A 72,089-nucleotide genomic window follows, 5' to 3' on the forward strand; every position below is an offset into this window, starting at 1 on the left:
CATTATATAGTCTGATTCTAGTGTGTTTTTGTACCAGGGATGGCTTAAATATACTGTTTATTATGCCATTTACTTTGACAAAGTTTGATATTTTAGTGTCTATGTCTTTTTCTTCTTCGTATGATAGATCACATCCCAAGTATCTGAAAGTGTTTACTTGTTCTAGTATTTTATTATCTATCAGTATTTTACTTCTTATTGGGTTTTCTCCTTTGAATGCCATTATTTTTGTTTTTTCTTTGGATATTGTCATATTATATTGCTTTGAGATATCATTTAATGATTTTAATGATCTTTGTAAGTCATCTTCTGATGTAGCTAATACTATTTGATCATCTTCAAATAGTAGTGTATCTATCTTCATTTGCAGGGTCATTTGTATACCAAATGGGTTTTGCTGTTTCCAGATTGTTAATATTTCATTTATATATATATTGAAAAGCAGAGGTGAGAGGGTACATTCTTGTCGTACTCCTCTTGATATATCTTTCCATTCTGAGGTGTGTTCTAATTTAACTGCTATTTTATTTCCTGTATATATTTCTTGAATAGATTGTAAAAGTTGGTTTGGTATGTTTAAATTGGTTAATATTTTAAACAATTTTTGTCGACTAATTTTGTCAAAAGCTTTTTCATAATCAATAAACGCCACATCTGTTTCTTTTTGAAATCTCTTCTCTTTTCTATTAATAATTTTAAAGTAAAAATTAGATCTATGCAGGATTGGCCTTTTCGGAAGCCATTTTGTTCTTCTAGTAATTTGTTTTCTACAATGCTGCTTAGTTTCTCTTTTAATATTCCTGCATATATTTTATATCCTGTATTCAGCAGGCTAATTCCCCTATAATTATTGCAAAATTGTCTTTATTTCCTTTTTTATAGATTGGGATGACCAGTGCTTTTTTCCAAGAGTTAGGGGTTTTTCTGGACATCCAAACCATATTAAAAAATTTCAAAAGTCTTTCATTAAATTTTTCACCTGCATTTTTGTAGAGTTCTATATTTATATTGTCTTCTCCTGGCGTTTTCCTATTTTTCATCTTCTTTATTATATTTTTCAGTTCTAACATTGTGATATTTTCTATTAGGTCATTCTTTGTCTTATAAAATTTTAATTCATTGTTCTGATCTGTCCAGAGATTTTGGAAATAGGTCACCCATTTTTATAAATCTATTGTTTGGATTTTTATCTTTTCTTTTATTTCTTTATTCATGTATTTTATTACTTTATAGGTTTTGGGTTGTGGCTTAAATAAATCCTTTTCTAGTTCTGTTACGAAATTGTTCCATCTTTCTCTATGTTTTTTCCTTACTTCTCGTTTTGCAATTGCACTATTTCTTTTATACTCTATTTCTGCTTCTATTGTTTTGGAATTTAGCCATTTCTGGTAACTGTCCTTTTTGGTTTTTATTATATTTTCTTTCTTTGTTCCAGTCTCGTAGTCCTCTTTTTCTAATCCATTTGTGCTTTACTCCTAAAGTTTCTGTTGCTGCTTTTGTGAGAATTTGTTTCAAATTCTCCCATTCATCTTCTATGTCCCTTGATTCATGTGTGGTTTCTGTTTTTAAGTTTGTGCATTTTTGATATTGTAGTCTAACTTGAGGATCCTGTAATGAAGAAATTTTGTAGCTTGGCTGGTAAGAATTTTCAATTCTATGTGTTTTTAGCCACTTTGGTTTAAAACGAATTTTTGCTGATATCATGATCAGAGATTCAAAGCCTCGATATGCTCTTACGTCTAAAATTAACTCTGCTAATTTAAAATTTGTGATAATGTAGTCGATTACTGATTTGTATCCTCTGGCTGACCAAGTATATTTACGTATTTCCTTGTGTTTAAACATTGAATTCATTATTCTCATATTATTATAAATGACAAAATTGTGCAATCTGTGACCATTTTGATTACATGTATCTTTGCCAAATTTACCTATGTTTGTTTTGTATTTTTTGTTTCCTATTCTGGCATTTAAATCTCCTGCTAGCAGTAAACAGTCAATTTTGTTTGTTTTATCTATGGCATTCTGTAATTCTTTATAAAATATATTACTGTCTTCTTCTTTTCCCTCTTCTGGTGCATATGCACCAATTATAATTATTAAAGAGAAAACAAAAGATATAACTGCATCATTTCCATTGCAAAATATTATATAACTGGCAGTGAAATATTTATGCAAACTGTGACACTGTTCTTTAATGAGTTTGTAATTAATTCTAAACAATAATAAGACAAATACCTCAAAACAATGTTATTTAATAATCTCATGAAATAATGTTAATGACAGAAATTGGATTAAAAGCTTCTATTGTTCTAACTCCAAAATTATAAAAGTATTATATAAACACATAAAATAATAATCTCTGACTCAAATATTCAATATTATTCTTACAACATTATATTATACATGGAAAAAGTACCAAAATTCTACCTACAACAAGTCATAATTGAAGAATGAATAATGCAAGCAAATGAATTAGCTTTTATAAAACATTCCATGAGCATTAACAATAATCAGACCATTGCTTTGCCATTTCAAGTTATTTGTACTTAGAAAAATTATGCAATTGTACAGATGATTTTTAATTTTTTTACATGAATGAGTGCTTTCATCAGATAATTTGTTTAAGAAAAATCCTTGATTACAAGAAGATACAAATCAGTGCATGATTCATCATAAAATAATCTAGTTACAAAATATTAGAGATGAAAAGTTGTTTTTGTTATAAAAGGGGAACTGAACAGTTTTTGCAATGAATCAAAGAATATGGCTTGAAATAAAAACATAAATATAATGATTATAGCAATTACTCTACTATTTAAGAAACAACCATTTTTTTTGGGAAAATATACACTATCTACCAGTATTTGTTTGATAATTTTAACAATTTACTATTGATACCAGCAGATGAACCCTAATATTGGGTGGTCCACATTTAGCTTTGATGACCTGCTGCACTCTTTGAGGGAGGCTTTCAAACAAATGTGCAGCAGATCAGGTGGAATTTTTATCCATTCCTCCATCAAATCAGCACTGAGTTCAGTGACAAATCGAGAATGTGCTGCTGTGGACCTCAATTGCTGCTCCAATTTGTGCCTCAGGTATTTAATGAGGTTGAGGTTAGGACTCTGCACAGGCTAGTGCAGTCATTTAACACTCATCTCTTCAAACCATTCTATAACAACTGCAGCTTTTTTTGCATGGGGGGATTGGTCTCTCAGAAGAATTATGGGTCCATTCCACAAAAACTCCAGTGTAGGCTACACCTGATTATCCAGAATATCAAGGTACTGAGCGACCTTTGTGGATCAATGGACAACTTGTGGTCTCATTCCAAACAAGCTTAATGAAACCTACTCTTACTCCACCACCACCAAGCTTTACAAGAATTCATGAGGTAACCTCCTAACCTAGATCCTGCACTCAGACTGGAAATAAGTGAAACTTGATTCATTGCTCCTGAGTACCATTTTCTACTAGTCACAGGTTCTTTTTATTAGGACAGATGAGCCAACTTGTTCATTGTTGTGATGTTCTGCTTGTGTGCAACTACTATTCCATTTTTTTACAGTAATAGTGCTCACCTAATATAAAGTAATAAACTAATATAAAATAATAAAATCTGGCCTAATAAAAAGAACCTGTGAACTACACAAGTGACTAGTAGAAAATGGTACTCAGGAGCAATGAATCAAGTTTCACCTATTTCCAGTCTGATTGCAGGATCTAGATTAGGAGGCAACCTCATGAATTCTTGTAAAGCTTGGTGGTGGTGGAGTAAGAGTGGGGTTTATTCAGCTTGTTTGGATGAGACCACATGGTATGGTGTTACTGGAGTTCTGGAACCAATCATGGATGGTCTGTGGTAATTGTAGCCAGTATTTGTTTTCCATCCATTTTATCACCCTCCTTGTCTTTGTCATTTGTTTTGGAGGACATCTTCAGTGTTTTTCTGCACTAGTGATGCAAGAACATCTCTGTTTGTTGATAACATTGCCAACTTGATTTTGGATATTCCAGTCCAGCAGTATCATGTATGGACAAACCACCAATGTAAGATCCCATGGTGACATCTCTCTCTTAATGTCACTGAGTTCATGTCATGTTGTCATAACTCTTTTATTCAACTGCTATGATGAAATATTTCTTCATACTATCAGCACACCAGTTTTTGTAACAAACTTGGAATGTTTCAAGACTTCAAATTAGAGGGGTGTCCAGAAAATTACTTTAAATAGTGTAACTTGGACTAATTGAATTGGAAAATAATTCAGTTTTTTATAGGGAAAAGGCAGAAAGATTTCTCAGCAATTCACTTTTGTTTCTCTTTTGTGATCAAGAAATTGCTTTGCTACACATTCTCAAGTCACTGTGTTCTCAGATATGAAGGAATAAAATTCTTGGTATTAATTTACACAAAACTGAAAAAAAAAAAAAAAAAACAGTTCCTTTTGAGTATGATTTAGAGTACAATTTAAATGACAACAAAAGCAAAGATAATTCCAAAATGGCATGCATTACCTGTTTTAACAATACTATAGGTTTATGTTGCACATAAAATACATGGTATTAAACTTAATTTAATGTTAAAATTGGTTCACACATTTAGGAAAAACGTTTTTCTTTTCTTTCAAAGTTGAATTGGTTTCTACATTTTGCACAAAAGAATGTTTGGCCTACAAGTGACATTTAATATTAATTAATATTAAATTAAAATTAATAATGGGCTTTGATTGTTACTAAAGTGCATCTACTTCTTGCCACAATCACAGTAAAATTGTCTAATCTAAGTGTGAATTAATGAGTGACTTTTGAAATTGCTTGATGTGGAAAATGCTTTACCCATCTTGCACAATAGAATGGTTTCTCATGAGTATGAAATAAGAACGTTTTTAAGTTATCTGTGAAAATTCTTTGCCACAAATTTCACAACATTGTTTCTTCTGAAGGTGAACTACTAATGAATTTTCAAGTGACATCCTGTGAAAAATACTTTGTGACAGTTCCAGAACAGAATGGTTCCTTTGAAAATGGCATTGCAAGGAGAGTATGAAAATGCCTTGTTGCAAACATTGCATTTTATGAGAGGAATGGTTTCTCTTGAATATGAATGAAGAAATGAGTTTTTAAGTTACTTCTCTGGGAAAATGCTTTGCCACATATTTCACAACAGAATGGTTTCTCTTGAGTATGAACTAACAAGTGAGTTCTTAAGTTACCTCTCTGTGAAAATTCTTTGCCACAACTTTCACAAGAGAATCGTTTCTCTTGAGTATGAACTAACAAATGAGTTTTTAAGTTACTTTTCTGGGAAAATGCTTTGCCACATCTATCACAAAAGAATGGTTTCTCTTGAGTATGAACTAACAAGTGAGTTTTTAAGTTATTTCTCTGAGAAAATGCTTTGCCACATCTTTCACAAAAGAATGGTTTCTCGTGGGTGTGAACTAAGAAATGAATTTTCAAACTGCATGATTGTGAAAATGATTTGCCACAAATTTCACAAAAAAATAGTTTTTTCTGAGTGTGAACTAGTGAATGTCTTTTTAAATCACCCCGTGTGGGAAATGCTTTGATACAAGAATCACAAGGGAATGATTTCTTCAGACTGTGAACTAATAAATGGCGTTTTAAGGCACATAACTGTAAAAACACCTTGTCACAAATATTACAAGAAAATCGTTTCCCGTGAGTATGAACTAAGAAATGCGTTTTCAAGTGACTTCTCTGTGAAAATGTTTTGCTGCAAATTTCACAAACAAATGGTTTCTTCTCTGTGTGGAATATTGAATGTTTTTCCAAGTCATGTTGTGTGGAAAACCTTCTGCTACAAATTTCACAAGAAAATGGTTTCTCTTGAGTGGGAACAAAGAAATGGTTTTTCAAATTCCTTAATTCAGAAAATGCTTTTCTACAAGTATTGGAAGAAAATTGTTTCTCCTGAGTATGAGTGCGCAAATGTCTTTTCAAGACAGATTGTCTGGAAAAAGCTTTGTGACAATTTTCGCAAGAGAATGGTTTCTCTTTAGTGTGAACAATCAAATGACTTTTCAAATCAGATTTTCTAGAAAAGGCTTTGTGACAAGTTTCACAAGAGAATGGTTTCTTCCCAGTGTGAACTAGTGAATGTCTTTTCAAGTCAGATCTTGTGGTAAATGCTTTGTTACAAGTTTCACAAGAGAAAGTTTTCTCCCCAGTGTGAACTAGCAAATGTCTTTTCAAGACAGATCGTGTTGTAAATGCTTTGCTGCAAGTTTCACAAGAGAATGGTTTCTCATGAGTGTGAACTAAAAATTGCATTTTGAAAGTGTTTGACTATGAGAATACCTTGTCTGAGTTATTGCAACACAATTCTTTCTGCTGAGTATGTTTGACTGGATGTTTTTTGAAGTTTTTGAAGTCACATGGCTCTGGAAAATTCTTTGCTTCAACCATCATAGGAAAAGAGATTCATATTATTATTTGCTAAGAAATGTTTTTTCAGGTGAGCAAAATTTGAAAATGTCCTACACCATTTCACAAAAAGATGGTTTCATGTGAGTGCAATCTAACAGATGAATTTTCAGATCACTTTATTAGCTAAAGTGTTACCTCTTGTCCTGGATGAAATCTGAGTGAAACATGCAAATGTTTTCAAGTCAGATCATGACAGCATGACCAATTTTTAATCTGATTTTCACCTTACCAGTTTCTACAAGGAAATAAATGATTGCTTTTCAAATTAGATTTTGTCAAATGCACCTGGTCAGAGTTTTCACAAGAAAATTGTTCCACCTTAGAGTGAAATAAATTACTTTTTTTAGCTGACAATTGTTTATCTTGCAGCATTTTTTACAATGAATATTTGAAATGAATATGATCTAATACATGAATTTCTGGTTTTGTGATTGTGCAAACACCTCGTGTGATCTTGAAAACTCCTTCACACATATTACACAAAAAAGACTTTGAAGCATGAACTTTTAAAGTATTCATAGCATTTTAAAAAGTATTCAAAGTATTTTAAAAAGTATTCAAAGTATTTTAAAGTAGTCTTTTAAAGTATTCATGTTCGAAAACGTTTTTTGTATGAAAATTTGTTGCTTTTCATAGCGAATAGATAAGTTTAGAGCTTGCTGATGGTGAAAATTCAGTTTTCTTTGTATCTTTCATAATACTATGTCTCATTACTATTATATTTACACAGTTTATTATTTAGGTTTTGTTGAACTATGAAATGATTTTCTATAATGGTAATGATTTCTCAACATTCAGCCTTTTCCTCTTGAGTTTCTTCAGTCATATTATTTGCAGTTTATTTGTTCCTAAAAATATTAAATGCATATTACAATAAAAAGATGTAATATACAAAAATTACCCATAATAAAATAATCCCTGGAAATTATTAATATGATTTTTTGATCGAACTTTAAACATATAATGTGATCTATGTACTAGCACTCATGATCTTAACAATTAGATGTTCTTCTTTTGATATTATAACTGTAAATAATTTTGGAAATTATCTTCTTTTAATATATCTAAATAACCTGAATTCTGCAGTGTATAGAACATTTGAATAAGGCATTCTCAGTTGTAAATAGGAATAATTTGCTGGAATTTTCTTAAATATTTATATATTCATTAGATATTCAAACACTACAAAATTATAACTAAAATTGTATACATTTAATTTCAAATTTATTTATAACATGTTAGTGAATCGTACATCACCTATTATTTTGCAAATAGAGTTGGCATAGAGTACAGATGTATCTTTTCTTTTCCCAAACAGAGTAGTATCTTTTCTTCACATCCTTTAGACAAATAGGACAAGAATTTCACAAAGTCTTCTACAAAGAGCCTCCATAGCTCAGTCAGTATAGATGAAGCTCTTTGGTCATAAAGACCAAGTTTCAATTCCTGACAATGGTGCGAGGAACCTTTAACTGGTCTCTTTCGAATAAAGGTGAGTTAGCCAGTCTCATACAGAGGTAGAGGATTTTACTCCTGGAAATTTGAGTTTTAGGTCCTCCAGAACAGGCAAACAAGCCTATGAACACACATGGATTACAATCATGAATACATCCCAGCCATATGCTTGTCCCAAGCCCAGATAAAACTGAGGGTTGGGGAAATCAATGGTGAACTACCCTGTAAAAATCTTACCACTAATACTTTGTGGGCAATGCCTAGAAAGTCAACCATGGTTGGAAATGACTGAAATGGAAAATCAGATTCAGAGTAGGCATAGCTCTTTCAGCTTAAATTATTTTTCTGAAAAATAGTATCAGCCAGATTTGATCCTGAAAGTATTTATTGATATTCAACTTGAACTATGAAAAAATCAAAACTTTGTTCAGGGAGAGGGGGAAGAGTATGAAAGAGATTGTGAGTTTTATGGACAATTTTGCTGAGGTGCAGCAGTTGAAAATATTTGAATCTCTAGAAAGTTCCTCTAGTTATTTAAATCAAAGTGAGAAGGGTCTTTCATCAGACATCCAGTGTTTTTAGAAGTAAACAATAATTCCAAAGGGATAAACAAGTGGCATTCATAAAACATTTTTGAAATTGGTCGAATTTCTAGCTAAGTGTGATCCAATAATGAATGAACATCTTCGAAGAATAAAAGAGAAAGATACATATGTGCATTATCTTGGAAAAGATATTTAAAATGAAATAATAAACATCTTCGCCAATGCGATAAAAAAGAAAATTTTAGAATCTGTTGTTGCCGCAAAATATTTTTCCATAATTGACTGTATGTCTGACATTGGTCACACGGAACAAATGAGCATGTACTTCAATTTGTAGACACTAGTAATAGCACAGTTTCTATAAAAGAACACTTTTTGGGATTTATAGAAATAAAAAATACCACTGGAGAATTTTTATCAAATGAAATATTAGGAATTCTAGACAAATTTTCATTACCAATACAAGATTTACGAGGTCAAGGATACGATAATGCCAGTAATATGAAAGGTGATGTAAAAGGTGTGCAGCGACGAATTTCAAATATTAACCCGAGAGCACTGTATGTACCCTGTAGTTCACATTCATTAAATTTAGTAGTGAATTGCACTGCTAATACTTTAGATGCCACAGCATTTTTTGACATCGTCTATATGTACTTTTTTCCGGTTCGACTTGTCGATGGGAATACCTCAAAAGACACAAGTAATTTTACACTCAAACCAGTCTGTGATACACGATGGGAGAGTCGAATTGACTCATTAAAGCCCCTAAGATATGATTTGTCCGAAGTTTGCGAAGCACTGCAAGAAATATCTGAAGATGATAGTTTATGTGGATTAAGTGGAAATACCATGAAATTAGATGCAAGCAGTATTCTTAAAACTAAGGAAGTTCAAATTTATCGCATCCTTAGTAATGTGGCATAATATACTTTTTGAAATAAACATTACAAGTAAACAACTTCAGAATACAAGCCTTGATATAAATGGTGCGATAAATTGTATTAATGATACAAAGAATTGCTTAATGAAAATCCGAAATGAGGATGAATTTGAAAAGATGTTAACAGATGCAGAAAAAATCGCTGAGGTCTTAGGCATAACGCCTAGTTTTGAACAAGGAAGAGTTAGACTTAGAAAAAAAAAAAAAAAGAAACAATTTGTATATGAAGCAGAGGATGAATTCATAACAGATTTTAAACAAAAATTTAAGGTAGATTTTTATTTTTTTTTTTCAATTATTGATACCGCAATTGCATCTGTTGATGAAAAATTCAAGCACATGTCTACAATTAACGAAAAGTTTGGTTTTCTTTTAAATATATATGAATTTCAAAACCTTACTTCAGCAGAACTGCTTAAAAAATGTTTGATATTGGAAAATTATTTAACACATGATAATTCTAGAGATATTGACGGAACAGATTTATGTAGCGAATTACAAATAATAGCAAGGCGAATTCCAGAAAATACTTCCTCATTAAATGTCCTGTCATACATATGCAAAAATAATTTAGAAAATAGTGTTCCAAATGTGTTTATTACTCTGAAAATTTTTTCGACATTACCAGTATCGGTAGCAAGTTCAGAAAGGAGTTTCTCGAAATTAAAACTTACACTCACTTTACGATGGCTCAGGAACGACTCACTGGTCTCAATAATATCTACAGAGCATGAAATTGCATCTACAATCAATATAGATGAATTAATTCAAAACTTTGCCAAAGCAAAAGCCCGAAAGTTTAATTTTTCATAATTTTTGTATTCAAGATTAATTTTCTTGCTATACAGATATTAGAAGTAATGATATATGTATACAAATATATTGGTTTTCATTAATAATTTTATATATAAACTTATATATATAAATGTTCTTAATGATATTATTTTTATAAATATCCACATGTGTAGGAGTACGTGTGCTTGTGTGAGTATGACAAAATATATATACAGCAATCCCTCGATTAGTGCGCCTAATGCGTTCTTTAAAATACGCACATTAATCGAATATAATAACCTTATGGGAAAAAGTATAATTCGTTTCTCAAATTTCTTTTTTGAACCTTAATTTTTTTTATTATAAAAGAATGAAGGTATGTCTCAGGGCCTAGTTAAAGGAATATCATAAATCATAAAGCTGGAAGACAATAAAACACATTCGGAATATAAATTTTATTATTCTACTTCTTAACAAAGAATGGAGGTAAATTTTGTACGAAAAATATTATACGTCTCCATTTGTTGTAATCGGATTGCAGGCAATTTTTATGATCGATCATAAACAGCGGCATTCTCTTTCCAGATTGTTGAAAGATTTCGATGTGTGAAAATTAACGATAATTCACGAATATTTCCATGTTTAAAAATATGCCACTTGGTCACTGACATTTGCTACACAGATGTCATTTCTTTCAGTTTTGAGAACAGAGGGCGCCGCCCATTGTTATGATCCGCTTGCATGCAATTTTTATGAGAGATAATAAACAGCAGTATGAAGCTTATTGGCTCTTTATACTTAAGTAGCAGTATTCCCTTTCCCAAAAGTTGAAAGCTTTCGATGTGTAAAAATTAACGATACACAAATATTAGGCGTTCTGGGTCTGAGCTTTTCGATATTCTCAAATACTATTCTCCTCAGAATATTTCCACTATAAAATATTTATTCATGAAAAATGCTTAGAAAACTAAAATGACAAATTTCAGGAACTTAATTCGTGGAACACAGTTTGGGAAACCCTGGTATACATAGTGTACATGGAAGTAGAGTGTAGTATGCCATTAAAAATAACTTCGTAAAATGTTTCAAATCGGTAACTAAATTATTTCATTCTGGTGAGCGATTTTTTAAAATAGTTAGCCATAAAAAACGAATAGATAGAAAATTTTTAAAATCTGTAACATTTACAGATTTTAAATAATTGGTGACGTGTTAGGCTTAACATCAACGGTTAAACGAGTACGGAGCTTACAATATTCATCCGTTGGCGGCGCGGCGAAACAGGAAGCAAATAGAACTCTCTACTTACCGCACGTGTGTTGAGCCAGCTTTAAACTTGACAAGGCAAATCAGCTTTTCCTCTCCTCAACATGTCGTTCTCATGAAAATGAAACTACTACCGCTATCCTAGAGAAGGGAGCTGTGTTGCATCGTTACAATTCCCCCCAAATGAGAAGGGACCTCTTATATTTTACGCCAGCATTTCGTCTGCCAAACCCCGGTTAATGTACAACACACGCGTGCTTAACACTATCAAAACTTGTCTATTGTACGAGAGCAGAGCAGTCTTGGAAACAGTTCGCACCGTGGCGCTGTAGTCGTTCCTATCGCTACACTTAATAAACAGTGTTGAGCTGTTGCTAAGCGCTGGGCGTATGAGATTTTCTATTTCGCGGGAAACACTAATCATGATACTGGTCACGTGATATAAGCTGAGCGCGGTTTGATGAAATAAAGGAGAGAGCATTATTTGAATTTCATTTTCAAACAAATTTTCATTTTCATTTTCATTATTTCAAGCAAAATTATCAGGAATTTCGAAGGCTTGAGATACATAATGAGCAATCCTTGATAGAGCAGCTATGATTACGTACATATGATTGGTGCAGTATTAACAAAAGATCAGACGGCCCAGTGACAAAGACAAGCTGGCAGTTGTTGAATTGAAATGCTAATTCTCTTCAAGTTAATTCTATAATATCTGGAACTGTCATAACCACATTCACTATATATTGCTTAGTTTTAACACGTTCATCCATTTTGAACTATATTACACTTTTTGCCCGTTTATCGTTCGGAAGGGGCTTCTCGTTACCGCTTGTGGAACATTTCTGCATCGCGTGGGCAGGCTCAACAAACTTTCACCCTTCTATTGAATTTTATTGCTGTTGTTTCAGTGCCTTTTCCAGAAGGAGCTTGTGGACACACACACAGACACACACATTATATGGCATGTTTCAGTTTGCGGTAGAATTTTATTTCAAGTTAGCCTTTGTGCTGTCTTATAATGACATCGAAAATTTCAAATGCTATCAAACAAACACTTATTTTATGTAAGTGAATAATTGTCCAATTTTTCAATTACATACTAATTAGTTTTTAGTTGGATACTCTGCTTGCCAGTGCAACATATGGTTTTGCTTGAGTTTGTACATCATAGTTTCAGTGGGAGTGGACATGCGATAAATTAGTTAGTGCGTTTTTATCCCAGTTGTCTTTAATTGCACTATTTGTTGTGAAATATATTACACAGACGGCCAACGTCTCTGTACCTTATTTAGTGATACAATAAAAACTACTTGTTTTTCTCGCGTCTCCATTATAGTTTGCTGTTGGGGGGGGGGGGTGTTGTTTACGGCGGGGGGAGCGAGTTAATATCGTACCGAAGTGAACGTGTTTAAACTTTTTATTTTCATGTGTGAGGTACATACGAAACTTTTTAATTTTTCTTTCGTAAAGTGAAATCAGGGGTGCGAGTTATATTCCAGTAAATTAGGTATTCTGATCGCGTATACATAATATTTATAAATATAAAATTTAAACCATGCTATCAAAATTTTTTGTTGGTTTTTACATTTATTTGGGCTTATTATTTGTTATAAACCATCAACCCAAAACGTAAACATATACAGGTAATCCTCGAATAACGCGGATGTTAGGTTTAATAAAAATGGCGCGTTATGTAAATTGCGTTATGAAGAGTTACCACAATTTGTAGACCGTGTTAAATCGAAACCGCGTTGTATACGGACCGCATTATACGAGGGTTACCTGTACATACATTATCAGGTTAGTCTATACAAATGTTTAAAATAAATTAGTGAGTTTTTACAATATTTTATTTATTTATTTTTTTATGTGTAACTGTAGCCTTGCTGGTTGCTAGAAAATTAAATTTGCGTGATACCGTCACTGGATTTTCCAGTGACGGTATCACTGATGGCTGCCGTAACATGGTACTGTATATACTTGTCGTAATGTATTAGACCAGGGGTCGGGAATCGACGGCTCCGGAGTCGCATGCGGCTTTTGGCTTAACAAAGTGCGGCTCTTTTATATTGAACTAAAATTTACATAATTAATACAAACAACGAAATATTGTTTTTTGATACGGCCTGTTCGTGGCACTAGATATTATGCATGTGACATGTGTTATGAATGCTACGCATGCCTAAGGTAACTAGCGCCACATAAAAAAAAATTGCATTTAGAGAAGTAAATGGGAAATCCGCAATGTTTAATTTGCCATTTACGACTTCAAAATAACAAATCAAGTAATGTCGAATGCCATTTTCGAGGATATTCACGGATAACATAGCTGTTGTCGTAAATGGCATCAAACTGTGATACTATACTTTTTAATGAGTTAATTTGTAATTAATTCTAAAAAATAACCTGGCAAATACCTCAAAAACAATGTTATTGAATAATCACATGGAGTAGTATTAATTATAAAACTACCTTTAAAATGGATGCTATACCCAAACCATAAAGGCACTATATTATTACATAAAATAATAAAAACTTCCTTGAATATTATAAATTTAATATTTAGTAATATTCTTACAACCGGTGCCGTAAAGAGTGCAGGGCTAAAGTGGCACAACTAGGTTTGGGGGCGCCAAACGTAAAAAATAAATATGATATAATATAATATAAGATAATAGATATAAGCGTCCGCTATTTTATATTGTATTTTTAAATTTTGGCAATACGCCGCTTTAGACATTCAAATTCTCCAACACAGCGGAATTCTGCCACATTTGATAACACCGATGAGTTCCACTTCGTCTCGAGTTGGATAGCAACGACAGCGCCTAATATCACGACTTGAACATAACATTTCTTTGCAATTGTTCTCTTTTTTTTTGTCAAGTAAATTGTTCCGTCGCACCATTAACTATTAATGAATGTATTTTCGCATTTTATGATTTTATAGAATTTTGTGTCCTCAAATTCCCATCTAATCCTAAACATTTGCATAGATCAGGGGTCGGCAACCTTTTTGGAGTGAAAAGCCATTTTTAAAATTATATCTGTGAAAAAAAAAATTACGGAGCCAGATGTTTTTTTTTTTCCTTTTTTTTTTTACAGTAACGCGTTATCATACTTGTAAAACACAGGGGTGAGATGTCACGTGAAATTATATGATATTTTAAAATATTAAATAATAAAACAAAGATTTCCTTCTCCTTACAAAAGCATATGCATAAAATCCAATAACATACCTATTTTTTTAATTTAAAATATCCTCTTAGTGCGACTTCTGCTGTTGAACTTCTTCGGATAGTTTCTCAATATGCGGCGAATACGCCGTAATTTTCATTTTCAAACATGACGAAAGACTCGCGTTGTTTAGTTGGTTTCTCAACTTACTTTTAATAAAATTCATATTAGAAAATATTTGCTTACACAAATATGTCGATCCGAAAATCGATAGAAGTCCAAATGCGTATGTTTTTAACTGAATGTAAGTGTCCGGTAAACAATTCCACGTGTCAAATAATCTGATCTTGTTTATAATTTTTGTTCAAACGAAATCACTTCTAAAAGCAAAACTGCTGTATTTCCCTTTCCCTGTAGTTTCTTATTTAGTGCGTTTAAATGGGAGATCATATCCACCATAAAGTAGAATTTTTGTAACCAATGAGTATCTTCTAACTGTGCATATTCAAGGTCATTTTGTCTTAGAAACAACTGAACCTCTCCAAGGGGCAGGTGGCAAATCGCATCAACATCGCACCTCTGGAAAGCCATCTTATTCTGTTATGCAAAAGAAGATCGGGATATTCGCAATTGATTTCTTTAAGAAGTTCACAAAATTTCCGATGATGTAGCGGTGTTACCATTATTTTGTTAATAATTTCTACAACCAAATCCATCACGACTGTTATCTCTTTTGGAAAAGTTTGTGCACAAAGTATCTCTTGATGGATTATGCAGTGACAGGAAAACACGTCATGCAAAATTAGGTTTTTAAATAAAGAAACAAAACCTTTTTTTGTACCTTTCATGCTCGGCGCCCCATCGGTCGCAATAGATATTTTGCTAATATTAATACCCGTACTTTTCAAGCAAGTGGTTACAGCAGATTCAATGTCTTCTCCACGAGTTTGTCCTGTAAGTGACAGTATATCGAGTAATTCTTCCTGAGGTCTCTGAGAGTTTATGTATCTACAAATAAGTACAATCTGTGCAATGTCATCCACATCACATAATTTGTCACAGGCAATGGAGACACCTGGTGTTGAATTTAGATCTGTAACCTGCTGATTTGTTATATCTTCTGCCATTCGTATAGTTCTGTCCCTTGCAATTTCAGCAAATAATGGCATGTCTTTTATTTTTGTAATTATTTCCGCTTTGTTTTTAAAATCGCAGAAAAGATATTCAGACATTTTAATAAAACATTCTTTCACATATTCGCCGTCCGTAAAAGGTTTTCCTCGTTTAATAACTTCTTGAACAGCCACAAAACCAGCAATAGTTGTATTTCTTGATGCTTTTATCCATTTGGACAATGAACATTTAGTTAAGTTTACTTTGCGTTACAACTCTTCTACTGCCTTTTTTCTTCAATCTCCCCGTGGATATGTTTTGTCAAATGTATCGTGTTTTAAAAAATATCTTTCTATATTTGATTATTTATTGTTTGAAAGCTTTTCATGGCATGTTAAACACATTGGAAATCCTGCTGTATTTGCTACAAATGCGTAGGTTTCGGTCCATTCAATTTTAAACTACCGATTTTCTTGTTCTACCTTTCTCTTCTTTGCTGACATTTTAAATACTATAAAAATATTTTTATTTTGTTAATATTTAATTTAATGTTTCAATATTCACGTTACCTAACACAAGCATTGCAACGTCCACTACAAAACCTTTATTTATTTTAACAAAGTGAGAAGATTTACAGTCCCCACCTGCACTATATACGAAGACAATGGGCGCGTTCAGACAGGCAAGCGCTACATATGCTAGCCTAGCGTGACGTCATAAACGTGTCCGAGTCAACTGCTCGATCGTAGCAAATGGCGACCGTAGCGATCGCCATTCGCTACAAATTTACTTTTTTAGCTACAAATTAATTTAATTTGTAGCGATTAATTTTCGCTACAAAGGAGCGCTGGCATAGCGCTCCGCCTATGCGAGCGCTCTGATCGCGCCCAATGTAAACTGACGTTTGAGTATCGACATATGGTTAGGGGTCATTTGACTTAAAATACCTTCTTTTTATTTCTATGATCTTTTAATAACGAAAAGAGCATCAATTATTCATTCAAAGAGCCGTATGCGGCTCCGGAGCCGCAGGTTGCCGACCCCTGGCATAGATAATCTAAAACATTCTTCCGTTATCCTCCTAATGTGTCTATCTGCCATTTCTAAGTTTATTACCTTCCATATTATAATTTTAATCCCTTTATGACCTCCTTCGATATCATCCATCTACCTGAATCCCTCGATTCATGACCCACCCACAAAAATTATTCGCCAGCCCTTATTTACACCCATCAAGCTCAAGATCCAATGAAAATCACAATCTTCCCACCCTCAATGTTTCCATTCGTCTCTACTTTTTGTAGATTAGACAATTTCTAAATTCATGTAATTATAATTAGTCTTGTCATTCATAACATCAGTTGTATTGTAATCAGTACCGTCGACAGGTTGTAGCATAGAGACAGCCTCACGGCGCTGCTTAATAAGGGCGGTCGTTCAGCAGTATTACGGCAACAAGAATATTTTACAAAAACACCGTCGTCATCGTCTGGTAGCATCCTCTAGCAAGAGGGTTGCAGCAGATGAGCAGCCCTTCTCCATTTCTGTCTGTCGCTTCCATCATTCTTAAACCAGTCCATTCCACGATGTCATTAAACCACTCTCTAGTTGGTCTTCCACATCTTCTCTTCCCCTCAACTTTCCCTTGTAATAGAGTTCTTGTCAGTTGTCCTGAAGAACCTCTCAGAAGATGTCCTGCAAATCTAGTCTTTCTTTGCATAATATTCTTTAGCAGTGTTCTTTCCATCCCAGCTCGTCTTAAAACTTCTTGATTTGATAATTCTTTCTGTATAGCTAATCTTTTCCATCTTTCTATAACACCACATTTCCAGTGCATTAATTCTTTCCATATCTCTCTTTCTTAGTGTCCATGACTCACTTCCATAACTTGCAATATTCCAAACTGTTCCAATTCTAATGCCTATTTTAGTGTTCTTGTTTATTAAAATTCTCTTCATTTCCATAAATGCCGATTTAGCTTTGCCTATTCTATTTCTATTAATTATTTATAATAAAAATCCATAGAAGATTGTTTTAAATCGATTTTTTTAATAAGATTTTGTTTTAAAACTCTTCAAAATAAAAAATTAATTAACTCAAAATTAATAATTAATTAAAAAAAGAATAATTTATCAATGCGAAATTTATTGTCATTTAGATCAGTAATTTGAAAGAGAAAAAGTTATCGGGAGCTGCTTATCACAAAAGGAAAAGAGAAAAGGAAAAGCAAGTAAAGAAAGCAATATAAGGAGATTTGGAATTTTAACGAAAGACACCAAAGAGAACAAGTTTTCAACAGAACCAGCACCAAAAGTTCTAAAATTTTCAGCACCAGCCGTTGGAGTAGCTTCTACATCCTCATCCACCAATACCAACGATTCCCCCGCATCAGCCACTGATACTGATGTAACAACCATTTGTGGTGATTCCAAAAATGATGATAGCGACAAACAGGAATTACGAACAGATGATCCACCTCTAGTTCATTCAAGCTTAACAACTGAACTAAATCTGCCTTCTACAAGTAGTTATGTTTCATGTAAAATTGAAACAAAAGAGAAAAGTACAATTGAACTTCGAAACCAGGAAATCGAGAAGCAATGTAATGATCATTATATGGTGGATGTTAAATTAGAAAATATTGATAATGCAAAAATAATAGATTTTAATGATCCCACAACATGGCACATAACCAATAGTAACATACAACTATTTGATCAACATGATCCGAGTTGTGCGATAATATAAGTGTTTATCCTGATACAGAAAATCGGCATTTTGATAAATGGTTTGAAAAAACCATGTCAAATGGAGAAAAGTACTCAGAAATTGATTGATATATTGCAAGCGAAAAGATGCACTGTTGTTTTTCATGTATTCTTTTTGTCAAAAATCAGAATGTATGGACCACTGCAGGGTTTCGAGACTGGCAGCATTTGAATCCTATGTTACCACGTTATGAAAATTCATTATATCATAAAATAATTACGTTGAATGGAAAACTTTCGAATCAAAAATTAAGAAAGGTGGTTTTATAGACCCTCAATTACAAGAAGCAATTTTAAAAGAAAAAGAAACGTGGAGGCATGTTTTAAAAGTTATTTTGGATGCCATTCTGCACTGCGTAAAAAATAATGACGCTTTGAGAGGAACTCGTGAAAAAATTGGTCATCTTGAATGTGGAAAATTTTTGAACACGATAGAATTAATTAGTCATTAAGATCAACATATTGAAAGTAATAAGAAAAATCATATTAATTATTTCTCTCCTATAATACAAAATGATATAATTAATACAGTTGCTTCTAAAATTAGACAAAATATTATTTCAAATATTCAAAAAGCAAAATATTTTTCTATTTTATTTGATAGCACACCTGGCACTTCTCACCATGAACAGATAACCCAAATTTTGAGCTATGTTAACATTGATCCTAACATGAATAAATGTAGCATTGAAGAAACCTTCAGAGATTTTCTTGTGACACATGCAAAAACTGGCCTTTCACTTGCGAATGACATCGAAAAAAGTTAATATCAGACGGATTAAATATTAGAAAGATAATGGAGTGAATATGGCAGGTAAATACAAAGGGGTACAAGCCAGGATATTACGTTTTAAACAATATGGCGAGATTTGTTCCATGCACTGCTCACAGCCTTAATTTAATAGGCGTTCACGCTGCACAAGCATCTGTTCAAATGAAATCATGTTTTGGAACAATTAAAATTGTTTAACTATTTTTTGTAAATTCCACTAGTAGATGTATCTTTTAAAGGAAAAAATATCTGTTCCTCTTAAAGGTTTAAGTGACACGAGGTGGTCCACGAAAGCTAATGAGGTAAAATGAATGAAATTAAATGCCTTTAATAATACAACTTCTTAATGGAATGCGTGATGGACAAAGAAGTTATAGTAGACTGTAACAAATGCTCGAATGTTGCTAAAATTATTAACAAAATTTAATTTTGTTCACTATTAATATTTTGGGATACAATATTAGTAAAGCTAAATAAAGTAAATTTACTTTTACAAAAAAAAAAAAAAAAAAATCCACAGTCGAAAATGCTGCAAAAATGATAAAAGCTCTAAAAAAAGAAATTCAACAGTACTGAAATACAACTCATACAACTCAATGATAGATTTACTGCTTTACAAGAGGTCGCTGACGACTTCCGTTTTTTAAATGCATACGCTTTAAAAATTATGCAGCTAGATGATCTCAAATGATGCGCAACTAACCTGGCATTGAAATATAATAGCGACTTAGATGCTCCAGAATTTGTATGTGAAATTGAGAGTTTCAAATATCAAGCCATGGAAGTTTTTGGAAATTTAGGCGATATGGACGCTTTTGAAATCTTGCAAAAAAAAATATAAACTATCGTTACAAATCACATACCCAAATCTAGACATAGCATTAAGAATTTTCATAACAATGCCTGTAACAGCAGCTTCCTGCGAACGTTCGTTTAGCAAATTGAAAATCGTATACCTTCATTCTTCTCTTGGACAAGAGCGATTGACAAATATGTCTATAATATCAATTGAAAAAGATATTGCAAAAACATTAAATTATGACGATACAATAGAGGTGTTTGCAACTGAAAAAGCTAGAAAAATTTCTTTATAAAATATGCTGAACTTATTTATGTTTTTATTATGTTATACCTGTCGTGTATTTCTTTAATTTATTTGTAACTGAATATGAATAAAATTTTGTTCTTATTTAATAGATTATTTATTTATACAAATAAATAATTGGATTTACAGGCAACTCATTTTGATGGGGTTAATAGCAAGTGTTTAACATATTGCATTTAGTAAAATTTAACTTGTTACATTTAAATTTTTCAAAAATTTTGGGTTGGGGAGCAAGTTAGACACTTGCCACAGATGCTTCATACCCTTGTTATGGCACTGCTTACAACAATATAAAATAACCACACATAACAGATGGGGTTTATTTCATTGAATATCTTATACATTGAAGAATGAGCAAAAAGCTATCTAAAACAAGCTTGAGAATACTACAATCAATAACAACAAGTTGACTCTTGTAAAATGATCTGTGAGCATTACCAACACTCAGACAACAGATGATTTTTTTAATTAGAAGAAACATGTATAAACCACAGTGAAAATTATTTAATTGTAAATATTTCATCCTAAGTATCTTAGGACATCATCAGTACAGTATTTAAACAAATATTAGGAATAACATACAGTTAGGGCGCATGATTACAATAGAATCTCATGAAAACGTGCATAACGTGCTAAAGTAGTACAAAAAAAAAAAAAAAAAAACGTTAATTATTTAACACAGTTTTGTATGATAATTTCCCATACTTTAGGAATAGTAAGAATGTTGTTGCGGTTTAGGTTTGGTCTGTGTAGTAGGGCTTCAGAACTTTCTTTGTATAAACGTTCATGTTTAAATAAAGATCTATGTAAAAGTTTAGCCTTTTCCCAATGGATCCTATGGTTTGGATTTTCAATTCCGTGTTGAGAGAGGCCAGATTTCTGCAGTTTAAGAAGACGAATGTGGTTCTGATGTTCCAAGATGCGTTTCTGAACAGACCTACCTGTCTGTCCAAAGTAAGATAATTTGCATGAGCATGGAATCTCATAAACACCAGGTAACATTAAGGGTGAGAATTTGTCCTCACCCTTAATGTTACCTGTAAATTTGGTTGATAGGTTTGTAAGTAGTGGCAAAATTGTATTTCTTCATAATTTTAGAAAGACGTTCTGAGATGCCTTTAACGTAAGGTATGGGAATCCTATGCATTTCTTCCTGTCTGGTTTGATAGAAGTGACTGATGATTTTTTGAGTTGTTTTGGGATTATATCCATTTAGGATGGCTGTATTTTTGATAACTTCTAATTCCTGGTTTAAAGATTCTTCAGAGGAGCAGAATTTGTGTGCTCTGGAAACTAGTGATTTAATAATGCCAAATTTCTGAGATGGATGATGAGCAGAAGAATAGCGACCTGAGAATGTAGGCTTGCGAAAGACAGAAGTGGCGATGGAACCGTCTTCTTTTCTTTTGATGTGTAAATCCAAAAAAAAAGAGATACCCTGTGGAGATTCTTTTTCTAATGTAAAGTTGATGCGATGATGAAGAAGGTTAATTTTATCTAGAAACAGTTGTAATTCAAAGTTGAATTGAAAATCCAAACCATAGGATCCATTGGGAAAAGGCTAAACTTTTACATAGATCTTTATTTAAACATGAACGTTTATACAAAGAAAGTTCTGAAGCCCTACTACACAGACCAAACCTAAACCACAACGACGTTCTTACTATTCCTAAAGTATGGGAAATTATCATACAAAACTGTGTTAAATAATTAACGTTTTTTTTTTGTACTACTTTAGCACGTTATGCACATTTTCAAGAGATTCTATTGTAATCATGTGCCCTAACTGTATGTTATTCCTAATTTTTGTTTAAATACTGTACTGATGATGTCCTAAGATACTTTGGATGAAATATTTACAATTAAATAATTTTCACTGTGGTTTATGCGTGTTTCTTCTAATTATGAACGCACCACACATTTCGTTATTTAAAAAAGATGATTTTTTTAATATTTTATATGAAAATTATTGCTTTTATCAGGTAATTGTTTCAGAGACATCTATTATTAAATAAAATGCAAATCAGTATTTTATTGGTTTTAAAATAATCTAAATGATATTAAATTGCAAATGAGTAGTCCTTGGTGTAAGGGTGGACTTAACAGTTCTTTGGATGAATCAAAGAATATGGCTTGCATATAATGTTTACAGAAACTATTGTATTATTTGAGAAAAGATTTGCTTTGGAGTAAAATATATGTAATTGGGATTAATGAAAATTTGGAAAATAACTTGCTGTTTAAATATAAGAGAAAGACAGAAGTTTTCTCAGTACACATTGAATATGTTTTGATTATGTGATCAAGAAAAAGTATAAAAAATGAATAAAAGTATTGATATTAATATTATTATTATTACTACCCTAAGACCTCATGGAGTCAATGACTCATCTGGGAGAAATCACAGGTTCCACCAAGACACCAATATACACAGTAGAAACAGACTATTTCTCCTGGATATGAAAAAACCATTTCACAACACTTCATTTTTAAATGACATTGGCCACAATAAAACAAAAGATAATTCCAAAGCAGCATGCATTAGTATTTATTTAGCAATGAATTAAGCTCACCTTGCATAGGAAGTAAACACTAAAATTAATTTCAATTTCAAACATGCCTTGGTCCATGTTCTTAAACTTTTTCTACCCTTTTCTTTCATTTTACTATGAAATTAAATGAAGGTATTCCAACAACAACTGGTTAAGAAAACTTTTCACAAATTTCAGAGAAAGGTTTCTTACAGTGAACTAATAAATGCCTTTTCAGATAAACTGATAAAGAAAATTCTTATCCATATTGTACAAAACAGAATTTTTAGCCTACCACTGCAACTAGTTAAAAGCTTATTAGCTAAAAATCATTATTCAAACCAGCCATCCTCTTAATGTATTCAACATTTCAGTACTTAGTCACTTTCCCCCCCCTCTCTCTTTCTCCCCACTAATGTTTCATCATCAGACCTAGGTTATTGCCTTATACAGATGAGTTACTGTCTTTGTATCCATACTTCAGTGTCCTTTGCATTATGGCATCAATTTTCTAAATAATCTTTATAATGACTATAATGTACGCTCCAGATTTCAGCTCTTTGCTCAATTATGCTCTCAAATCTGTAACTTCCTCCATCTTCTGATGGAAAGTTTCACAAGGAAATTATCTTATCTGTAATGAATTAACACATGTCTTTTCAAATTTCCTGAGTGGGAAAATTGTTTACCACATCTTTTACAAGAGAATGGTTTTTCTTGAGTATGAACTAAGTAATGTCGCTTTAACTTACCTGAATGTGAAAATGCTTTGCCACAAATTTCACAATAAAATGGATTCTGCTTGGTGTGAACTAGGAAATGAGATTTCAAGTCACATAGCATGAAAAACAGTTTGCCACAAGATTCACAACAGAAAGTTTTCATCCCGGTATGAAATAGTGAATGTCTTTTCAAGAGAAATTGTGTGGAAAATGCTTTGCAACACATTTCACAAGAGAATGGTTTCATCCCAGTATGAACTAGTGAATGTCTTTTCAAGACAGTTCGTGTGGAAAATGATTTGCCACAAGTTTCACAAGAGAATGGTTTCTTTCCAGTATGAGTTAGTGAATGTGTTTTTAATTCAGACTGCCTTGAAAAAGCTTTGCCACAAGTATCACAGGAGAATGATTTCTCATGAGTGTGAACTAGTGAATGTCTTTTCAAGTCAAATCGTGTAGAAAACTCTTTGCCACAAGTTTCACAATAGAATGGTTTCATCCCAGTATGAACTAGTGAATGTCTTTTCAATTGAAATCTTCTGGAGAATGCTTTACCACAAATTTCACAACTGAATGGTTTCTTTCCAGTGTGAGTTAGTGAATGTGGTTTTAAATCAGACTGCCTTGAAAACGTTTTGCCACAAGTGTCACAAGAGAATGGTTTATCTTGAGTGTGCACTAGTGAATGTCTTTTTAAGTTAAACCGTGTGGAAAATACTTTGCCACAAGTTTCACAACAGAATGGTTTCATTCCAGTATGAACTAGTGAATGTCTTTTCAATAGAAATTGTCTGGAAAAGACTTTGCTACAAGTTTCACAAGAGAATGGTTTCATCCCAGTGTGAACTAGTGAATGACTCTTCAAGTCAAATTGTGTGGACAAGTTTCAGAAGAGAATGGATCTTTCCAATGCGAGTTAGTGAATGAGTTTTTAAATTAGATTTCTTTGAAACACTTTACCACAAGTTTCACAAGAGAATGGTTTCTCTTGCGGGTGAACTAAGAAATGCCTTTTTAATGTGCTTGATTCTGAAAATTCTTTCCACACAGATAGTGCAAGAATATGATTCTCCAGAGTGTGAAATAATGAATGTGTTTTCAAGTCAGATTGTGTGAAAAACTTGCCTACAAGTTTAACAAGAGAATGGTTTTCCCAGTGTGAACTAGTGAATGTGTTTTCAATTTAGATCTTACAGAAAATGCTCTGCAACAAGTTTCAGAAGAGAATCATTTCTTTCCATTGTGAGATACTGATTGAGTTTTTTTTTAATGAAATTCTTCCTTGGAAAATACTTCACCTCAAGCTTCAGAATAAATTTATTTCATATTAATGTTCAATAAGAAATTACTTTCCAGGTGATCAAAATTTAAAAATGTCATACATCATTTCATAAGAAAAATTTTTCCTGAATGTTTCATATTATCAAAAATTTCAAAAGAATCTGTTTATTATTTTGTGTTAACTATTCTGTATCATTTGAAATTAGGTTTTCTTGAAAACTGTTAGAAATTTCAAAATAAAATAGTGCTCAGATGTCTTCACAATGAGCATCATCTTGAAGCATGATTCACAATGAAATGTTTCGAATGAGTTTAACCTAATAAAATAAGTTTCAGTTGCTTGATTGTAAAAACTGCATTGCCAGAGGTAAAAAATGGAATGAATTCAACTGAGTACGAAATAAAAATATCATTTTAAACTTCTACTTCCGTAATCATCTTATGATACATTTCACATGAAAAATTTTCCACTTGCTAATAGCTATGTTTTTAATTTATTTGATGAAAATTCAATTGTTTGTATCTTTCTGGACTACTAGGCCTCATTACAATTATTTTCATACATTATTTCATATTTCATTCTCTTTGGGTACTGGGATTTAATTGTAAGCAACTGTACTGATCCTGATTTATGAACATTCAATGTTTCTTCTTGGAATCTTCAGTCAAATTATTTGCAGTTTATTTTTTCCTAAAAAAATATGCATATTATAATAAACATCTGTAATATACGACACTTACCAATAATAAAATCTACTGTTGATATATTTTTGTTGAGGTTTAAACATATAATGTGATGTGTATATCACAAGGATAATCATTTATTGAAACTATGATTACAGTAATTTTGGAAATTATAATTTTTATGAAATATTTAAATACACTGAATTTTCTTCCATATGGAGCATTCGAATAAGGCCAGATTTTAAACAGCATTATTTGGATGGAATTTTGTTACTTTTTTCATGTTTCCATTTGATATATTAATATATAATATTAATTATTATTTACCATAAAAATTATTAAATAATTTTTGAAAGATTTCTTGATTGGAAGTCATTTTCACACAGTCCCCCCCCTACAGGGTGTGCCCCCAATGCAACTTTAATAGAATTCTTTTTAAAAATTTTATGGAATTTACAATTGTGTTAAAAAACTTTTTATTATCCCGACGTTTCAATCTTCACATCAAGATCATCATCTGGAGTATACATAAATATACAGAACAAGCTGAGTTACATCATTATCTGTAAGCTAGAGAAACAATCATTTCATCACATGTTATTCTATTGGCATGACCTCTGGTGAAAAAAAAATAATAAAAATAAATTAAATAAAATAAAAATAAAATTTAAAAAATAATAATAATAAATAAAATAAAAAATGAAAATAATAAAAAAATTAAAAAAAAAATTACATCAAGCTAAATTCTATTTTACAATGACAGGAATAAAATTATTTTAGATGGTTTTCTTTCAGAAACAATTGGTGTCCTATTTTTAGTATTAAAATTCTTATTTTTGATTTACAATACTGGATTTTCTACAGTCCTGTTTATAGTGGTTCTTAGTGAGGAAGGTCGAATATATACTTTCCATATGTTTGGGATTTTTAGACCATCATTATTGTTCAGATTGGGGTGGTTGATGATAATCTCACAGGCTTCCTTGAATTTCCGTTCATACCATGTTTTGGTGTGATGTAGGAGAAACAGGATGCACAATTCCTATTAGACAAAAGGAACATAAACGACACATTAAATATAATAATTATGGTGAAGCTGGCCTTTCTGATCATGCCCTGAATACCTTACACAGAATTGACTGGAAAACCACCAGCTGTCTACATCACACTAAAACATGGTATGAATGGAAATTCAAAGAAGCCTGTGAGATTATCATCAACCACTGCAATCTGAACAACAATGATGGTCTAAAAATCCCAAACATATGGAAGGTATATATTCGACCTTCCTCACTAAGAACAACTATAAACAGGACTGTAGAAAATCCAGTATTGTAAATCAAAAATAAGAATTGTAATACTAAAAATAGGACACCAATTGTTTCTGAAAGAAAACCATCTAAAATAATTTTATTCCTGTCATTGTAAAATAGAATTTAGCTTGATGTAATTTTTTTTTTTTTTTAAATTTTTTATTTATTTCACCAGAGGTCATGCCAGTAGAATAACATGTGATCAAATCATTGTTTCTATAGCTTACAGTTAATGATGTAACTCAGCTTGTTCTGTATATTTATGTATGCTCCAGATGATGATCTTGATGTGAAGATCGAAACGTCGGATAATAAATAAAAAATAAAAAATAAAGTTTTTTTTTAACACGGTTGTAAATTCCATAAAATTTTTTAAATGAATGCTGATCACCGTGTAACCCTAAAATAAAGGATTAATATAATTCTCCTTTCTTACTTTTAAAACGACTTAAAATGTAAACATATTTTTATGTAAAATTTTGTACTTTGAAAAAGACATTAACCCCCAACTGGAATGGCCGTCCACATAGCTCCGGCAAAATCTGGATACGATGCATGCTAACTCTTGAAAGAACATGGATAATAAGTACTATTTGGCAATCATGTCTATCAGTGGGCGCAATAATTCTTCATACTGAAGAGAACACCTCAGTAGTTTATCGCGCGATCAATAGCTGCGTCTAAGTTGCCTATAAGAAGAAATAAGGTTCCTTGTTCAATGCTGGTGACTGAACTTGGAAATATTCGAGAGACTAAAAATAGAGAAATTAATTTTTGTTTTCTCCTTTTATTGTGCAATTTTTAATGCACGGACAAAATAAGAAATCCTTACATACAAGGTATTCTCTTAAATATTGCACTCCCTTGTTGCTTTTAATTTTTTGCGCTAATTTTTTCAGTCGCTTAGTCGAACAATATATTGTATTTGTTCTCGAAGAACTTAATTCAATATAATTATTTGAAATATTTTGAAAAAGAAAATAACGGGCTGTCGACGTTCCAGGATATCTTATTTTTGTACAAAATAAAATTTTTTAGAATATTTCACAGATCACCAGAAAACGCGCTCTGCTTCATAATAGATAATAATATAAAAATAATTAATGACATCAAATGGGAAGTGTGCATAGTGTGAAAAGTATGAAATACGAAATTAGAATGAAGTATATATTTATAATTCAGTTACTATGACTGGTCGAGACAACTAAAGGGGGGGGGGAGTGGAATACTTTAAAACAAACAAGATTTTTATCATTTCCCTATAGAACATGTCTCAGATAATTTCATCATATATATATATCTATTTATATCCCTTCCACTCAAAAGTTATTTTACAATGGTAACGGAACAGCATCATTATTATTTAAATGAGCACTCAACAACTAACAATAATAACAATAATAACAATTTGTTTCGTTTTACAGCTGCGAGTTCATTTGAAATATCATTAAATACGATTTTGTGACTTTTTTTAAAATTAGCCTTGAAATAAGAATGTAATGCAATTTCACATGTTCATAAAAGCAGAAAGAGTTCTCAAACAGCAGTAGTATATTTAAATGTGTAAGCATAAGAACGTGACATACATATTTACATATATCGTAATAATGCAAGGTAAAACAAAAAGTAACGTCTAAATCTTATTTATGGCAGTAAATTTTGCTTTCATAGCATTTTCTTCGGAATATTTTAAAAGAATTGTTTAAGCCAAGTGCGTAAATTAGCACGAAAATACTTTCTACAATATTTTCTGTAACATATTCCAAAATGAGTGCGTTATATATATATATATATATATATATATATATATATATATATATATGTGTGTGTGTGTGTGTGTGTGTGTGTGTTAAAGATACCAAGTAATTTTAAACCTTGTTTTACTCCATTTCCCAAGTAAGCAAACAGACAAACAAGTCAAGTTTGCGCCTGCAAGTGTTGCAAGTCTAGCACGTAGTGCAAGACCAAGGCAACTCATGGTAAAAGTAGAATAAGCTCTGATCACTATTCTTAATAGTTACCCTTAATGCACAGCTCATCTCCTGGAGGAGATGTATGATGCTATGTGTTAAAGGCAAGGGGCCACTACCCAGACCGGTTTCGACCTTTATTGAGGTCTCATCAGCGGGAGCCAGGCTAGAAATACCAAGATTTTAGTAATATCTATTATTTATTTATTATATGCTTATGCGCATATAATAAATGTTAAAGATACCAAGCTATTTTAAACCTGGTTTTTACTCCATTTCCCAAAGTGAGCAAGGGTCAGCTAGACTTGCAACACTTACAGGCGCAAACTTGACTTGTTTGTTTGCTTACTTGGGAAATGGAGTAAAAACCAGGTTTAAAATAGCTTGGCATCTTTAACATATATATATATATATATATATATATATATATATAATTTCGTAATGTGGAAAACTCCAGGTAGCACTGTTTCACTCTTCTAAGTCAAGAGATCATAAACGTCACAAATCCGCTTCATTCTCATTATTTCCAATGTTCAGCTGACAAGAAATAGGAATAAAATAATCAGCTATGCGGTTTTTTTTTCAAAAAACAAAGTGCATTATAAATGACACTTCATTATGAAATCTCCGCTTAATGAAAAAGAAAATACTACATATTTTCTTCTTCTTCTGTTTTTTATTACCATCATCATCATTATCTATCATTTTCTTTTAGTGCAAAGAAAAAAAATCTCCGGTTAATTGGAAAAGACATTTAAGGCAAGTTTCAATATGTGGCAAAGTAGTTAAACTTTGAAGTAGCTATACTTTCTGTACAATTTTACATTAAAATATGAGTAGTCTAATAAGTGATTTACGTTCGTAACAATTGTATTTTGAGCGGTTTTTGAAAATAAATTATTTCAAACATGAGAAGAACAGGCGAGTTTTCTTTCTCTCTCCACTCCAAATGAACTCTTATGTAACACATATGCACCTATTCTTTTAGACGAGGTACCCGCGCACGCATTAGTGAGTCTGCTGCGGTCTCCCATAGGCTACCATGGTAAAGAACCAGCCATTTGAAAGGAAGGAGTCCGATTTTCGAAATGGATTAATTCCCAAACCTGAAACGAACTGCAATTTTAGTAAGTCGCGCTGTTCCCACTAAAAGGTAAGAAATTGCATGACATGCTAATTTTGCAATTTCGAGACGAGAATTTATTATCAATCTTTGTCAATAAAGTCTACTATAACAAAACATTCGGTAAGAGACAAAAAATAAATACTTAAAGAAATTCATAATTTTTCTTTTAATTTGTAAAGCCTGAGGTTAAAATTTAAATCTTCTTACCTCAACGTGTATTAACTAGTAATCAACAATTCGTAGAACAACAAACGTTGAGTATAAGCCAGTTACATGTGCAAAACTCACTTCCTAACTGGCGAATCAGGGCTACAATGTAAAAAAAGAAAGTCCGTAGTTTAAGGGCGCCCTCTATAACGGTATATCCTGGATAAACGCCCGTCTTGTTTAGTGTTTCCGCCAGTTCTATACTACACATAGCGAAAAATAACCTGCACATTTTACTAAATGTTATTAAAATGCGCAGTATTTTCACAATATATTTAGTGCATATCCACATTTAATAAACGCTAACATTAAAATGTGTTTTGTTTTATTTTCTCTACTCACTTCACAGTCCTTGAAGAAGAGGCACCGAAGCGAAGCATAGCCTCCATACCATTTTCCAAAAAGCAAATAGTCTAGCTCTTCGCAAAACACATAAACAGAAATGTGTTAATGTGTTTCTTGAAGAGATAGTTGCAAAAAGTATCAAGTTCATTGGGGAGAGAACAGCAGGCTACCGATTTCCTATAAAAGTTAGAAGTAAAAGCGAAAGCTTTCTCCCTTTTGACGATTAAAATAATACAATTTCATTTTTTTTTATTTAACTTGCCATTTCATCGAGAGATACAATAAATGCTTTTATTGCTGTCATGTAAATCGGAATTTTTATTAATTTTTTTAAATAGCCCTTTAATTTAATTATTCTAAATTTGAAGCTGGAAAATTCTCTTCACTCAAGCCCCAGTATTTGTTGCCCACACCACCTTTGGAACTTTTTACCTGGTTTATTACATTTGAAGACATATTTTGTTGCTAAACATGGCCTGATAAAAATGAGACTTCAATAAAGCTAGCCGTGATTTTAAACACTAAATTTCCTCAACATTTTTCTAACTTGAACAGTATAAGAGTAATATAGACAGAAAAACAGACATTACTGGTTTGCATATCTTGTTTCGAAACACTTCTACTTTATATCAGTATAAGAAAGGGAGGACATTTAAATTAAAAGTTAATACAGATTTCACATATAATTTTTGTTAGCACATAAATTTCACCCTAGTGCTTGGCTAATCAGAGACGCCTACCAGCTTACCTGAGTGGTTAGAATATCCAGTCTCCAGAAAAAAGGATGTGGTTCAACTCCCACCTACGATTTGGAGGTTTTTCTTTTTCTTAACTCTTTCGATTAATTGGGATTGTACGTCACCTGCCATATTAATTCTGCGACCTACAGTGTCATTTGAAAGAGGAATCAAATCAACATCTTTTAATCACTTGTTGCCAAACATAGTTTTTACCACATCTTTAATAGCTGGAAGTAGCAAATTTTCCCCTATAGAATGAGGTTTCCCTGTTTTTGCTATGCGCAAACTTAAGAGATAGGAGGCTTTCAGTGCCTTGCTATTAATGGAACCCATGGCCGAAACTATCTTTCCCATGATTTAGCCGCTACCGTCCAAGACGTCTACTGACGTCAAGGTTATCTTGGATGCGAAGTGCATATTAAAATTGTAATACCATTGATATAACATTGAAATATATGATGGATACGAAGCATATGGAGATGCGTATTTTATCCATAATGGCCGATTAGGTGGTTAATGTCCCTAGGCTTCACTGGAAAAATTCAATTGGCTTATTTTTTACATCATAATGTTTAGTTTCTAAATATCGGAGTTGCGCAGGTTTCATGTACTCGTTCGACAACACTTCATAACACAGAACACATTGAGGTTTCTGTTCACTTTCATCTCCACACCAACTAAACCCGAATTCCAAATATGAACTGTTATATTTTCTACTATATTTTTTTCTTTGAAATGCTTGTTTCTTCTTCTTTAATAGTATCAGATTTACTCGCCGTTACAACGCGTGTATCACAAATAGGGTTAGCATCACCTGTTTCATTTGGTCTTCTTTTCAAAGTCCTAGTTCTAAGCCACGTTTCCATTATTAAAAAACGTTTTTTAATAATGGAAAAATATATAAATACTGGGATTAATTCAGGACATACTTTGTCCAAGTATCACTTATCACTTCTGAAAATATACTGAGCCTTGGATGAAGGAGGGAAATTTTCAATAATAAAAATCAATAAACAAGCCATTGGTTGAAATGTGGTAACACATGTTCACTTCAAATCTGAAAAAACAGGAAGGCAAAGTGGAAGCAATAAAACTATATTATTGTTCACTTCACGGCGCTTTTATTATTGTCATTCTGCCGCTACAAATTTAGTGGCAGAATGAAGATTAATAAAAAGGGCGAAGTGAACAACAATATAGTTTTATTGCTTCCACCTTTGAACATTCTGACGATATTTGTTGTTGTTTTTAAGTCTCCATTTGATTTCAATATTTTTAATTACTTATTTATTCAATTTTAATTTGTTTTGTTTGGATAATTAAAATATATATATATATTTATTTAATTAATTTAAGTCTGCTTGGAGACCACCTGTCCCATCGTCGCGAACCACAGGTTGAGAAACATTGGTGTAATATATCACCAGTGGTGGTCCACCACAAACGAGTTATCGATCCATAAACAGGTGCTTGGAATCTTGTGAATATGCATGGATTATTTTACCTAAGAACAGAAAACAGTGGGAAGCCACCTTACAAGCCAAAACCTAACCATTTCCTATGGCATTTATTGTGGCCCTAAAGACATGGCAAGAGTTTTGCAAGGAATTATTGGTTAATAAATCTGCATTTGAGTCAGACCACAGCACAGCGATAAAACATTGTTATAATTATTACTTAATATCTCTTCGGGGTCCATGGATTTTCACATTAGAGCATATGAAGCTTTGTACTCCAGTAAATTAAATTATTGCATTTTAATCTCAAAGCAATTTACTTCCTCCTCCATAGAAAATGTTCATTAATATTTCGAATTGGTGATTGCTCACATGAAAGTGGGTGTCATGTTTAACCTCTATAAATATATCTTCGTATATATTAGGCTTTCTAAGTGGAAAAATAAATATATATCTTTGAAGGGGGGGAATACACGCAGCGAATAGTAATAATCGAAGTTTCTTTTCCAAACCAGCTCCATTTTAATTTTAATCATAATTAGAAAACGAGGTACTTCACTTTATCTTAACTCCTAGATAAATGTCCCTTAGACTAAAATAAAGTGAAGGATAAGATGAAGAGCATGACTGAAGACGCCGTCTAATATTACCAGCAGTGTGTCTTTTTATCCCTTAATTCTAATAGAGTATGATCTGCTACACTTGAGATATTGTTCGAATCTGTGAAGAGATTGAAAATTAAAAAACTCAAAACATTGTCTATAAATTAAAAGAAACGTTTTCTCTCAACCTTTCTAAGCCCAAGGACCGCCAAAATGCCTAAAACAATTTTACAGAACACTACCTTACAGAGGCGTTGTTGGGGAAGGGGGGAGCGATCCACCCCAAGCGGTACTTTTTTTTGTCGTTTAAAAAATCTTGCCATACTGTCTATAAAACAGCAACTGACTGATGAAACAGACTTCGACAATGTCATCGACGATTTCGCGAACAGAAAAGCAAGAAAAATATCATTTTAGAATGTGGAATTAATCAAAAATAAATAGTATTTTTAATTTATTTCCCTATACCGTCGTTTTGACTTTTTGAAATTTTTTTAAAAACCTATGTGGGAATTACCAACATTTCTGAAAAACTGTCATTTATAACATAATAAATCTAAAAGAATGTTTTCATTACATATGGAAACATAATTAAATTGGAAGTAAACGATTAAAAGTGCATCATCATGGAACAAAGTTTTAATATTTATTATAGAAATAAATAAGATCATATAATTATATTACTACTTACTGTTAATCAGATGGTTGAACTTCTCAGCCCTTGGAGAGTTGCTGGATATCTGGCTCAATATTGGTCAACTTCAGTCGAAAATCGGTACACACACTAAAAAAATATAACAGTATTTTGTTTTTATTTGAAGGAGCCATGAAAATCCTTTCTCACAAAGATAGGTTGTAGAAACCTCCATGATTATCAGTGCTCCTTCAGATAATTCGTGAAATTCATTCTCAACAAAGGCGAGATCCAAAATCGAGCCAATCCAAAACAAAATATCAGATAATGCCTTTTTGATCCCGTATAGGGAGTAGACAAGGCGTTTTTATGCCCTATCTAACTTTTGGAGACTGAGTGGGCAGTTCAATCTCCACTGGTTAGCCAATCAGAGATAGCTGACCCAAGGCTATCAATAATTAATCGGCATGCAGTGAAGGCGGCAGCTAATAAGTATCGCCATCTGGTGGTCCCTAACCCTAACACAATATATTTTCGATGTCTGAAAATAGTGTGCTGGTTCGACGGCCGGTTTTCTTGAATTTACGGGACGAAAAACCCGCTAGCCCCTGCCAGAGATCGACTAACTCTGGAACCGGTCGAGAAAAGGTTTAGAAAAAGTTCCTCTAATCGGCGACTAGATTCGAACGCCTTTCGTCGTGCGGTCAAGTGCTGTAGAGTGAAAACGCCACTTCTACTGAGCTACACAGGCTCTCTTAGGAATCGAGAACAGGTAAAGAATTTCCCTGAAGGGAGAGATTAGTTCATTTAATTTCGAAAAAATGCTGAAAGATAGGATAGTGTTGATAACAATGCTTCATCAACAAGGAGTGATGCAAAACAGAATTATGTTTATTTACAAAACTTCATACCTTAATTGAAATAACCTTGTTAGTACTTTGCCCCTGTAAAGCCAGCAAATTTCAGAATAAAGCAAAAGTTGTATATATTCACTGCTCCTTTCATCGCAGAGTACTGAAAATAACCTGTTATTTAACTGTTCAGCTTTAATAAAATTAACTTTACAGCGTTGTATAGCAGTTTTAAATTCTGGTGGAATTCCTTTGGAGGCTAACGCTTCCGATGTGTGAAACAATGTACCCAATTTATATCCGCAGCTACTTCCTTGACCATAGAAACGATCCCACTATGCCTGCCTGTAAGGGCGCGAGCTCCATGTGAACAGAAGAATATACATTTTCCCACAGGATCTTTTTGTGTTTGTGTAATTATTGAGAGTGTGAAATATTTCTTCTGCAGTTGTGTGGGATGGCAAAGTTCTACAAAAGAGAATGTTATCATGCACATATCTTACATAGCATATTAACTGCACATTACTTTTAACATCAGTAGTCTCATCTATTTGTAATGCATAATAAGGGCTCACATTAACTCTTTTGATTAACTGATATTCTATCTTACCTGCCATATCATTAATTCTGCAACTGACAGTGTCATTTGAAAGAGGAATCAAATCAACATCTTTTAGTAACTTGATGCCAAACATAGTTTTAACCACATCTTTTATAGCTGGAAGTAGCAAATTTTCCATGATAGAATGAGGTTTCCCTGTTTTTGCTATGTGCAAACTTAAGAAATAGGATGCTTGTAGTGCCTTGCTATTAATGAAACCCATGACCAAAACTATACCTTTCCCATCAATTGATGTCTCTAAGCTTCACTGAAAAAATTCAGTTCGCTTATTTTTCACATCAATTATAATTAATTTAAATCTGAATGAGGGGTGAACTACTTTAATATTAGATTAGAAGAAACAAGCAGTTCAAAGGAAAACTACAATAGAAAATATAACAGTACATATTTTGAATTTAGATTTACTTTGTGTGGAGATGAATGTGAACAGAAACCTCAGTGTTTTGTGTTATCAAACGAGTACATGAAACCTGTGAAACTCCACCGACATTTAGAAAGTACACATAGTGATGTGAAAAATAAGCGAATTGAATTTTTTCAGTGAAGGTTAGGGACATTAATTCATGGGAAAGATATATATAGTTTTGGTCATGGGTTCCATTAATAGCACCGTTACAACGCATATCACAATTAAGGCTAGTTTCATTTGCTCTTCTTTTCAAGTCCTATTTCTAAGCAACTTTTCCATTATCAAAAAACGTTTCCATTAATATATAAATACTAGGGTTAACTCAGGACACACTGTTCAAGTATCACTTAGCACTTCTGATGATATACTGACCTTTGGTTGAAGGAGGGAAACCTTCAAGAATAAAAATCAATGAACATGCACTGGTTGAAATGTAGATAACACATGTTCACTTCAAATCTGGCAAAACAGCAAGGGAAGCCAGAAGCAATAAAACTATATTGTTTTTCACTTCACCCCTTCTATTATTCTTCATTCTACTGTTGAATAGTGACAGAGTGAATAATAATGAGGGGTGAAGTGAACAATAGTTTTATTGTTTCCAACTTTGAACATTCTGACACTGTTTTTTTCTTAAGTCTCCATTTGATTTCAATAATTTTTACTTACTTATTCAATTTTAATGTTTTTTTGAATTATTAAAAATATATATTTATTTTATTTATTTAAATCTGCCTTGAGAAACACTGATCTATAGGAATACCAGAAAAGTCATGACAGGTATTGCAAATGAATGACTGGTGTGATTTTCCTATTAGTGTAGTTATTGCAATCTCACAATAGACCAAAATGTATGGATATATACTGCTGAGGCTTCCCTCATTTCCTCTACATCTTCAGTTTATAAGTGCTGTCAGAAAAGTTTCATATCGTTTATTCATTCGTATGGCGTTTCCTCCCCTTTCCTCCCCCCCCCAATGTGGTGAGTTGAGCCCCCTCATGGGGGTTATGTATTTATGGCTGTAGATCCGTGTGTTCACGGGGCTGGTTTGCCTGCTTGCGGGATGAAAACCCCCAGATATACTTGGTGAAAAACCCTGCTGTTCATGCCCAAGACCAGCTAACTTAGCAATGGCTGAGGAAATATGGTTGCAAAGCGCATAGCCAATAGGCTAACTACGCAGACATATCCAGGAGTGAACTATGTTCTAACTTAGTGGTTACATAAAATGGCTCAAAAACAATCCGCATTTGAAATTTTAAATAAAGGTTTCCACATCATATAACGATTGGAACGCTCACAGTACCAATGAACTAAATAAACTATCGGGATTGCAGAATTACAGTGTTTACTAGTTTTCTTCTATTGGTTAACAATAATATTCCATTTTTTGTGTCATTTTTGAAACATTTTTGGTGTTAACTACACTTTAAAATAAACTGCTCTAGTTTGTTGGAAAAACTTAGCCAAATAACTTATGTAATATTTGTTAATATCGAGTAAGGAAATTGTTTATTAGATTTCGAAGAATGTTTATTTTTCTGGTCGAAAAAGAAACTTATGAATTACAAAAGTCCCATCATAGATGACATAGCTCTTTTCTTTGTATATGTACATCGTTATACTTGAATGCATTCATCATTCCTAAATAATTATAACGCCGTAGTTAAAAGATTAAAAAAGAAACAATATGTCATTAGGATTGCAGAATACTGTATAACTTGTTTTGAAATATTTATTGGAAACTCTGATATTTTTAATGAATTGGTAATTAATTCAAAATAAGTAGGCAAATACCCGAGAAACAATGTTATTTATTAATTACATGACATAACATTAATTACAGAACAAAGCCATAAATGCAATATAGAAATACATAAAGCAATATCAAACTTCCTCGACAATTCTAAAATTAATATTTAGTTACATCCTTATAACATTATAAACTACCCAAACATAATCTGGTGTTCATTTCCAATGAATATTTTTTGGTTTACACATAGATGAAGAGCAAAAAGCTACCTAAAATAATCTTGGAAATACTACAATGAATAATACAAAGAAAAACTCTTGTAAAACATTCCATCAGCATTTATAAATCTCAGACGAATACGGTACTTTGGTTATTAAATTTTAAAATTAAAATTATTGCTTTTAACAGATAATCGTTTTGAGAAATCATAGATTATAAGATAATGCAAACCGTTGCTTGAATCGTCTTAAAATAATCTAAAGTGAAATAAATTGCAAATGAGTTTTCACTTCAAAGTGGACTAAGGAGTTCTTTGATGAATCAAAGAATGGCTTAAAATAAAAACACATATATAATGATTATAGAAACTATTTTATTTGAGAAAAAAACATTGTGCTTTACAGGAAAATATACATGCAATTTGGATTACTTAAAATTTTGAAAATAACTCACTCTTTAAATATAAGAAAAAGACAGATGTTTTCTCAATAAGAATTGTTTTGTTTCAGTTATATGATCAAGAAAAGGTATAAAAATTGAATAAAATCTTGACATAATTTGCTTGTATTACGTATATATTAATACCAAGATTTTATTCAATTTTTATATAGGTCATGCAAAACCCATTTTCGAGCACTTCATTTTTAAATGACTGGTCGAATAACAAAACCAAGGAGGATTACACAGCAGCATGCATTTAAAATATTTAATTCGTTAATATTTATTTAGCAACGATGTGCTTTCTCTAGCATATGAAGTAAACAACATTAAACATAATTTAAACTATTTAAATTAAGGGGATATTAAATCCCACATTGTTTTAAAACCGAATAAGAAACTCAGAAATTGGAATCAGAGAGTTTAATGCCGAATATTGTAAACTATAAAAATATCGGCGAATACTAGCGTGAGCTAATGCAAGTAGTCCTACTGTGTAGTAAAATACAACTACAAAATGGCAACTCGTTGCAAAAGTGAGTAAAGTTCTGATCGCTATTCTTTGGTATTTTCCATAACATTATGGAAAAACACACTTCCTAGGAAATGTATGCTGTTATTACATTATGGTGGGAGGTCACTACCCAGACCGGTTTAAATTCGATTTAAAGACCATAATTTAAATTCGAAAATGAAATAAAATTAATGTTATCAATCACCTGTGATTAAAAACTTTCCCATAAATTTCAGGGGTTTTTACAGTGAACTAGTAAATGCTTTTCAGATAAACTGATAATGAAAATTTTTATCGATATTGTATAAAACAGAATTTTTTGCACTACAACTATAGCTGATTAAAATTTATTAGAAGGAAATTATTTTTCAAGTAATCAACCATCCCACTAGTAAAAAAGTGACATTATTTAAGTGTGACTCATTTTGGCACTAGTTTCACAAAAAAATTATCTCATTCGTGTAAATTAACGAATACGCTTTCAAATGTACTGCTGAGTACGAAGATGCTTTACCTCATCTTTCACAAGAGAATGGTTTTTCTTGAGTATGAACTAAGAAATGTCGTTTTAAGTTACCTTTATGTTTAAATGTTTTGCTGCAAATTTCACAAGAAAATGGTTTCTGCTGAGTGTGCACAAGGGAATGTGCTTTCAAGTCATATAATCTGAAAAACCCTTTGCTACAAGTTTCACAGCTGAATTGTTTAATCCCAGTGTGCACTAATGAATGATATTTTAAATTAGAATGTATGCGAAATGTTTTGCCACAAATTTCACAAGAAAATGGTTTATCTGCAATGTGAACTAGGGAATGTGTTTTTAAGTTAGAACGCTTGGAAAACGCTTTGCCACAAGTGTCACAAGAGAATGGTTTCTCTCCAGTGTGAACCAGTGAATGAGTTTTTAATTGGGATCGGGAGAAAAATGTTTTGCCACAAGTAGCACAAGAGAACGGCTTCTCACGAGTGTGAACTAATAAATGGATTTTCAAATTGCTTGATTTTGGAAATGCTTTGCCACAGAGAATGCAAGAAAATCGTTTTTCCTGAGTGTGAACTAGTGAATGACTTTTCAACTCAGGTCGTGTGGAAAATTCTTTACCACAAGTTTCACAAGAGAATGGTTTGTTCCCAGTATGAGAGAGTAAATGTGTTTTCAAGTTAGAATGCGTGTTAAAGGCTTTTCCACAAATTTCGCAAGAGAATGGTTTCTCTCCGGTGTGAACGAGTGTATGTCTTTTCAAGTTAGAATGCAACGAAAACGCTTTACCACAAGTTCCACAAGAGAATGGTTTTTCTCCAGTGTGAACTAGGAGATGTGTTTTCAAGTTAGAATGCCTTGAAAATTCTTTACCACAAGTTTCACAAGAGAATGGTTTGTCTCCAGTGTGAACTAGCGAATGTGTTTTCAAGTGAGATCGCATGTAAAATGCTTTGCCACAAGTTTCACAAGAGAATGGTTTCTTTCCAGTGTGAGTTAATGAATGAGTTTCTAAATGAAATCGCCTGGAAAACGCTTTGCCACAAGTTTCACAAGATAATGGTTTCTTTTCTTTATGAGCTAGCGAGTGAACTTTTAATTGAGATCGCGTGGAAAACGCTTTGCTATAAATTTGTTTCATTTTAGTATTCACTAAGAAATTACTTTTCAGGTGATCAAATTTCGAAAATGTCTAACATCGTTTCATAAGAAAATTGTTTCATCTTATCAAAAGTTTCGCAAGACTGTGGTTACTTTTAGAAACATGCTTCAGAATGAAATGTTTCAAATGAGTGGAAATTTGGGAAAATTTAATTTTTTTTTAACTTTCCTGGCTACAAGGCCTGATTACAATTATATTCACACATATTTTATTACTTAGTTCTTCGGGTTCTGGGAACTAATTCTGGGACGATATCTATACTTGTCCTGATTTATCGACATGCGAAGTTTCTTCTTGGCATCTTGAGTCAAATTATTTGCAGTTTATTTTTTCCTAAAAAAAAAAAAAAAAAAAAAAAAATGCACGTTATATAAACGTTTGTAATATGCAAAAATCACCCATAATAAAATTAACTCGTAAAGTTATTTCTTCGAAGTTTAAACATACAATATGATGCGTGTCAAAAATTACGTTATTCCTCTTTTCATACTACGTTTACAGTAATTTTGTGTTCGTATGAAGCATTCGAATAAGGCATTTACGATTTTAATAAGCATGGGTGAAATTTTCTTACTTGATACATATTTTCATTTAATATATTAAAAATTAATATTTAATATTAATTATTACTTAACAGAAACGTTATTAAATAATTTTTTCAAGGAAAGTAGCGATAGCATTCCTCACCACACAGATCATCTTGACTGGAAGACAATTTCAAGCAGTGAGAACCCTACGGGTTTTGGTATCCCAATGCAATTTTAAATAGAGTATTTCTTTTTTTACTTTTTAAATGTACTTACAATTTAATTATAAAATCAAAACATATATTATATGTAAAATTATATACTTTGAAAAATTCATATTAACCTCCCAACTGGCCAGGATTATACTCCTACGTGGAGTATGATCTGTATACGATACTTGCTATCTGTTGAAGAAAAAAAAGAGTAACAAATGCTATTTGGCCGTCATGTCCAATAGAAGATGCAATAATCTTTAACACACTGAAGAGAACACTTAAGCAGATTATCTCGTGATAGTAACTGCGTCTTACTTTCCTATAAGAAGAAATGCAATTCCTTGTTTTATGCTGGGTAAATGGGCTTGGTTATATTTGATAGAATAAAAATATAGAAATTTTTATTTTCTCCTTTTATTGTACAATTTTAAGTGCCAGGACAAAATAAGAAATCCTTAAATACCTTCTCTTAAATACTGCACTCCCTTGGAGAACCAATATCGCTTTTAATTTTTTGCGCTAATTTTTAGTCGCTTAGTCGGACAATATATTGTGCTGGGGAGGGAGCGAGTTCGGGACTGATAGGCCGATTCTCCTTGAATTCTGATGACTCGAAAAGGGTGTTCCTCCCCCCCTCCTGGCGGAAAATTAAATTAATGTGCAATCTTCCATCAGAAAGATCCTGAAGACGGATCCCGAGCTACCTGAACCTATATACCCAGTATCTTGGGATGATGTATGCCTCAAAACTCACCAATGGCAAGGCTGCAGGAGTGGATGGTATTCTCTCCAAGTTTCTAAAACATCTGGGTCAACAAGGCCAAACATGGCTGGCCACCCATTTCTCAAAAATTATGACTGTGAAACTACAAATCTGTGGAGGAAAGCCAAAAAAATTGGCAAGCCCAAACCAGGAAAAGATCCAAATTATGTAAAAAATCTATGGCCTATCTCCTTGCTTTGTTCCACCTTTAAGCTCTTTGAAAGAATTCTCCTTAAAAGAATTTCACCACTCATCGAAAGAGCACTTTCAATTGAACAAGTGGGCTTCAGACCAGGAAAAATGTCTTGGTCCTGACAACACAGATTGAAGCAAGCTTCCAGAAGAAACTTAAATCCAGAGCCACTTTCATTGACCCAACATCAGCTTATGATATAGTCTGGATCAGGGGCCTCCTCCTAAAGCTAGGAAATATTATAAGGTGTAAAAAAAAACTTTCCAGCTTTTTGAATCTATTCTCTCCAACAGAAAGATCCAGGTCCATATTGGTGGAAACAAGAGCAGGCCCAGATTCCTTCACAATAGTCTACCACAGGGCTCTGTGTTATCCCTTTACTCTTTAACATCTACATGTATGACTTACCACATACCAGCTGAAGCAAGTATATGTACGTTGATGACCTGGCAATCCTACATCAGTCTACCTCCTTTGCCACCGTGGAATCAACCTTGAACACAGAGCTGAACATCCTGGAAGAGTACTTCAAGCAGTGGTATTCGAAGCCAAATCCAACAAAAAACTGTGTCCACAGTATTTCACCAGAGGAAAACCAACACCTCAACCTTTCTTTCTGTGGAAAAATGGTAAAACATGAGCCTCACCCGAAATACCTGGGAGTGAGCCTGGACAGAAGCCTAACCTATAAAAGGCACATCACCAACTTATCCAACAAAATTAAAACGAGAAACAATATCATTTCAAAGCTTGCTTTAACAACATGTGGTTGTGGTGCAGAAATCTTAAGGTTGTCTGCATTAGCCCTCGCATTCTCTGCAGCAGAATGTTGTGCCTCTGTCTGGGAAAGAAGTGCACACACCAACATTATAGACACCCAGATAAACTCTACCATGTGCACAGTTAGCCGGGCAGTGAGAAGCACTCCTCTCAGGCTGCCTATCCTATCTAATATGCTCCACCAAACATACAGAGAAGACAAGCCTGGATTAAAGAATTTAATAAAGCAATGAGCAACTCACTCCTGCCCATGCACCGGACTCTCATAAATCCACTAGTCTTTGCCTAGTTAATCATAATGGAAGTAGACCATGTGCTGATAAAAAAAAATAAAAATAAAGGATCGAAAAAAGATAGAGGAAGATTGAAATATAGTTGAATCAATATGTGATAGCTTTAAAATATCAAAATACAAAATCTGGCAAGTACCATATCAGTTTAGCATGAAATACAACAATATTGCCCTTACACCACTTCAGCATATGTATCAGGAAATAATGATATTATGTCTTTCTTGAAGATAAACTTATACGTTGGTTATACATGATTTTAAATTTTTCAGGAAATGACAGCATATACTAGAATATTAATAAAAAAACTTTAATCAATACCTTCCTATATTTCAGCTGCATTGCCATCTTCAGGGATAAAACTATGATATGTGCACATAGGCACTAACACTGAGAAAATCAGGCTGAAGAATGGCAACTGGTCAGTCCTACAGTTTTAAAGATTACCCCTAGTGGGCTATATTGGGTTGTCTTGGCAGATGGGCTGATGTTCTTAGTATGCGAGCTTCCCAAATTTGGAGCAGACTCATGCACCCAAATTTGTTGAGGTTTGAGAAGTTTTTAAAGCTGAGGCTGATTCCAGGAATAATCTTTCATATTTATATTTGCTGTGGTGTAGTCAAGTGGCTTTCTATCAGCATATTCTGTGGTGGGTGTCCAAGTGCATGGTCAGCAACTCCTGAGTGGTTGTATTGGTGAAACCAGATGTAGTCTTAGTGTTCAGATATCCTGTTTATCTGTCCTGCCTGTAGTAAGACAGTTTAGAATTGCAAGGGACCTGGTATACTCCGGGTAAGTTTAGAGGAAGTGGCTGGTCTTTGGTAGAGCAGATAAAGAATGCCAATTTCTTATATGGTTTGTAACAGGTAGACAGGTCGTATTTTCTTAGGATTTTTGTTAGCTTTAACAAAAATCCTACATACCCCTGATATAAGGAATGGTCATAGATTTAGTATCATCTCTGTTATGAAGGGGGGGGGGGGAATAAATAGTTTAATATTTTTTGGATATTTTGGGAGTTGTAGCCATTGGCTAAGAAGGTGTTAAGGATATTAAGTTCCGTAGTTAGGACACTGTTATCTGAACAGATTAATTTTGCCCTGTTCCAGTGGTTAAATTTAGCCAGGGCCATGCCTCTGAAATTTTTTGTTTCGTGACTTTTCTCCCTTTACGGTATTTATGCCTAAATTATTGTGTTATTATTCAACAATTGTTTTGAATGTGTATATAAAGTCAATATCAACAGGCGATTCACAAGCAAACATTATTGTAGCAGAATTTCGACAGACATGTAGCGATATTTTGTCATTTCTGGTTGGCAACAGTCAGTCAGTAACCAACAACATATTAGCAGTTGTTTATCAGAGCTTGTGATTGTGAGAAGTACAAAGAAAATCATGTATATTTCTTGTGTTTATGTAGGCCTACTATTTCAACTACGGATAAGTACATGGGTATACCTTCTTTAGACAGAAAAATAGCTCGGATAACAGTGATAATACAAAACGAGTTTGTAATGACAGTTCATGTGTAGTTTCTGAAGAGAAAGAAGTCTCTAATGAATACACAGAAACAGAGGATTCCCATCAATTGCAATGCGATAATATTAATAAGTTGAATGAAAGGAAAGATTTACCAACTTGCTAGACACTCGACCAGTGGATAGCATTCAAAAGTAAATACAATAATTTAAGTTAAGGGATATTACATCCAATATTGTTTCATAGCTGAATAAGAAACTCAACATAATATCCCTTAACTTAAATAATTTCACGTTGCCAAATTGAAGCCATTGGCTCTTCATACAATTAGTAATTTGTTACGACACCTTCTTGACAATTCTTATTGTAGGGTACGTAAGTTCTGTTTGCTACAAACTGGGTATTATCTAGGTCTACCTATTCACTGATGAGATCTCAATAAAGGTTGAAACTGGTCTGGGTAGTGACCTTCTCTCATAATGTAGAACAGTAATACAGCTCCTAGGAGCTGGGTTTCACATTATGGGTAAATACCAAGAACAGTGATCAGAGCTTGCTCCACCCTTACTATGAGTTGCCCCAGCGTTGCACTACCAGGTATTTGTTCATGCTTGGACTCGCCGAACTTTATATAGTTTCTATATAAAGTTCGGCATGAAACTCTTTGAGTTTCTTATTCGGCTATGAAACAATATGGGATGTAATATCCCTTAACTTAAATAATTTCACGTCGCCGAATTGAAGCCTTTGGCTCTTCATATAATTGGTAAATACAATTGTTATTTTGCAAGGACAGAGGTTTGGGGGTGTATAACATGTGCAGAAGTACATACCCTAAGCACAAGTTCTTCACATCAACGGACTCACTTAGCATGAGAGTGGATAAATGGAGTAATACATATTAAAGGGGGAAAGGTCTAAACAATGCCAACAAAAGCAACTCAGAAAGAAAATTTACTAACATAGAGATACCAAATCTCACTAAAAGTGCAGAAGCAATTATTAGGAGTAAAAGTGAGAATTCATTGCGACACATTGTAGAAGAACAGAACTCTTTAGCTCACAAAATCAAGTGTCGTGTTTCGCACTGTGTGTCATATTACAAAATATAATTGTCCTTTTGTAGATCATCCAAAATTAATTGATCTTCAGATTCTTAATGGGCTAGCTGTGGGGCATGCTTTATATAGCAATGTGACATGCACTGAGATAGTGAATCATATTAGAACACAAAACTGCAGACAGCATTATAACCCATAGAAACACAATTTCTACTATTCTGGATGAAAGTACATCCATATCTAACCAGACTGTTCTGATAGTGGTACATACAGGATGTAATAAATGGTGGTGATATTACAACACTATTCATTGATTTAATTAAATTAGAAAGCACCAAAGCAATGGATTAAGAACTCACTTATGAAGTGTCTTGAAAAGCATGATCCGAAAAAAAGAAATCCTGCAGGAAATTCTAATTGGATTATGTACGGATGGGGCCTCAGTTATGCTAGGGAAACAAGCAGGTTTGTCAACATTGATGAAAGAAGATTTTCCAACAATTTAACATGGTACGGTATAAATCATCGCTTGAAACTTGCTGTGCAGGATTGAATGAAAAATGTGACGACAACAAATCATTTTGCGGTGTTTCTTGATAAGGTATATTCAACTTTTAGTGTGTCTCCAAAGAACTTACATGAACTAAGGAAATGTGCAGAATAGTTGTTTTGCCATCTCACCAAAGTGGGAAAGATGTTGTCAACTCTCTGGGTTGCATCAAGTTTTCAGGCTGTGAATTCTATTTAAAATAAGTATGCATCATTGCACGGTTTCTTTACACATGCAGCTCATGATGGAAATCGAGATGGTAAAGAAAGAACAAAATTTCAAGGGCTAGCCGTAAACCTGAAGAAACATACTTCATAAACAATTTAGGAATAATGATGGATGCATTATCTGAGCTTTCTATCCTTTCAGCATCTTTGCAAAAACAAACTGTGATGTTACCTAGAGCAAACTAACTCCTGAACAGAACAAGAGAAGTGTTTGAAAGTCGCAAAGAGAGAGAGAGAGAGGAGGTATTTACTGGAGGAAAGTTAGAAAGCTATAGTAGCAAATCAATTCAAAGAAGTTCCCTTGAAAGTATTTGGGGGTAGGAACAACACAATGGAAATAAATAAAGGACAATTTTATGTGAGTATAATCACAAATTTGACAAGTCGGTGCATGAGAAATAAGGACACAAAGTACTCAGAAATAATGAAAGTAGTTTTACCTGAGCATTGGCTGGATGATATTGCTATGGACTATGGTGAAGAAGAATCGAAAGATCTGTGTGATTTATTTTCCTGTGTTATCGTGAGGCCATTCAATCTTACAGGAATTTTAAGCACAGTGGAGGTGAGTTATCAGATGCCATGAAGAAACTACTGAAGTGTGTTGAAGCAATAACAGTGAGCAATGCAGAGTGCAAGCATGGGTTCAGCATTATGAACAATATTGTGCCACCAATAAGAAATGCACCCATGGTTGAAAATGTCTCATCTTTGCTGACAGTGAATAGTTGTGGTCCAATTTCCCAGTGGGATCCTCTTCAATATGTTAAACACTGGATGTTCCAAGAAAGAAACAATGTCCTTGCTTATTGTAAAAAGAGACTTGATGCAGAGACAGACAAATCAAAGAAAGCTTTGTGGAAACTATTGTAGACCTCCTGCAACTACTAACTTAGGGTAAGCTCCTATATTTTTGTGCACTTTCCTGTACATTATATTTCCTATATATAACTAGTGAAAACTAGTTATATTTCAAATTTAATTTACTGATATGAGTAAATGCACATGTTTGTCTAAGTTTATCTTTAAAAGTACAATATTATTTTACAGCATATTCATTCAAATATTAATATTGATAAGACAATAATTGTTCAAAGGTTCTACAGTCTAAATAAGTTAAATCAGAAATTTACTAAGGAATTTGAGTTATTTATTTCATCATTATTGTATTTCCATTTTTTTTTCTTTTCTGCATTCACATAACAAGCTGAATAATATTTCCGAAATATTTATTAAAATATAATTTAATTTATATTCTTAACTACGTTGTTTAATTCCTTAAGTGTTTTAATAAAGCTGAATAGGTCTACTGTTTTTTCACTGCTCATATAACTTAATGTTATCTTAAATTGAATTATCTTTTAATATGTCAGAAGTATTATATTAATTTGTAATTTTGTATTTGTATCTGTATTTAATGTTTCTGGTGGTCTGGAAAAGAACATCTGATGGTTTTAACTCTGGCAGAATAAATAAATAAATAAAATTTTAAAAATTGTTGCAACAATTTTGCAATAGCTTAACATTTATGATCCTTACTTTAAGGGACCCAGAGCTTATTCGTTTAGAATTTAACCACTGTCCTGTTCAATAGGGTATTAGAATCCCATATTGTTGTGATTGGGGGGGGGGGGGGGAGACTGTAGGTGAATGTGTCTACCTGTATGGGTTGATTTTCTGTAAACAGAGAAAGCCAGGAATCCATCAGGCTGATGTGTAATCAGAGTGCCTAGGAAAGGGAGACGTTGTTTTCTTTTTCTAAGGTGAACTGGATAATGGGTGTTAACTGTTTAAGTGTGTTAAGAAGTTATGGAGTGAATCCAAACCATGTGGCCAAATAGTGAGCACATCATCCACGTAGTATAGCCAAACAATGGGGTTTTGTGGGGCTGAGTTTAAGGCTTTTTGTTCAAAGGTCTCTATAAAGATGTTGGTCAGGGGGTGGAGAACCCATTGTTGTCCCCTCTAGGGAAAATTCTGTGTTTGCAGGGAAAATTCTGTTTGTAGAATTTTCCCCTGCAAAACAAAACAGCCTGAGTTCATGGTGAACTGAAATAAGGCTGAGATAAGGAAGGAAATTTGGCTTGGATGAGATCTAAGGTATCTTTGAGTGGGACGTTGGTGAATAAGGAGGAGACATCAAAACTGACTATTATACTACAAAGAGATAGAGGGGACAGCAATGGGTTCACCACTCTCTCCACCCTCTTTATGGAGACCTTTGAAGAAAAAGCCTCAAACTCAGCCCCCACATAAACTCACTGTTTGACTACACTATGTGGATGATGTGTTTACTATTTGGCCGCATGGCTTGGATACAATCCACAACTTCTTAGCACCCTTAAACTACACAACTCAGGGAAAAAAAATGTGATCAAGGCTATATACACTCTTTCAAACAATAATACCATTTAGAGTTACCAACAGGTGGCAGAGTGACGAATGGAGATTGCTTGCCTTGCTACTGTTTTTTGAGAAGACAGCATGGAAATTCTGTTGACCCTCAAACAACACAGGGATTACAGGCGCTGAGCCCCGAGTTGTTCGAAAATCCGCTTATAACTTTTAGATTCCCAAAAACTTAACTATTAACAGGTTACTGATGACAGGAAATCTTACCAATAACATAAACAGTCGATTAACACATATTTATATGGTATGCATGTATTATATACCATATTCTCACAATAAAATAAGCTAGAGAAAAGAAAATCATAAGGAGGTGAAAATATAATGATTGCTTTATTGTAACGTATTATAATCGATAGGAAGGCTTCATCTAGTTTACACACTAATGATTAAATCGTTATATTTTATTTCATGCTAATTTATTAATTTAACTAATTAATAAGTTAATTTTGTGCAGTTATGATTTAATACTGCATCCTTACGTTTGTTTATATTTCTCCAACTGCAAATGGCCAATTAGAGTCTGTTTCTGTGTGTAAGTTTTGATAAATTGTAACTTTTCATAATAGATTTGTTCATCTTTTATAGAAACAAACGATAAAAGACTAATATCATCATCATCATGCGTATCAACGATTTAGGCCTAGCATGGCCTGTTCCAGCCTTAAAAGTCATCGTTGAATCGTTTAAGAGGACGTCCTGGTTTTCTTTTTCCTAATGGCTTGTACTTTAAGGCTTGTTTTGGTAATCTTTCTGTTTTCATTCTTTGAACGTGTTCCATCCATTTATGTTTATATTTTTTAATTTTTTCTATTACTGGTTCTTGGTTTAATTCTTTCATAATTTCTTCGTTTCTTTTGTGATCAAATAGGGTATACTTTGCAGTTTTTCTCATAAACTTCATTTCTGCTGTTATTAATCTTTGTTTGTCTTTTTGTTTTATTGTCCAGATTTCGCTTCCATACATTAAGACTGGTAGGGCTAATGTATTATACTTTTAGTCTGGTTTGTTTTTGAACTAGGTTTGGTTTAAATATAGAGTTAATTACACCTGTCATTTTTAAATATTTTGCAATTTTTATGTTTATATCTTTTTCATTTTCATATGTGATCATACATCCTAGATAGTTAAATGAATTCACCTGTTCTAAGATCTTGTTATCTATTACTATTTTAGTTCTTGCTGGATCTTGTCCTTTAAAGGCCATAGTTTTTGATTTTTCTGTTGATATTATCATACCATAATCTTTGGCTATCTCATTGAGATCTAAAATAGCTTTCTGTAAGTTATATTCAGAATTTGTAATTATTATTTGGTTGTCGGCAAAAGGGAGTGTTTAAGTTTACTGTAGGAGAAAGTTTAATTACTTGATGTAAATTTTTATTCCATTTTATTATTATTTCATTTAATTAGATATTAAAAAGTGTTGCTGAGAGGGGACATCCCTGTTGGCCCCCTTGGCTTATCTCTCTCATATACGATAGCTCGTGATTTAATCTTATTTGTATTTGATTATTTTCATATATACTTGTGATAGCTTTTGGGATATTATTTGGTATTTGTCTTTCTTTTAATATGTTAAATAATATGTTTCTTTTAACTTTGTCAAATGCTTTTTCAAAGTAAATAAATGCAATATGTGTTTCTAAATTTTATTTTCTTCTTTTCTCTATTATTAATTTTAGGCAAAAGGCCAGGTATATACACGATCGTCCTTTTCTAAATCCATTGTGTACTTCTAAAATGAAGTTTTCGGAATATTTCATTAGTTTGTTATTTAAGATTCTGCTATATATTTTGTAACAGGAATTTAGTATACTGATATCTCTATAGTTTTTAGGGTCATCTCTATTACCTTTTTTAAAGATAGGAATCACAATTGCTTTTTTCCATTCTATTCGGGGGGATACCAGCTGAATAAATTTTATTTAAAAATAATAAGTCTTTCTTGAATCTTGTTTCTGCATATTTATATAGTTCTGAACCTAGCTTATCTTCTCCAGGTGATTTTCCGTTTCTTGTTTCTTTCAGGCTGATTTCTAATTCTTCTTTAGTGATTTCCTTTTCATTTTCGTTAATTGTTTGTCAGTTGTCTTTTTTAAAATATTTGTCTGTCTGCAATTCTGTGTAGTAATTTAGAAATTCTTCTAATTTCAATTCGGTGTTTAACTTTATGCATTTTATTTTTTGCAATTTATCTGCATTTAAGTGTTTCAAAATCTTATATACATTGGGTCTTATTTTATATAAATCATGTTCTAAATTAGAAACAAATTTGTTCTATGATTCTCTATGTTTTTTTTCTGACTTCTCTTTTAGCTATGGTTCTTATTCTTTAATATTCTATTTCATCTTCTAATCTTTTACTGCTTAACCATTTGTGATAGGCTTTTTTCTTTTTGATTATTTCTTTGATTGTATCATCCAAGATCTTCAGTTTTTTCCTTTTCTTGAATTTTTTGGTCTTTCCTAAGCTTTTTTGCTGCATTTAGTATCGTTTTTATATTAAGCCATTTTATTTCTATTTCTTCATTTTGTTTTATTTTATCTACATATTGGTTAATTGTTTGTTCATATAGCCATTGTACATTTGTGTCATTCAATAGTCTAGTTTTATAAACAAATGTTTCAAATTTTCTTTCTGTTCTTGTTACTTGTAGAGATTTAGGTGGTAATCTTAATTTTATTTTAACAAGGAAGTGGTCACTGCTTATTTCATATCCCTGTGAACTCTAACATCTAGTGAAAATTTTGATTTATTTTCATTTAATATAAAATAATCTCATATTGATTTCTATCCTCTTGCTGCCCAAGTATATTTATGTATGTTTTTATGTTTATAGAAGGAATTCATTATTTTTAGTTTATTATAAACTACAAACTCAATCAATTTTTTACATTTCTGTTTAGAGTATGTTCTCCATGTATTCCTATATTATTATTAATTTTCGTGTTTCCAATTCTTGTATTTAAGTCTCCTGCTAAAATTACGTAATCATTTTTATTTATTATATTATATATGTTTTGTAGCTGATTATAAAAATCAATATTATCCTGTTCTCTTCCTTCTTCTGGGGCATGTAAACCAATTATTGTTAAATAGCCTCTTTTTATTTTTATTCTAGCTTCTATTATTCTTTCATTCCATAATTTATAATGTTTTAATTGTTTTGAAAGGGAGTTATGAATCCAAATCATGACTCCTGCTTGTGTTCTTTGGTCTCTGTTGACTCCACTGTATATCACATTAAAGCTTTCGGTTCTCATAGTTCCTATTAATTTCTTTTTTGTTTCAGTGATTACTGCTATTTTAAAATTCATTTCATTTAATAGTTTGTCTAATTCTATTTCTTTATATGCTATTCCTCTTACATTCCAGTTTGCTATTTGTATTATATTTTGTCGTTTCCATTTTTGTTTTACCTTTTCCATTCCAGGGTCGTTTTCCATTTTTGTTTTACCTTTTCCATTCCAGGGTCGTTTTCCATAGATTCAATCAGATTATCTTTTTCTGTCAGCTTACAAGTAGAATTATGTTCTCCACGTCAGGGGACTAGCCTGACGATGAAATAGTTCAGTGGTAGGGCTGCTACCTTAAGGCTTCTGAACTAGCCTTCTTCCGAATTTAAACCCATAGGAGGAATAGGGTATATTGAAGGGGGAAAAGGGTAGATTATAAAAGAATTACAGTAAGGTTTATAGCGTGGGCATAGTTGTAAGGCTAGAAATGAAAAGACCCCATGGCCCTCAAGTACTCTAATAGCATAAGGGTCATAAAATAAGAAGAGTTGGCTGATAAGGCCTTATAGGAAAGATTAAAGTAAGCGGATCTTCCTCAAAGTAGAAGAAGAAGAGGATAGATCCAGCTAGGGGCCCATGGGAGTGCCACTTCCTTTACAATCAAGTTGATTGCCCCTTATGGCCCTGTTGGTCCACGAGTCCTTATTCAGTATATTCGGACTACCCCACCATATACACACACACACACACACACACACATGGTGAGTTCCCTATCCGCCACCCAAGGGATGCACTCTCTGGGGTTTACAGGGTCCCCCCACCCGAGAGAAAAGACTAGTATCTACTACTTATATTTTAAGTCTAAGAAAAAGACTAGTATCTACTTATATTTTATGCATTCATGATACCTAACTTTTTATTTTTTTTCGATATTTCTAGGCTATGCGGTTCGTGTGCAAGTTTTTAAATTGTCCGAAATCTCCAAAATTTTCCCATATATTTATTCAAAAAAAAAAAAAAAAAAGCACAGCAGTCGCCCAGACTTCTATGTTAAAAAACAGACCGTTGAAAAGGAAAGAGTCCCTTCTAAAAAATGGATTAATTCAAAAACAGGATTATTCGTATTTCCAGTTGGTTGGCTGTGACATTCCAAAGGTAAGGGATTGTGTGTCATGCAATTTTGAAATTTTCCAAATGTGACATTTCTCGTCAAGTCATACCAAATGGGGGTAAGTCTCTCACAGAGCATTCTCTTGTTTTGGGTACATATTAGGCTTAACATCGACGGTTAAATAAGCAAGGAGCTTCCGATATTCATCCGTTGGCGGCGCGGCGAAACAGGAAGCACACAAAACTGCCTACTTACCGCACGTGTTGAGCCAGCTTTAGACTTGACAAGGAAGATCAGCTCTTCCTCTCCTCTTCATGTCGTTCTCATGAAAACGAAACTACCACTATCATACAGAAGGGAGCTGTGTTGCATCGTTACATTCCAACCGATAAGGTAATTGTTAAAGTACAACACACGCGCGCTCAACACTAACACAACCTATCCACTATAGAAGAGCCAAGCAGTCTGTAAAACAGCTCGCATCGTGGCGCTGTAGTCGTTCCTCTCTCTAGTAAGTATAGAGAGAGGGACAACAGCTCAACAGCGTTAGACTGTTACTAAGCGGTGGGCGTTTGAGATTTTCGATTTATTCCGCGAGAAAACGGGGATCATGTTGCTGGTCACGTGATATAAGCTGAACCGCTAATATCCCAGAAAAAGTCAGCTACCGAAGAGAAAACCCGGAAAAAACTACCGGTAATCCCCGAAAGCTTTCCCATGTGCGGGGCACATGGGAAAAACACTCAAACGATCTCTGGGTAGAGGCGTAGCTAGGGAGGATTGGAGAGGGCGACCTCCCTGGGTGACACTTTGCACCTTTTTGAACTTTTGCAGTTAATTCTAAAATACAGTCTCGAGAACTCATTTCCAAATATGGTAATACTACTGCGAACTTTCCTTACAATTGCTGTAAGTGTTGCTAGTTTTGAGAGGAGTTTTTCTAAATAAAATTGATTAAGAATTACCTACATTATTATGAAATAAACTTCACCAATGTCATCGACGATTTTGCTAACAAAAATGCAAAAAAAAAAAAAAAAACATTTTAGAATGTTGAAATTAAAGTTTTACTTCAAAAATAAACATAGTGTTTTAATTTATTTCCTATACGTCGTTTTGACTTTTTGTAGTATTTTGGTGTGTATTGAGAGGGGCGGCAAACTCAGAAATCGCCCCGAGCGGCAAAAGCTCTAGCTACACCACTGCCTCTGGGATTACTCAACAATGAGTGACGCGAAGGATCATTTAATTCAGATTGTGTTCTACTCGGTGACAGGCTCAATGGTGGGGTAAGCCTGTAACTGAGTAGAACCACCGCTGAGTAGTGAGAGAAATGATTGTTCAGGTCACTTGGTGAGTTTAGAGTGATCGGGTGTGGGGTGGGCATAGCCTAGTATTTGGATAAGACCCTTTATTCATACAGCAGTCTCCTAGTAGAAGCAACTAGTTCGTAACAGCTGTCAAGCCAGTGAAATCTTATAAAGTGAACTAATAAATTGAGAATATAGGGACGCTTGGGCAGGGGTCGTGTTCGTTTAAGTAGTGCAAGCTGAGAGAATATGATCTTCGGCATCGGAGTTACCGAAGATCGTATTCTCGTAATCTGTCTGTATAATATAATAAATGTTTATTACTATTGGTCACATCTGCATATAGCTGATTAAGCTTTTGAAACCTATCATGCTGTTTGATAGTTGAATTTAGCAAACTATTAACCACTATCCCCACCTGCCATTCTCTTCAATCATTAATAGCCGAGATTACCACTCATTTTGAATGAATCATTTCAATAGCGCAATATTTCATACTGAGTGTATGAAACACTCAATAGCCTAGCTAGACTTTTACCTCTGCAGGCAAATTCATAACTATGACCTTTTATAATTTGAAAGTTGCAATACTTGTTAATCTTGCCACTGGTGGCCTTGGCAACTGACACAATGCCAAAGTTTCCTTACGCCCCTGGGAATACAGCTTAAAAACGTTAAGAAATCTGTCACAAATGACATAGATTAAGTTTTAAAAGATTTAATCGTATTTTACTGCAAAATATTTGATTTTTTTTTTCTTTTTAATTCAGTGCATTGGGAAAAATCTCATTCTTGATATTTTCTTTTAAACAACAAAGAAATTCTCAGAAAATATTTTTCTTATTTATGTAGAGTTACATATTTTTACATTTAGGAACATATATTTACACTTACATTTACTACAAGACATCTGTATTGTCAAATTCTATTTGGGTATAATGATGTATGAATAATATACTGAAAACATCACCCTACAGTATGATATATTGCACTGTTGTAAAAAAGTCAGGACACTCTGAAGCAGCTTAGGAATCACGGATTTCATAATATTTGGGTTTCTGCATCAAAGGAGAAGTATACAGTTGATGAGTCGAGACGGAAACGGCCTGAAGAGATGGAGAAGGGCATGTGCCTGGTATAATCAAAAGTACATGATGTTCGCCATCTCTTCAGGCTCTTTTCTTCAACTGTTATTCTAAGAGTTTTTCCTTTGTTCACTGAGATTCCGTATATATTTCACGCAATAATACGATACATAATATCCATCGAAAGAAAAGACGTTGTGGAAGGAATGTCATTTGCATAAGGATGACGTCTGTTATGAACGCTATAAGCAGCAGGCTAGAATAGTCACAACTGTTGTACGTTAAGCAAAGTCTGAATATGAAAAGAAACTGGCTGTTCGTGAAAGACAACCCACAAGAATTCTATCTTTATGCTGAAAGTAAAAGAATGAATGAATATGAAAAGATAACTCTTCCAAATCCAGACGGCGTGAGGGTTACAGATGCAGAAGAGGTTGTTCAGTTCATGAATGCCCATTTTGTTAAAAGCTATCAACCTGGTGAATGAAACATTAAGATCACTGTTGTCTGTTCACTAGATGAAGAAACGCAGGTGTGTGAGGCCGAAGTATTAGAGATGTTGAAAAAAATGCATAAGAATTCAGCAATAGGAACTGATTCAATATCAGAACTTGTGCTAAAACAGTGTTCAGCTGAACTGGCCATTCCTTTGATCACGATGTTTAATATGAGTCTCAGAACAGAGAAGACTCTGCAAGAATGGAAGGAATGTATGGTAATTCCATTGCACAAGGGTGGAGCAAAGCCCCATGTATCCAACTATTGACCAATTAGTATCTCAGAAGTGGTGGTGAAGATTTTGGAAAAATTGATTATGGCTCGCATTCAGAAATGGTTTAACAGTGAATCTCAACTTTGCAATGAACAACATGGGTTTACTAAGAGAAGGCCATGTTTTACCAACTTGCTCACATTCTATGATAATGTTACCATTGAACTAGACAAGGGGAATTGATACACGATGATACTTTTAAATTTTGCTAATGCTTTTTTACAGAATACAACATGGTAGACTTTTGCGATAAATTGGAGAAAATGTGTTTGAGTTAAACAGTATTAGCATGGATAAAAGGATGGCTGACTGAGAGATATCAAAAAGTGGTATGTGGGTGATCTAAGTCTTCAAGGTTTAAGGTTTTGCTTGTTCTGGGTCAAGGTGTTCCAAATCTTAGACACTTCCTGTATCAGGTCTGCGATCATGCATTATCCACTGCAGTCTGCCTTGGATATCGCACCTCAAAACATCCAGCCGAAGCCAACGCTGCAATAAGAACTGAGTGCATCAAATCACGTTGGACTGCCGAAGAATAAAAGATCCTCGCTGCTCGTGAGATCGAGTTGACGGCTCGAGGGATAAAGAACATCAATGAGGGTTGATTTAAGGTTTTCCCATTAAGATCTTTGGATGACATTAAGTGTCATACACGGAAGGCCAGTTACAAAGCCTTAGTTGAAGAATTGACAGCCCATCTGCCACAGGTAGGGACAGGTAATATCTCCATATCTCTTGTCCCAGCCATTCCATCTTCCAGCTACCATCCTGTTGTTGAAGAAGGCACTTTGATTCTCAGACTGATATCATCTCCTCTAGATGATCCTCCTCTTCTGGAATATAACTATCAAATTCTTAAATCTCTCATCCAGACTCACCTTCTGTGCATGGATATCACAGATCAGTTAAATGACTATCTCCGTGCTGAATTCTCCAAACACTTGATGCCTCATCAACATCAGCCTGCATCTCATTCTATGATGACTTTGTCAAATAGGAAGCGGGCATGTGCAGCTATGCAGACCCTCTATAAAAAGAATAGAGGGAAATGTGCCAAGATCATCCTTGACAGTGCTTCCCCTGCAACTTAGCACACTTACATGATGGTTTGTTAAATTCTGGAGTGCAGTCTTTTCTGCTCCGCCTCCACACTTCCCTGATGATAACCAACCTAAGATATTGAGGTCAATTCCTGCCTTCAAATATACCAGCTTGTGTCCATCCAGGAGATCAAAGCACCTCTTCCATCTAATTTGTCCACCTCAGGACCTAATGGCTTTCCTGTGGCTAGGCTTCGGAAGGTGCGGTTGAAGATTCTTCAAGACTTATTGGACATTCTCCTTTCTAGTAGAGCAATACCACTATACCTACGTGCTTCAAAAACTATCTTCATTCTGAAGAAAGAACCTTCAAGCCGTGCATCAGACTTTAGACCTATTACCATCTCCCTGTGATATTTAGACTATATCATAAAATCTTAGTCAAATGACTTCAGCAGGCTGTGCTGAGAATATATATCTTCTTTCTTCTCTTCTCTCTGATTCCCGACGCCGCCTTAAGCCTGTATATATGGCATCGCTGGACCTTCAAAAGGCTTTTGACAGCGTCTCCCTTCCTGCTCTCCTTCGAGTGCTATCTATTGCTGGATGTCCAGAACCCTTTCTTTCCTATGTTATGGAGCTATACTTGGGTAGCTCCATCACTATCACTACAGGGTGCCATGCGACTTCTATTCCCGCAGTGCGGGGTGTTCGCCAGGGTGATCCTCTTTCTCCCCTTTTCTTTAAACTGCGTCATAGATTAGTTTCACTCTATGACGTTTCACTCTCTTCCTAGCCATGCAGGCTACTCTCTTGATGCTTCTTCCTTTAATGCTATGGCGTTTGCGTACGATCTATTCTCGTAGCCTCTACTAAGGTACAGTTGCAGGAATTCCTTGACCAGGCAGTTGACTTTTTCTCTATTCTAGGGCTTTCTATTAATGTAGAGAAGTCCTGCTCTTTAGCTCATGTTCCTTCTGGTTGTGACAAGAAGCTTAAGGTCGAGACTATGGAGTTTTCCCTGCAACAGAGGCCATTGCATGCTTTGACCATCCTGGAACAGTGGAGATACTTCGGTATCATGTTCACCCCAAAGGGAAGGTCTTCTGTCACTTCTATCCTAGAAGCTGGGATCGCTTCTTTGAGGAAAGCTCCTCTCAAGCCACAGCAAAGACTGTTTCTCCTTTCCCACTATCTCCTACCTCACTTTTACCACAAGTTGGTGGTTGGTAAGACATATAGCTCGGTGCTGTCCTGAATGGACAGGGCTATCCATTCAGCCGTGAGATCATGGCTCCGACTGCCGCCTGACACCACTATTTCATATATTTCCACGCAAGGGCGAAGGAAGGTGGGCTCGGGGTTCTATCACTTAGATTGTTGGTCCCAAGACTACGGTTGTCCAGAATCGAAATTAGAACTATCTTCTTCCCCTATCTACAGAGAGGCTTCCTACAGCCCATTAATACAAGAAGACTTTAGGTGGGCTAATGGCTGGTCCCATTATCAAGGTACCTTTATTGAATCAGTACCCGCAAAACACAAGAGATGGGCATCTCTGCTGCACTGTTGACTATTGACAATTGACCTTAATGGCTTTAGGGGTGAAGCAAGATGCTTTTCATATTCCCCACTCTCTGTTACGGCAACAGTGAGGAAACATTTTGTGACAGTTTGCTCGCCCTGAATGGGCATGGACATTATGTATCACTACAAGAAGTAAAAATGGCTTTTGGTATTAATATGTTTAAATATATCCGTTGCCTCGTAGGCTACAGCTTGCTGAAATAGATCGTTCGGGTGAATGGACGTTTTTAGGAAAAACCTTGTTGCTAGAGATTGTAGTAAAGAGAAGATTATAAGGAATATTTGTATCTCGATGAAGTTTATTGGTTCTGACGAACCATGGAGCGTTTAGAATAATTCGTAAGCACTGGTATAAAAGCAATTTGATTTTATACCAGCTGATGATTCGTCCCATAGTCACTTATGCTTCTCCAGCCTGGAACCATACCTCCAATACTAAAATTCTCGAACTGCAATTCCTGTTAATTAGGGGGTAGATCTGGGCGATGGCTTTTGATGCCTTTGCACACAGTCTTGATCTGCTGGTTAGAAGTTAAATTTTTTGTCGAGCACGACACCGAGGTATTTTGTTTTCGTCTGCCAGGAAATTTTAGCACTGAATAGTAAGACGTCTCCTGCAGGAGATATCGATCTTTTCGTGAAGAGAATATCTGAGCTCTTTTGGGGATTTACTTGTAGTCTCCATTTGGAGAACCATTTCTCTAACTTTAGAAGGTTTTCTTGAAGCTTTTTAGTAATGAAGTGTGGCCAAAGAGAATTTGCTATTAATGATGTATTATCTGCATATAGCGCCATGATGGATGACATTGGGTTGTGCGGAAAGTCTGACATATATATAGAGAGAACAGTAATGGAGCCAGTAGGGATCCCTGCGGTACTCCAGTCAAGATATGGCGCCGGGATGAGGTAGTACCATTTATCTTGACTTGCATGCTTCTATTTTGTAGATATATCTAACTAGATGTACCATTTTCAGTGAGATACCGGCTGAGAAAAGTTTATGTAGCAATCCGAAGTGTCATAACTTGTCAAATGCTTTGGATAAATAAAAAAAAAAAACAGCTCCAGTGTATTGATGCCAATTGTAGCTGGTGGTAATATATTTAACTATTCTGAGGATTTGTTAGGTAGTACTACGGCGTTGCCTAAAACCAAATTGTTCTTTAGGAAGGATGTTTAGTTCATTTACTGAAGCTTGAAATCGTGAGAGGATGACTTTCTCTACACCTTATCCAAATAGGATATGAGATTAATAGGATGATAATTTTGAGGCAGGTGTGGATCCTTGCCTGGCATATGCATTGGGATTACATCAGCCAGTTTCCAAGTGGGAGGAAAATAGTCACATCTTAAGATTGCATTTATTATTATGGTCAGGTGCACCACAGCTTTTTGGGACAGAAGATTGATCACTATATTTGTGATGCCATCTGGACCTGGAGATTTTTTGTTCTTTACATTTTTTATGATACATATATATTTCAGCAGGTGATGTGGGTGTAATTGGTCAGCACCGGTATCAGGGAGTTTTAATGAGTGTTTGACCTGTCTGTGAATTTTATACAAGTGATTAAAGTCTAAGTTTTCATGTGAAGGTTTGCACTGCATTTTTAAATTTTTTTTTTTGCTGTGGCTTCTGCCTTTTCTACGTCTGTGTGAACAAGGTCCTGGTCAGAAAGTATAGGGGGAAGGGATCTGTATTTGTTTCTGATATTCCTCAGTGGTTCACAGAGAGTGATCAGTAGGTGAAATAGAAGCTAACTTTTCTTCCCATAGATGATCTCTGTAAGCTTTGAGTGCATCTCTAACTGCCCCATTTTGTCTGTTAAGAACTGTTTTGTCATGTTTTTTTCTCTGATCAAGTTCATGTCTTCAGGCAGAAGACCAGGTTTGGGGACAGATTTGTAGGAGGTGGCTGCCATTGTAGCGGAGGCTGCACTGTTCTGTAGATGGTGCTTCTTTAAGAGTCATATCTGGTGCCTCCCCAGCATGACTGGGTAAGGGATGGCACCAGACTCCTCCCTGGGTGCGAGTATATTGACCTTATCAGGACGAGGATCAATGCCCTGCCACTCGAGCCCGCAAAGCTCGATGGGGTAGTGACGATTCGAACTGTAGGGCTGGCTGCCACTGCAGTGAGACATTGTCTCATATAGCCCAGTGTTGCTTCTGCACCAATGCGGTCCGCCTGCAAAGGCGTGACACCGTGGTCTCCATTCTGAACAACCACTTTAAGAACAAAGGTTGGGACACCGCGGTGGAACCACATTATAGGACCTCCGAGGGTTTGCGTAAGCCAAACTTAGTGATTAAAAGGGATAGTGATGTTTGGGCAGTTGATGCCCAGGTGGTGGGAACAGGGCGCCCACTAGCCTATAGCTATAATAATAAAGTAAACTATTATAACAATAACCAAGATCAGGTTAGTAAGATACTGGCGGAGCATAGGGCAACTCCGAGGTTTAGCAGTGCCACCATCTCTTTACATGGCGTATAGAGTGCAGATAGCTATAAGGACTTAAAACAGCTTGGACTTATGCAAAAGGATATAAAAGTTCTTTCCTTGAGGGCCCTACAGGGCACACTGGTGACATGGTGTTGGCACCAATGACTATAATGATAATTAGAACCCCCATAGGGTAAAACACTTGAAAAAGTTTTGACCTGCATCTCGTTTGGACGAGCTGTCTGGGTGTGATATAAGGGTAGTACTGTCCAAAACCAGTACGATTATTAATAATAAGTGGTTTACCACAAGAATCAGTGCTTGGTTCACTGTTATTCTCTTTGTACATTAATGACATTTGGAAGGATTTGACAAGTAACATCCAGCTATTTGCTGATAATGCAAATATATATTTTTATGGCAAAAGGAATACAGAACAGCTAAAGGTCAATGTCCAGTCTGGAAAGCCAATCCAAGGCCTTATCTGTCACCTTGTGGATGTCCTGTAGACCACCACTATGAAATTGGCGCCCTGGGGAGTCGTTCATAATATAAGTAATCATCTGAGCTACAAGAGAACAATCACAATAAGGGTGGTCTAACAGCCCCCATTTATGTAGTAGGTAGCCACATCTGCCCTGGGTAGTTCTGATTCAGTTGAATGATGACCAAATCTTCCTAGGAAGAGCAACACCAGGCTGCAGAGCACAGAGATCTTCTACAAGGAAGCCGTTTGTTGGACCAGTATCCTCTCCACATGTCACGTGTTGATGGCAGAACAGCTGAAGAGAGTTCGTCCATGGACCAGAAAGGCTTTCTAGATTTTAGGCAAAGACTAGCTGGGTATATGAGAGTCTGATGCAGGGGCAGGAGTGGGTTGCCCATTGCTTTATTAAATTATTTAATCAAGGCTCGTCTTCTCCCTATGTTTGGTGGAGCAATGTTAGATAGGACAGGCAGCCAGGAGAAAGGGGTGCTTTTCACTGTGAACAGCTCCCGATAACGTCAGCTGAATCATAAATGATTCAGCTGACGTTATCGGGAGTATTTAATAAAACAACTTTAAATTTGGTCTGAGCGACACGTATACCTGTTATGACCTTAGAAGTAAACAGCATAACACACAATAAAACATTATGCTACAGGAATGGGAATAGACCTTTTATCTCCCGCTAGGAGGTATGTAAAATCAGAGGGCAGAGCACGTTGTTCATTTCTTTCAAGGGCGGTTACAGCTCAGAAATGAATTAGAAGCAGGTGTGTGTGTACGTGTGTGTATAGTCCGCCGCAGAATGGAGAGCTGTCGTTGGCAGACTACCAAGAAAAGTTAATTCATATTGAAAAGGAGAAAGAAATAAAAGATGTACCAGTTGGTCGCCAACACCCGAAATCACGTGCTTTATACGTAAATTTTTTCAACTGTTATGCAAGCAAAATAGTTACCACTTTAAAAACTAGTGATCATAAAAGAGTGCAATTCACTTTCCGACGTGTAATAATAAACACTCATCCCACAATACGGATTGATTACCCTATTATCGGAATTGAATCCCCTTCTTTTGATATATGCGCAGAAGTGCGGGCGTACTATACAAGATATCAACATTGTTTATGCGAGGCGAACCAGGGGAGGTGGTAGTGAAGTAAATCCAGTGCGAAAAACGAATCTTTACATACAATTGGCCGAAAGTGTTAGAAGCACACAGATTTCAAAACAGTAGCATAATCAGGATTTAATCTTGGATGGAGGGGGGGGGCGAATTAAGTAGACAATTTGAGAATACACACTACGCATCGCATACGACCTGTGATTGAACATCTGCAATGATCGCTAATTCATAAGTAGTGTAGAAATAAAAGACAAGACACTAAATAAATAAAATTAAAAAAAGGAATTTTAATTAGAAAAGATTTTTGGAAAATTTTGTAGTGTTGTTTTTTCTTTTTCTTTGGAGAGGGCTAGAGCAACGCTTCCCAAACTGTGGGCCGCAAGATTTGTTGAGGGGGGCCGTGAAATAATGAAAACAAATTTAAAATCTTTTAAGACTAAGTAGTTTTTTTTTTTAATCTTAAAAGAAACGTATTTAATTTTTATTATTTATTTTTTTTTTGTATTTTAATGGAAAAAAATCACACATTGGGTTGATTAATAAATTTTGCTTCTTGCGTATTTCGGCGATCAATGAATATTAGTAAATATATGCTTATTCATATAAGTTTCGTTTCAGAGATATTGAAAAGAAACACGAAAAAGATTACAAATCAAAACCTTGAATATAAATACAATAAATATTATAATAATATATGCCTAGCCTGGATTACGATTTTTTTTTTCGATGGATGGAGCCGTGAAATATTTAAATTTTTCCAAACGGGGCCTTGGCATCCATAAGTTTGGGAAGCACTGGACTAGAGCACCCCTCTGGGTGCGCCACTGCATGGAAACAGTAAAGTAATCTAATATTAAGGTTTCTTAAGTTAAATGTTTGATGGAATGGACAATGTTTTCTCGGAAAAGTTTTCTAACTCATGATTTTCTTCCATTACATTTCCCAATTTTTTTTACGTATTAACAATGAATCTTTCATTTGCCTCATTTATATATAATACTTAAACACCATTTCACAACAAAAACTCCATTCGAAACTTATTTTCTAGAAAACTGCAGAAAGTGAGAAGGAAAAATATGACACCTCGTTTAATGAAACTGCTGAAAAAGGACTTCAGCGTTCCACTTTTATGTAGGCTGTTGAGCCGTTTTCAGGGCGTCTCACAACTGAAGGTGAGTTAGCCTGTTTCATAATACGGTAGAAGGTTTTTTCTTCCCCAAAACATTGGCTTTTCTTGCTGAAAAACACGCAGTGATTTCAGGCAAGTTGCTTTGGCCTTAATTCAAAACAACTCAACACAATCCCATTTTCCTTTATCACTGTGTTTTGTCATCTGCCGAACATTGGCACCCTTCCAAAGTTCGAATGCAATTTCCGACCACTGCTCTTCTAAATATAACAATAGGTGGCAGGCTTCGAAAAGCATCAAAAGTTTTTTTCTTATTTTTTTATTCATCGTACTTTTTTTTTCAAGAGAACATTTTAATTTCTTTTTTTTCTAAACAAACTGCATCATTCACCTCCCAAAATCCCAGAAATGTACCCTTGTGTATACTCATGAGTATTCTTACCTTAATCCACCCTTTATGAACTGTAATTACTTGCCAACAAGGACCTTTATGAGATAAGGGCTATGACACTTGTCATTCAGTAAATAAATGAAACATGATTGAAAAATCTTCTTTGATGATTTTTCTTCAAGATTTCCAATATTTTTACTCTGAATTAATATATATATTTTTATTATCCTTTTAAAAATCCTTTACATCAAAGGATTAATTAAAATTAATGATATTATTAAAGTAGGTGTATTAGTAGTAATAATGATTAATGCTCTTCACCTCATCCTCGTGAACCAAATGATTGGTGAGATAGCAATGCTACTTTAGTTGAGAATAATCATTGAACAAATGGGAGTTTTATTGTTTTTGTTGGATGATAACTTTCATGCCTCTGTATATGTGCGTGGGGGGATTGATTTGCCTATTTGATAGACGAAATTCCCAGCCACCTATGTATTAGGCCTGCTAACTAACCTTCAGTTGAAGAGGACTAACATAAATTATGCAGGTCCAACATGGAAACTTTTACAAAAAAATTGTCAAACCATTCCAGTTTTCAGTTCAGCTACATTCAGGGCTGCAAAGAAACAATGCTTTGATATTAAGTATTACAGTAACTCTCTCATTTAGTGGAATTTGCAGAAGTTGATGGTACAAGAAACTGCTGCACAGTTTAGTTTTAGTTCCAAATAGTTACTTTTATTACATTTTCCTAAGTTTCGAAATGTTAGCAATTCTGCACTGAATTTTTCATTTCAGTCTGACTAGTGTTATTGGAAGAATGAAATTTGTTCTCTACAGATAAATCACTATTTGCACAAGGAAGCAGTATGTATACTTACATAAAATGTTCTGAAGTGCGACAAAATTATTACGTTTCAATGACCAGTTCCATATGTCGTCTGTATCTTGAGTGACATTTGGTATTGTTACTGAACACTTTTAAACAGTAGTTTGCAAGAAAAATAACTTTTCGATTATTTATGAAAGAATTCATTGAAAAATTTTTGGCGAATTGTTTTTTCGATTAATTGCATTTTTGACGATTCAATTAATTGCATTCAGTGCAGACTTCTGATGAAAAAGGACTCGGTTTTCACATCAGGGAGAACAATATCCTAACTTAGGGTGACACAAAATGGCTAATAAACCATGTTTGGTTTTTAAATAAGGGTTTCTACAATGTTCATTGTGCAATGAACTAAAACTACAGGATTGCAGAATTAGTTTTAACTAGTTTTCTTCTGTCAGTTAACAGTAATGTTTTATTTCTTCATGTCTTTTTTGAAACTTTTCCTGTTAACTTTAAAACAAACTGCTCTTGTTTGCTGAAATTAATTCAGTATAACAATTTACACGATATTCGTTTATGTCAAATAAGGAATTCTTTATTAGATTTCATAGAATGTTCAATTTTGTATTCAGAAGGGAAATATCTGAATTACATCATGGATAACATAACTGTTGTGAGTGGAACATGTACATCATTATAACTGAATGGAGTAATCATCAATAAATAGTTATGATGTTAAATAATTAAAAGAGATACAATGTGCATCATTATGATTGCTGCATGTTGCATAACTTGCCTTGAGATATTTATTGCAAACTGTGATACTATTCTTTAATGAGTTAATTTTTAAATTAACAGTGAGTAGGGAGACCTGGAATATTAAGGTTTTAAGTGAACAGAAACTTGCATACCTCTACTATCGAATTGCCGAAGTGGTGTACTATATATTGTTAAATATTGTAAACTGCAAAGATAATAAGCCAAAAGGCTATTTTATCAGCGAATTTGTTAATTAAAAGGGAGATGTTAAATCCCATTTTACTTTATAGCCGGGTACTCACTGATGAGACCTCAAAAAAGGTTGAAACCGGTCTGGGTAGTGACCTATTCTCATAATGTAAAACAATATATTTACATCTCTTAGGAGATGGGTTTTACATTATGAAAGAATATTAAAGTTAGTGAGTGATCTTGCTCCACCTTTGCATGGAGTTGCCATGGTGTTGTACTATCCAAGTGATCATTTACACTTGGTTCTGCCGATAGTTTTTTCGGCATTGAAACTCTACGGATATCGATGGATTTTGACCAGAGTTTCGTACCCGGCTAAAAAATAAATGGGATTTAACATCTCCCTCTTAATTAAAAAATTCGCCGGTAAAATAACCTTTTGGCTTATTATCTTTGGAGTTAATTTGTAATTAATTCTAAAAAATAAATGACCGGGCAAATACCTAAAAACAATGTTATTTAATAATCACATGGAGTAGTATTAATTAAACAAGTACACTTAAAAAGTATGCCATACCCAATGCCATAACCATAAAAGGCACTATATTAATACATAAAATTATAACTTCCTCGATTATTCTAAAATTAATATTTAGTAATATTCTTACAATAATATAAAATAACCACACATAACAGATGGGATTTATTTCACTGAATATCTTATACAGTGAAGAATGAGCCAAAAGCTACCTAAAACAAGCTTGAGAGTACTACAATCAATAACAAATTAACTCTTGTAAAACAATCTGTGAGCAATAACAACACTCAGATGAATGCTTCAGATTTTTAAATTCTTTGTGTAGTACTATCTCACTAATCCGAACAAATAAAAACCATGATTGTTCGGATTAGTGAATTTTCCCACAAGAGACAACAATAACTAGCGTTTAAGACAAAAATAATAAGATTCTAATGGTACATCAATTTCATTCTAAATAAATGAAGTAACTGACAAAAAAAGCTACTGTACTGTAATGTAAAACTTAAAAAATAATACAAGTTTATTTTAGTAAAACATTTAGTTTGCATATTTCTATTGTTGAGGATTTTGATATAATAAAATTGCATAGTTCAGTACATAAATTAATTTGCGAAAAAAATATCACTTTCTTGCACACAACACAAAAAGTTTTGCAAAAAAACACACAAAAGTTTTCTTTTTATTTCTCTGTAAAAAAAGTCACTGATTTTCTTTTGCTTCCTAGAAGCTAAACATTTTTTGAATGCTTCTTCTCAGAGCTGCATTAGCGATAAAATTTTGTGGAATGGCACATCATTCTGCTTAGCCCATTCTATATACATATTAAACTGTCAACTGCCTCTCCATGTTTTAATTTTTTTTCTTCGAATTCTTTATCGTCATCATCAGCGTCTTCTAATTCATTCTGTATTGTCATATTTATAATTTCAGCATCTGATTTGATTTCGAATTCATTTTCGGTTCTACCTGTAATCCATTCCTTAACATCTGTTTGTGAAATATCAACATCTGGATTTATATTTTTTTTTAGCTAAATTATTTAGCTTAATAATAATTTAGCTAAATTATGCACGTTTTTAATTTCTTCTTTTTGTATATCATCGTAGTTATCGTGATAAATTCTAGAAGGCCAGAGTCTTTTCCATGACATTCGAATTGCTTCAAGTTCGAGGCTTCCCAAACAGCAGCAACTGAGAATGCTACATCCTTGAAATTAATATTTTTTATTGAGTTGGTAACGTCATAATTTTGGGAAATTCCATTTAAAAGCAGATCTTTATGATCTTGGAAGCAAAATAACAGTACACAAAATAATATCACGTAATAAAGAAAACTTTTTTCCTTTCCAACCGCAGTTTGGATTACTGGAGGGTTCAGACTAACGAGATACCACTGCACTTAGAAAGATACTATTGAAAATAGATAATTTTTTTGCATTTTATATGAAAATAATTGCTTTTAAATATCAAACATGCCTTGGCTCTTGTTCTTAAAGTTTTTCTTCCATTTTACTATGAAATAAAATGAATGTATTCTGTCAACAACTGACTAAGAAAACTTTCACAAATTTCAGTTTATAGTGAACTAATAAATGCCTTTTCAGATAAACTCATAAGGAAAATTCTTATCCATTTTGTACAAAACAGAATTTTTAGCCTGTCACTGCAAATAGTTAAAAGCTAATTAGGAAAAAATGACTATTCAAACTAGTCATCTTCTTCATGTACTCAACATTTCAGTACTTAGTCACTTGCCCCCCTCTCTCCCCACTAATGTTTCATCATCAGACCTAGCTTATTTCCTTATATAGCTGAATTACTGTCTTCATATCCATACTACAGCATCCTTTGCATTATGGCATAAATTTTCTAAATAATCTTTATAAATAGTGCAATATACCATAAAGAGTTCAGCTACTTGCTCAATTATATTTTCAAATCTATAACATCCTAAATCTTCTAATGCAAAGTTTCACAAGAAAATTATCTCATCTAAAAGTGAATTACCAAATGTTTTTTCAAATTTCCTGAGTGGGAAAATTCTTTACCACATCTTTCACAAGAGAATGGTTTTTCTTGAGTATGAACTAAGTAATGTTGCTTTAAGTTACCTCTACGTGAAAATGCTTTACCACATATTTCACAAGAAAATGGTTTCTGCTGAGTGTGAACTAGGAAATGAGATTTGAAGTCAGATAGTGCAGAAAATAGTTTGCCACAAGTCTCACAACAGAATGGTTTTATCCCAGTATGAATTTGTGAATGTCTTTTCAAGAGAAATCGTCTGGAAAATACATTGTTACAAGTTTCATAAGAGAATAGTTTCATCCCAGTGTGAACTAGAGAATGTTTATTCAATTGAAATCTTCTGGAAAAGGCTTTGCCACAAGTTTTACAAGACAATGGCTTCTTTCCAGTGTGTGTTAGTGAATGTGTTTGTAATTTAGACTGCCTTGAAAAAGCTTTGCCGCAAGTGTCACAAGAGAATGGTTTCTGCCGAGTGTGAACTAGGTAATGTGATTTCAACTTAGTCTAGAAAACACTTTGCCACAAGTTTTACAACAGAATGGTTTCATCCCAGTATGAACTAGTGAATGTATTTTCAACTCAAATCGTGTGGAAAATGTTTTGCTACATGATTCACAAATGAATGGTTTCATGCCAGTGTGAATAATTAGTGAATGTCTTTTCAAGTGAAATTGTCTGCAAAATGCTTTACCACAAGAGAAGACTTCTCATGTATGTGTGAACTAAGAAATGGACTTTCAAATTGCTTGATGGTGCAAATGCTTTTCCACAGATAATGCAAGAAAGTAGTTTCTCCTGAGCGTGAACTCTTGAATGTCTTTTCAAGTGAAATTGTGTGTAAAAGGCTTTAGTACAAGTTTCACAAGAGAATGGTTTAATTCCAGCATGAACTAGCGAATGTCTTTTCAAGACAGTTTGTGTGAAAAATGCTTTACTACAAGTTTCACAAGAGAAGGGTTTCTTCCCACTGTGAATTAGTGAATGTGTTTTTAAATCAGACTGCCTTGAAAAAGCTTTGCCACAAGTGTCACAAGAGAATTGTTTCTCATCAGTGTGAACTAAGAAATTCATTTTCAATTTGGTTGATTGTGAAAATCCTTTCCCACAGATAGTGCAAGAATATGAGTGTGAACTAGTTAATGTGTTTTCAAGTCAGATTGTGTGGAAAACTTCCCTGCAAATTAAAAAGAGAATGGCTTTTACCCAGAGTGAACGAGTGAATGAATTTTCAATTTAAATCTTACAGAATGCACTTTGCCAAAAAGTTTCACAAGAGAATCATTTTTTTATTGTGAGATATTGAATGAGTTTTTAAATGAAATTCCATGGAAAACACTTCACTAGAAGTTTCACAAGAAATTTGTTTCATATTAATATTCAATAAGAAATTACTTTCCAGGTGACCAAATTTTGAAAATGTATTGCATCATTTCATAAGAAAAGGTTTCATGTATGTTTCATGTTATCAAAAATTTCACAAGAATCTGGGTATTATTTTATGTGAAGTACTCTGTGTCATTTCAAATTAGGTTTTCTTGCAAACTATTGTTAGAAATTTCAAAATAAAATAGTACTCAGATGTTTAATGCAATCCCTCTTCAGAAGTTTCAAAATGAGCATCTCAAAGCATGTTTCACAATGCAATGTTTCAAATGAGTTTGACTTAATAAAATAATTTGCAGTTGATTGATTGTAAAAACTGTAGATAAAAAAATGGAATGAATTCAACTGAATTCATTACATTTTTTTTTCAATCCACTTCTGCAAGAGGAATTGAAAGTGCTCAGTAAGGAGGAAAGTTCTGGAAATTAAAACTTAGTAAAATGTGTTGAATAGAGAAATTAGGACTATGGGGAATTACTTTAGCTGAAGTTACTAGAACAGGATTAAGTATGAAAGAGTCTTTGGTGATTGATGAAGTAATAAATAGTATGGGAGTGAACAGAATGAAAGCACAAGAGGTCTAGAAGAAACGAGATGTCATGAGAGTGAGGGAGTAAGTAAAAGAGCATTGAGTAATGAAACTGGGAGAGTCATGCTGAATAGCATAGAAAATGAGGCCATGAATGACACTTGCTTGGACTTGAATGAAGTTATGAGTGGTATAATATATGGCGATTCTATGATTAAGAGTGTGGAAAGCAGTATGCCTGAGGAGTGCTTGGCTGGTGGAACAATAGAGTGGCTTTAGCAATAAAGAGGGCATGATGCAAAAAATATGATAGTTATGGTGGGTACAAATGACTTGAGTGGTAGTATAAATCAGGTAGCAAAAGATTTAAGACCATTGCTAGATATTGTGAAGAAGAAAAGTGTCAATGGGAGGATAGTGTGTGTGTGCGCTGCCTCGTTTTGAAAATTGAGTTAAGTAGACGAGCGATGATAATGAATGATATGATTGCAAGAATGTGCAAAAAAAATGAGGTCTGGAATAAAGACAGCTGTATGCAAGAGATGGGTTGCATCTGAAATGGAAGGTCATAAGCGATTGAAGAAGTTACTGTTTTCTGAACAAGTTGAAGTAATTGGGCAGAGAAACTAAAATTGAAATGGTTGAGTGTAAGAGTGAAAAACTTAAGCAGTGATTGTATATTTGTTGATCCTTATTCACGGAATAAAAGGTAGAATAGTTGATAAAAATCAGCATGGGACTACTGAAATTATTGATGTACATCAGTTCTAAAGCTCGTACAAGAACTAAAGGGAATCTGCAATTTTTGTATACTAATGCAAGAAGCATTCGAAATAACAGGGAAGAATTTTTGGCATTAGTCAGTGCAATCTCACCAAAAGTCGTAGGCATTAGTGAAACTCGGCTGTCAGCAGAAGATGTGGTCACTGGAATTGAATGTGATGGGTACAGTATTTTCAAGGAGGATAGAGAAGATAGAATGGGGGAGTACTGTTGATGATAGCTGATAAGTTGCAGCCAAAGAAAGTATTATATCTAGATGATAGATATGTGAATGATAGTTCACTTGAGGCGGTCTGGTGTAACATAGTGATCAACGCAACCAAATATAGTTGGTTGCTGCTATAGGCCAGGGGTGATATTGAATTCATGCACCAGAAAATTAG

The 72,089-nt window shown here is 33.9% G+C and overlaps 2 protein-coding genes across 4 annotated transcripts; both read right to left on the reverse strand.

Moving 5' to 3' along the window:
• Nucleotides 1-3,488: 3,488 nt before the first annotated feature.
• LOC150098502 (uncharacterized) lies at nt 3,489-30,305 on the reverse strand. 3 transcript variants are annotated; one of them, XM_090405315.1, is made up of 3 exons: nt 30,212-30,305; nt 23,661-25,602; nt 6,319-7,304 (listed from the first exon to the last, which is right to left on the reverse strand). In XM_090405315.1, exons 2-3 carry the CDS (start codon nt 24,463-24,465, stop codon nt 7,279-7,281), a joined length of 831 nt encoding a protein of 276 aa, XP_090261441.1. In that variant the 5' UTR covers nt 24,466-25,602; nt 30,212-30,305; the 3' UTR covers nt 6,319-7,278. The 3 variants fall into 3 exon arrangements, with proteins under 3 accessions (XP_090261440.1, XP_090261439.1, XP_090261441.1); XM_090405314.1 differs by lacking the exon at nt 23,661-25,602 and having other exon boundaries at nt 3,489-7,304; nt 30,212-30,284; XM_090405313.1 differs by lacking the exons at nt 23,661-25,602; nt 30,212-30,305 and adding an exon at nt 11,483-11,650 and having other exon boundaries at nt 3,489-7,304.
• A 7,363-nt stretch (nt 30,306-37,668) lies between these two features.
• On the reverse strand, nt 37,669-53,979 carry LOC150098503 (uncharacterized). The gene is made up of 2 exons (XM_090404983.1): nt 53,543-53,979; nt 37,669-40,772 (listed from the first exon to the last, which is right to left on the reverse strand). Exon 2 carries the CDS (start codon nt 40,416-40,418, stop codon nt 39,312-39,314), a length of 1,107 nt encoding a protein of 368 aa, XP_090261109.1. The 5' UTR covers nt 40,419-40,772; nt 53,543-53,979; the 3' UTR covers nt 37,669-39,311.
• Nucleotides 53,980-72,089: the final 18,110 nt, after the last annotated feature.

The sequence above is a fragment of the Typopeltis vanoorti genome, chromosome 15, assembly GCF_054136105.1.
Source record: "Typopeltis vanoorti isolate ZY-2024b chromosome 15, IOZ_Tvanoo_1.0, whole genome shotgun sequence".
Lineage (NCBI taxonomy): Eukaryota > Metazoa > Arthropoda > Arachnida > Uropygi > Thelyphonidae > Typopeltis > Typopeltis vanoorti.

Excerpts from the sequence above, each read along its gene's own strand:
- LOC150098502 (XM_090405314.1), bottom strand. The coding sequence starts at position 6,300 with ATGCAATTTTTAGTTCACACTCATGAGAAACCATTCTCTTGTGAAACT.
- LOC150098503 (XM_090404983.1), bottom strand. The coding sequence starts at position 40,418 with ATGAAACAAATTTATAGCAAAGCGTTTTCCACGCGATCTCAATTAAAA.